The sequence below is a fragment of the Equus caballus genome, chromosome 15, assembly GCF_041296265.1.
Source record: "Equus caballus isolate H_3958 breed thoroughbred chromosome 15, TB-T2T, whole genome shotgun sequence".
Lineage (NCBI taxonomy): Eukaryota > Metazoa > Chordata > Mammalia > Perissodactyla > Equidae > Equus > Equus caballus.
This window is the reverse complement of record NC_091698.1, coordinates 80,688,568-80,760,656: the sequence shown is the minus strand read 5'-3', so window position 1 is coordinate 80,760,656 and position 72,089 is coordinate 80,688,568. Positions and strand designations below refer to the sequence as shown.

Genomic DNA, 72,089 nt, shown 5'->3' with positions numbered 1-72,089 from the left:
GGTTTTGTTGTTGTTGTTTTAGATATTTTTTAGATTCCACATATAAGTGAGATCATACAGTATTTGTCTTTTTCTGTCTGACTTATTGCACTTGGCATAATGCCTTCAAGTTCCATCTATGCTGTCGCAAATGGTAGGATTTCCTTATTTTTATGGGTGAATAATATTCCATTGTGTATATATACATACCACAACTGCTTTATCTATGCATCCATCAGTGAACACTTAGGCTGTTTCCATGTCTTGCCTATTGTAGACAACGCTGTGGTTAACGTGGGGGTGCTTATACCTTTTTGAATTGGTGGGGTTTTTTCCTTTGGATATAGTCTCAGAAGTAGAATTGCTGGATCATATGGTAGTTCTATTTTTAATTTTTCGAGGACACTCCAACCTGTTTTCGATAGTAGCTGTGCAATCCCACCAACAGTGCACAAGAGATTCCTTTCCTCTACATGCGTTCTAGCATTTGTTATCACTGGTCTTTTGATGATGGCCATTCTAACAGGCATAAGGTGATATCTCATTGCGGTTTTAATTTGCATTTCTCTGATGGCTAGTGATGCTAGGCATCTTTTCATGCACCTGCTGCCCTTTTGTATATTTTCTTTGGAGAAATATCTATTTGGGTCCTTTGGTCACTTTTTATTGGGTTGTTATTTTGCTATTGAGTTGTAAGAGTTCTTTATATGCCTTGGATATTAACCCCTTATCAGATATATGGTTTGCAAATACTTTTTCACATTCCTTAGGTTGTCTTTTCACTTTGTTGCTGGTTTCTTTTGCTGTGCAGAAGCGTTATAGTTTGATGTAGTCCCATTTCTATATTTTTTATATTATTTAGTTGCTTGTGCTTTAGGTGTCATATCCAAAATATCATTACTAAGACCCATGTCAAGGAGCTTTGTTCCTATGTTTTCTTCTAGGAGTTTCATGGTTCCAGATTTTGAATCTTTAATACATTTCAAGTTAATTTCCATGAGTGGTGTAAGATAGGGGTCCAATTTCATTCTTCTACATGTGAATATCCAATTTTCCCAGCACCATTTCTTGAAGAGACTGTCTTTTCTTCATTGAGTGTTCTTGGCTCCCTTGTCAAATATCAGTTGACTGCATATACTTGGGTTTATCTCTATGCTCTCAATTCTGTTCCACTTGTCTTTGCTTTTATGCCAGTACCATACTGTTTTGATGACTATAGTTTTATGATATAGCTTGAAATCAGGAAATGTGATACTTCCTGCTTTGTTCTTCTTTCTCAGGATTTCTTTGGCTACTCGTGGCCTTTTGTGGTTCCTCATTTAAATTTTAGGAGTGTTTTTTCTACTTCTGTAAAAAATGCCATTGGAATCTTGATAACAATTGCATTGAAACTACAGATGTTTGGGGCAGTATTGATATTTTAACAACATTAATTCTTCCAATCCATGAACATGGGATACCTTTCCATTTATTTGCTGCTTCTTTGATTTCTTTCGTCAATGTCTTGTAGTTTTCAGCAGAGAGATCTTTCACTTCCCTGGTTAAATTTACCCCTAAATATTTTATTGGCTTTGATGCTATTGTAAATAGATATTGTAAATATCTTCGTTTCATTTGCAGAAATTTTGTTGTTAGTATATAGAAGCACTACTGATTTTTGTATGTTAATTTTGTATCCTGAAACTTCACTGAATTCATTGATTAGATCTAACAGCTTTTTGGTTGAGTCTTTAGGATTTTCTGTATATAAAATCATGTCATCTGATGGGCCGGCCCTGTAGCGCAGCAGTTAAGTTTACACATTCCACTTCGGCGGCCTGGGGTTTGCTGGTTTGGATCCTGGGTGCGGACATGGCACCGCTTGGCAAGCCATGCTGTGGTAGGCATCCTACATGCGAAGTGGAGGAAGATGGGCACAGATGTTAGCTCAGGGCCAGTCTTCCTCAGCAAAAAGAGGAGGATTGGCAGGAGTTAGCTCAGGGCTAATCTTCCTCAAAAAATAAATCATGTCATCTGCAAATAGAGACAGTTTTATGTCTTCCTTTCCAATTCTGATACCTTTTATTTCTCTTTCGTGTATGATTGCTCTATGTACATGTCTTCTTGAGCAGATGTGTGAGTTTCTCTAGACCAGCACACTGTTCAATAGAAATATAATACAAGCCACATACGTAATTTAAAATTTTCTAGTACCATATTAAAAAATGAAAAGAAATAGGTAAAAATTTATAATATTATATTTTATTTAACCCAACATATCTGAAATGTTACCATTCCAATAAGTAATCAATACAACTTATAAATCAGATATTGTACACTTTTTTTCTTGTACTAAGTCTTTTAAATCTGATGTTTATTTTACACTTACATCACATCTCATTTTTTCAAGTGCTCAAATAGTTAAGTGTAACTAGAGGTTGCTGTAACAGAGTGCAGCTGTAGGCTGCATACCCACAGTAGAATTAATGAATTGTATTGTAAGCAAAGTGACTTTACCAAGTATTGCAAAATTGTTCCTTAAGGTGATTGTCCCAGTTTCACCCCAATAGGAGTGTATGAAAGTTTCCATTTATCTACATCCTTGCCAACAATTCAATATTGTAAGATATTTTAATTTTTGGAAATTTTGGGGGTGTGAAATATCTCATTTTTGTTTTATTTTTCCCTGATTAGTAGTAAGGTTGAGCCTCTCATCATATGTCAATTGTCCATTCAGGTTTCTCCTTTCATGAATTGCCTATTCAAGTTCTTTGCTATCTGAAGATTATTGTTTTGTAGAAGTTTTGTATATATTCTTGATTACTGTTCCTGATTGCATATGTTTATTGCAAATTTGTTCTTTCAGTCTATGGCTTATCTTTTCACCTTCTCTATGGTATCTTTTTTCTACAGAAGCTTTTTTTTTTAAAGTTAAGATAGTGTTATCAATTGTTTACTTTCTTGTGCTTTTCTCTTTTGGTGATTTTTTTAGAGAAATACTTTCCTATCTCAAAGTCATAAATATATTCTTCCATAGTTTCTTCTAAAAATTACCTTTCACACATTTATACCTTTAATCTATCTGTAATTTGTTTTTTTGTCTGAAGTGAGTTAGGAAGCTAATTTTTTTCCCAAATAGACATTTAGTCAATTGTCCCAAAATAGTATTTTTTTTTTTATAAAGTCCAGTTTACCAATTTTTTCTTTTATGGTTTGGGCTTTTTTTTTTTTTTTAAGATTTTATTTTTAGCTTTTTCTCCCCAAAGCCCCCCAGTACATAGTTGTATATTCTTCGTTGTGGGTCCTTCTACTTGTGGCATGTGGGACACTGCCTCAGCATGGCTTGATGAGCAGTGCCACGTCCGCGCCCAGGATTCGAACCAACGAAACACTGGACCGCCTGCAGCAGAGCGCGTGAACTTAACCACTCGGCCACGGGGCCAGCCCCCCAAAACAGTATTTTAAAGAACGCATCATCATCATTATCATCATTATCATGAATTTGTTATTTGTTTCTGGTCTACATTCTATTCTAGTAGCCTAATTTTTTTCTCCTCAAGCCAATAGCATGCTTGCCTTAATATCTGTACCTTCAAAATAAGTTTTATTTCTGCCTAGGAAAGACTCCTAAACTTGTTCATCTTCAAGGTTGTCTTTGCTCATATTAGCCTCTTTATGTTTGTTTCCTAGGAATTTTAGAATCATCTTGTATAGCTCCACAAAACACACTGTTAGGATTTTTATCAGAAGTGCACTGAAGTTATGAAGTGATATGTGGACACTCGACATATTTGTCCTTTTTAGTCTTCTCATCTAGGAAAACAGTATATCTCTTCATTTATTCAAGTATAGCTTGGCCTTAAATATGTTTTGTAATGTTCTCTATAAAGGGCTTATACATCTTTCATTGTTAATGAGATTTATCCCTAAATACCTTTTAGGTTTTGTTGCTACTTTGAATGGCATATTTTTCTATTACATATTGAGTATTGCTAGTAAAAGGAGACTACTAATTATTTTATGTACATCTTTCAACCAACAAACTTGCTTAATTCTCTTTTTGTTTCTACTCATTTGCTTTTAAACGCTTTTGAATTTTCTGTGTAAATAATGATAATATATCTGTAAATAAGATGGTTTTGTATTTCCATTTCAATTCCTATAACTTAGATTTTTTTATCTTATTTTATTGACTGTGACCTCTAATACTATACGGAAATGTAAAGGTAAACACACTGTTATTATTCCTGAGTTTTAGCTATTAAGTATGACGCTTGCTGTAGTATTTGAAGGACATTATTTGTCAAGTTGAGAGAATTATTCCTTTTCATATTTATTGATATATAACTTTTTGTTATTATATGTTATATTGATTTTTATACTTGTAATTATGTCTCTCATTCTCATTTTAATAAGCATAGGCCTTTTTTCCCCATGACCTGTCTTGCTTAAGTTTGTTTAGTTTTTTTCTTCAAAGAACTGATTTTTAGTATGCTGAGCCTGTCTAAATTTCCTTTGTTTTCATAATTTTTTACTTTCTGTCTTTATTATTTCCTTGCTTCTGTGTCCACACAAGGACTTATATACAAATATTAATAGCAGCCTTATTTGTAGCAGCCAAAATCTGGAAATAATCCAAATTTCCATTAACCAGTGAATGAGTAACAATATCCACATATCATGGTATGTTCATTCCATGAAATACGACTCAGTGGAAAAAAAAAAAAAACTGTTAGTATACACAGCAGCATGGCTATAACTCAAAAACATCATGTTGAGTGAAAAAAGAGTACTTTATGGCTCTATTCGTATAAAATTTTCAGAATAATAATCAATAGTGAGAAAAACAGTGGTTGTCTGACTTTGAGATGAGGGTGGCATTATTATTGACAAGAGTGATGGAAATATACCATACACCATGCTGTATATACTATATCTGGGTTGTGATGGTAGTTACATAAATTTTTAAAACTCAGCAAACTGTACACTTAAAAATGGGTATATTTTGCTGAGTGCAAATTATACCCTCATAAGTTTTTTTTAAAAAAAATACTGTGAGATATCACTTCTAACCCACTGGAATGGTTAATATTAAAAAGACTGACAATACAAGTGTTGTGAGGATGTGGAGCAATTAGAACTCTCACACACTGTTGTGAGTGTAAAATGGTACATTCACGTTGGAAAACTCTTTGGCAGTTTATAACAAAGATAAACATACACCTACTTTATTACCTAAACGTTCTATTTCCATGTATATTCCTAAGAGAAATGCTAACATATGTCCACAAAAAGTCTTTTACAGAAATGTCTATAGCAGTCTGAAGGTGAGTGGTCAGCCAGATCAACAAATATTTGAGAAAAAAACTGCAAAAATCAGTACAGAGTTTCTGCCTGGAGTTTGTCCTCTGCGTAGCTCCCTGGAGAGCCTGTGGTATCCATAGTGACTAACCTTGGGGGATCCTGGGAGCCAGCAAAAGCTCAGCTCAGTTGAACAAACAGCTGACATGGGAATTGATGCTCATTCCCCAGACTCATGTTCATTTTTATAGCAATACAGGCACCATGAGGACAAAAACAGCATGACAAGCATCTGACAGCTGTCCTACCTTCTTCCCCAAGTGCTGGTTTTCTCTTGCCCATCCCAGGAGACATCAGCCTAATCAGCCTCCTGCCCATTCAAAAGGCCCTAAACTGAATCTTCTGAAGAGGATCAACTGGCAAACCAGCATTAGACTATTCGCCTTTCATTCCGGGCTGCAGCAGGGTGAGGCACTCATTAATAAAGTGGAGACAGTCAAACTTAAGCATCCTTTAATAAAGTGGATGCATCAAAGGAAAGACTTGGAGAATCTATTAGCTGTCCCATTGCTTATGATTTTCTTTGCACAAGAAATGATCTCTGTTTCTGGTATTGAAGACCAACTTAATAGCAAGAAGTCTGAGAGGGATTATGCTGGATTTCCCTTTGTTAGATCCCTTGGTTCCAGACCCCTTTGCTTTCCATCTAAACTTCAGATGTTTGTTTGCTGAAGGAGAAAGCTTTCAGTAAGCCATGAAGAGCCCTTAAACATACATTGCCTCCTGGTGGCAACATTCTAAGCAGATGAGGCAGGCAAGTTACTTGGTAAAGAGATAAGCTTGAGAGGCAGGAGGCCAGACATCGATTCAGGTTCTCAGTGAAGGAGGAGATGAAACAACTGATAGCTTATAGAATAGAGACAACATGTTGAGAGAACACACACCACCCTACCCACTACTCCATCAGGCATATCCTTGGTTAGATACCCACATTTCCAGGAAAGAGAAGTTCTGCAGTTTACACCTGTGGGAGGCAGACTGGAACCCCATCTACCATAGGCATTAGATCTACACATGGTGACCTGAGGAGTGTTTGCAGGAAAGTGTTCATAAATTTGCACCTTCTTGAAGGGAACTCTCTCAACGGTGTGCCTTATGTTGGCACCTAGAATTTAAAATTGAGTTGTTGATAAGTATAGGTTTAGCCTAAAGCCAACTGAACTTGAGATTATGGATCTTCACAGATTTGCAAGTAAGAAAAAGAGAATAGTAAAAAGTGAAGGGAATAAGAGGGAGTTGAGGGAATTCTGGAGGGACCTATGAAATCAACAGCAGCTACTGAGCCCTGTGGCCTTAACACAATGCTTTGTGCTAAAAGGATACAGAAGTGTGAGACGTGGGCCCAGACCTCAGAGGAGACAAGATATGCACCCATAACATGATCAAGAAATGTCCTGGGCAGCACATAATTCAGGACCAAGTTGTGTGGGACCACTGGGAAATGCATGAACAACAAATCATCAAAAGGAGTGAGTCTGTGGCCTTTCTCCAGGGGTCAGGGAATTCCTCAGGGGCCCTTGTAGGAAGGGAGTGAGACCTGAGCAGGATCCTGAAGAATTTGGATCAGCTGAGGAGAATAAATGGAGAGGGGGAGACATTCCTGGTTTGAGTGGAAGAGGAACAAACGCTTGGAGCAGAGATTGAGTGCAGCATTTTCATGGGACAAGAAGGAAGTAGAGAAAGAGTAGAGATGGAGTTCATAACCAAGCCAGAGAGGTCTTGCAAGTTGATGAGTTGTTTGATTTCATGTTTTAGGAAATCCAAAGCTTTATTAGGAAGTCTATCAATTCGACTGTTGTCACTGACACTGGCACTCCAGGACTAGAGGGAGGCAAGTGAGGCTAAAGAGGCACTTGCCTCCAGTGCAAAATTTAAGGGGGCACCTGTCTATTTACTCAAGAGAAATGAAGCTTATGTTCACACAAAAGTTGTACACAAATGTTTATAGAAGCTCTATTTATAATTCTCAAAAACTAGAAACAGCCCAATATCCAACAACATGTGAAAAGGCAAATAAAATGTGATATACTCTGGCAAATTTAATGCAATATTACTTGGCAATAATAGGGAGAGGACTACTGATACACAAAATCACCCAGATGGCTCTCAGGACTGTTATGATGAGTGAAGGAATCTATATACAAGAGAGTGCATACTGTATGATTCCACTCACGCAAAATGCAAACTAACCAGCAGTGAAGAAAAGCAAATCAGTGGTTGCTGTGACCAGGGGTGGAGGGAAAAATGGACAGCAAAGAGGCCCAAGGAATCTTTTGAGGATGAGGAAATATTCAGCATCATGATTGGAGTGGTAGTTTCACAAGTGTATATAACTATCAAACTCATGAAATGGATGCAGTTTATTGTAAATAAATTATTTCTTATCAAATTATGAAGGAAAAGACATCTCTAATATCATTTTACTTTATGTTATTTCTCCTAAAAATGAATGAAACAAAAAAATTTGCATAATAAAGTGATTTTCATAATCAAGTCACTAATATATCATCTTTCTAGACTATCTTCTCATCTCTCACAGTTTTTCCATCTTTTTTCCTTCACCAGTTCCCTTGAAAGAAAGTAGTATAAGCGTTTTGGAGCACTAGCCCCACTTCTGCAGACAGAGTTTCTGTAGCTATTGCTCAGAATTTGGAACTCCAGGAGACACAGTTTACCCTTAAATTGAGCTAAACTTCTTGAATCCTGCATTTTCCCATTCACTTATATCCAGGCTTAGTCTCAGAGTTCAGTGCAACTGGATTATTGACGCCTCGGGGGATCCTAGGTAGGGCTGATTCCCATAAACCACCTGAAACTATAGGCCAGTATGGCCCAGGAGAATTTGTCAACCAGGGATTTTGTCTTCAATGCCTGGCACTTAGAGTCACAAACTGACAAGGAGGCTTAGAGAACACTGACTGGTCCAAACCCTGGCTTCCATTCAACCTGACCTTCCCCAACAAGTCAACTTCCAGTTTCTTCTTGAACTTCCCAATGATGGAGAACTCACAACCAGGTTCACTGTCATCCTTATGGTTGATCAAACCTCTCTCCCCTGGAGTTTACTCCTTTCTGGCCTCTCTCCTTAGTCCATGGGGTGCCCAGAGTTCTCATCCCAACCCCCAATTGCCCATAGCCCCTTCTACACATCTAGGCAGTCCCCACCAGAAGGCACTCCAAGCACTCATCAGTTCTCCCCTCCTCAGGCACCTCCTCTGCTTCCATTTCTTTGCCCTGCTATCTGCCCTGTGACAAGCGGGTCAACCACACAATCTAATCCCTACTAAGAGATATTTAATTGTCATTTCAAAGCACTTAGTGCTTTAACTCAACTAAAAGCAGGTAGATATCTAGGAGTAGAATTGCTGGGTTGTATTGTCATCCTATATTTAACATTTTCAGGAAGTGCCAAATTGTTTCCCAAAGATGCTCCATTTTATATTCCCACCAGCAATGTATGAGGGTTCTGATTTCTTCACATCCTCATAAACCCTTGTTATTGTCTGTCTTTTTGTTTATAGTCATTCTGATGGGTGTGGAGTGGTACCTCACTATGGTTTTGATTTGTATTTTCCCTAATGATTAAGGATGTTGAGTATCTTCTTAGGTCCTTATTGGACATTTGTATATCTTCTTTGAAAAAATGTCTATTCAAATTCTCTGTCCATTTTTAATTGGGTTGTTTGTCTTTTTATTATTGAGTTGTAAGAGTTCTTTATATTTTTGGGTTGTAAGTCCCTTATCAGATATATGATTGGCAAATATTTTCTCCCAGTCAGTGGGATGCCATTTTACTTTCTTGGTGGTGTCTTCTGAAGTACAAAAGTTTTAAATTTTGAAAAAGTCCAACTTACCAATCTTCTCTTTTATTGCTCGTGCTTTTGGTGTCATATCTAAGAAATCATTGCCTAACCCAACATCACAAAGATTTGGTCTTATGTTTGCTTCTACAAGTTTTATAGTTTAAGCTCTTACATTTAGCTTTATGATTCACTTTGAGTTAATTTTTGTTTGTTGTGTCAGATAGGGATTCAAATCCGTTTTCCTGCATGTGGATATCCAGTTGTCTCAATAAAGATTTGCCTAATGAGTGAAAAGTTTCATATGACTTGTCTTCAGAGATCACCAGGTTTTTAGGTTTTTCCTACAATTCCTATGGACTAAAGGAAAAGAATGAATCTATTAAACTTGTACAGGACAGAGCAAATTTGCTTTTACTCACCGTATTTCTAAGGCTTTTAGAAAGGAAAAGAGAGAGTGCACTAGAACTGTTGACAAAGTGTGATGGCATTTCAGCCGCATTAGGCTCTGCTAATAATTATGCCAGTAGCCGACTAGGGAACAGGAAGGGTTAGAGTATTCCTATCCCCTGTAAATTTGGGGAGAGGAACACCTCATTTTGGGGGGAGAGTAAACTTCAGCCGAATTGAGAAGACCAATACGGATTCAACAGAGGCCCCAGAGTCCAAATGACTACTCTATAGAAGACTACAGGGCTTGTTGTCATCACTTAAATTTTTCTGTCCCAAATTTTCAACTGCAGACGGTGCCCAACTTACAAGGATTTGACCTACAATTTTCGACTATTCAATGGTGCCAAACTGATGCACATTCAACAGAAACCCTACTTTGAAATTTGATCTTTTCCTGGTCTAGTGATATGCGAAACGATACTGTCTCATGATGCTGGACAAGGTCAAAGAGCTTAAACTCCTAGCCAGCCACCAATCATGAGGTGATACACTTATAGCCATTCTGTACCCACACAGCCGTTGTTACTCACTTTCAGTACAGTACTCAATAAATTACATGAGATATTCAACACTTTGTTATAAAATAGACTTTGTGTTAGATGATTTTGCCCAATTGTAAGCTAATGTAAGTGTTCTGACGATGTTTAAGCTAGGCTAGGCTAAGCCATGATGTTCAGTAGGTTAGATGTATTAAATGCATTTTAAACTTAGGATATTTTCAACTTAAGATGAGTTTATCAGGATGTAACCCCAATGAACTCAAGGAAGATCTGTAAATATATTGAGAGTTTTGCTCATCTTTAAAATTCATCTCTAGTTTCATAACGGACAGAGCGAGGACCCAGTTTATGTGACTGCCTCTGTGGACCCTTTACAGACTCCTCCAAATGCCTGTGCCCTGAGAAGGCTGGCTACCCTGGCTTTCTCAAATCCTCAGCTCTCGCTTATCAGCTCAGAGAAACCATCAGCCTCTTTGGGTGAGCCTTCCCTGTGCTGCGCTTGGAAACTTTCTCTAGTCAATTAGCTGAGGAAGTCATGGGCTCACCTTGGTCATTTTCCTTTCCTCAGGAACCACTGTCATGCACTGTCTATTGTCCAACATCTCGACATTGTTTCATATGTTTTTCTGGTATTTTAGTTGTAAATGCAGTCCTTATTACTACGTTATGACCAGTACTGGACGTCCTATGTGACAAATTTTGATATGTCATGTTTTTAATTTTTATTTGATTCAAAATATTTTCTCATTTATCTTGTGATTTCTTCTTTGACACATAGGTTATTTGAAAATGTATGGATAAGGGGCACAGAGAGGAGTGCTGAAATCTGATGACAATTATGGACTTGTCTATTTCTCCTTTCAGTTACATAAGTTTTTGCCTTATATATGTTTATATCTCCTGCTTCACTTGCTGCTCTAAAGTTTATGCAATATACATCTGTAACTTACTATCTAATTTTAAATTTATATCTCTCTATATAGTAAGAATCTTACGTTAATGAATTAATTAATAAAATTAATTAACATGCTAAGGAATGAATTAACAAAATTTAATTGATCTTATGATATTTGCTTTCTAGTCAATGCTGAAAAAAATGCATTCCTATAAAGAAGGATCCTTGTTTTGGGGGCCTCTGCGGTACAGGAAAACAAATCCCATGAAAAGGGATGACCCTGATGTTGGCTCATTCCTCTGGATGCTCTCATCTCCCCATGGGCATCACAGAACTTGGATGCTGCCACATGCTTCTCGGAACAATTCCTCCACCTCTTTCTCACAAGTGTCACTGCTGCACAGGCTTAAAACCATGTTTATGAGGTGAGTGGATACAAATAGAATTAAATTATTTATTGTGAGGCACAGCCATATGGCTTGTGTTTAAAGAAACTCAGCTTCTTGCCTTTTGAAAAGGGAGCTCTAAGAAGAGCTTATTCTCTTCTCTCAGAGGGACTTCCCTCCCCAGGAGGATAAGGAAAGGATGAAGGCTCTGCAACGTGGACACACGGAAAAGGGAAGCCCACTCTGTCAGGAAGAGGTCCTTTGCCTCACGTCAGTGCCAGCTCTACCCCATGCCACCCCTGTTCCTCCCACATAATTCCTTACTTTTCTCCACTTTCCTTCTCTGTTCTTCTCCTCTTCCCAGCCAGCCTGCCATGTGGGAGAGGATATTGGATATCCTTCACCAAGACTCTGACTACACAGAGCAAAGCCAAACCCTGAGCCCAAAAACGTTAGGACAAAAGAAACTAACACAGTTTAATACATAATTTAACCTTCTCCAACAATGTATTTCATTCATCCAAATCCCAAGCTGTGGTTGGTGGGAAGAAATGAGGCACAATACAAATAACATAGAATCTTTTAAGATCGCAGCTCAGTGGACTTATAGAGAAAATGAGCAAATGTCTTATCTAGAAATGAAATCCACTCAATGGCTATTGAATCCTCCAAGTACCCACATTACCATCTGGCACCATGCCTCTTTCTTTTTTCATGGGATAATGGAGATGCCATAAAACAATCAGCAGCCTCCTCTAGAAGGTTTTGCTTTACATTTATTGTTACCCTGCTTATTTGCCATGCCTGGACCTCAGCCCACAACCTATTAGAGAATCAGAAGCCCAGGCAAGAAAGAAAATGACTCTTGATGAGTTCTTTCCTTCACGTGCCAAGAGCTTTCGCAATTGCTTCTTGGTGAGATTGCCATGAGGTTACCACAAACAGTCAAGGCAGCTATTGCAAAACTACAGGGTGGTAAAATCATAGGTTTATTTATTCATTCCTGAAAGTGTTTGAACCACCTAAATCAGTATTTAATTGCAAACTTCTTGTTACGGGTCTTTTCTCATTCAGGATGCAGCAGAGCCAGCATTGCTCCTTGTGACGGTAAGTGTTCGGGATAAGGGGAATTTGTGACTTGAAACCTTTTCCATACTGAACACAATGTCATCTCTGCCACACCGAGTTCTCTACCACTCCTTCATTTTATCAAATAGGCCCATGATAAGGGCATCAGCCTGATTCTCCCCACAGAGCGATGGAAACAGATTCCACGCAGCAGGCATGATAATCGGTGGCCATCTGAATTGTGGCTCAGCGCTTAAACTCTGGCTATTTTTCTCCTACATGAGTTTTTCAAAGATCTAAATGGCAGCCCCTAAAGGGTAAGAATCATGACCAATTCAACAGTATCTTCCTACTCCTTACTGTTTTTCATATTATAAACACTCAATAAATGATTGTTGAGTGAATGAGTGTGTTCAGGCCTTAGATTCACACTCATCTGTGTAGGCTCAGCTGGATCTGTCTTATAAAAGCCTGTTGTGCCTTAGAAAGAAAAAAGACTAAAGAACAAGATAAGGTGGCTGCTCTGACCAGCCATGTGACCTTGGGAGGCATTTTAACACTGTGGGTCTCAGTGTCTCCATCTGTAATATGAAGGAGTGGGACTAGCTGATGTCTTAGATGTGCTTCGGCTTTTAAATTCAGAAAACAAAACACTACAACATCTTCCAGAAGATCAGGGGGAAGACATTCCCTCTGTAAAAGTTTCAGCAAGAGCAAGAGTATCTCGTTAGCTAAGCCACTGTCACATTTTAGCCCCAAATCTAAAAAACCACTCCAAGGAGACCTGAATTAATCTTTTTTTTTTTTTTTTTTTTTTTGCATTCTAGGTTTAGGGGAAAAGGGAAATATGTATAGGGATGAGCAGGCCTTCAGACCTTTGTTCTATTCAATCTGCATACACATTCTAACCCTACACAGAGAAAACAGATTGAAAACAACGGCCCCAGAGCACTGAGAATAACTCAGCTATCAAGGGAAGATTTGAGATTACACAAACTTTATTCTACACTATATTTAAATTAAGAATCATGTCAACTTGAAATGACAACAGAGTTTTTTTAATTTCCAAATATGTAAGTCACCTTATTAAATCAGAGTTGGCCGAAGTAAAAGTCTAGAGAGCACCCTCTAGTGGCAAAGAGTGCAATTGCTGAGTAGCAGTTTTGTCCTGAAATTGCACAAACTGGGCAAATGATAGCTGCCATTTATTGAGCACTTATTCCATTTCAAGGACTGGCCCAGATGTTTTATATGGTAATAAGATAAATGATTTCATAAGATCAATTTTCAATGCCATAGAACTGGAAGCCTTTTATTTCACAGAGCCCAGGCTATACCTTAAGATTTATTTCACTGCGTTTCCATGCTGTCTTCCTGGACCCTGGGGTGGCGTCCAGCCTCAGCACATTCTCCTGCACCTTTATGGCACCTGCCTGGAGTTCTGAGCTGTGGTGGAGATGCTCTATAAGTCATATTTCTCTTTTATTTTCAGCTCAGAGCCCCTCATTTCAAGTTGGCAAAATGAAGACAGAAGAGAAAAAAGTAAGCAACACTGAAAAGAAACAGGAAAAAAGGGGGAAAGATACAGCCCAACACCTTATAACAATTTTCATGAGTCCAAGGATCTTTTAATTCAAACAAAATTACTTAATATCCATGATTCTAGACGCATTTAATAAACAGCAAAATACTTATTTATATGATTACAAGTTGCCTTCGTCAGTGATCTACATCCTCCTCAGATCTTTCGAGTGTCCTATGTGTCTTATGTAGTGAATTTCTGTACTGAGCATCTCATCTGAGGAAACTGGTGCCCATTTCTCAAAAGGGCTTGCCAAGTATTACCAACATTTGCCACAAACCGAGGCCTGAGGAGACGAATATTTTCGAACATTCTGATCACGAGTGTTCTGCCCCTTCCTTAGAGAGCTCGACGTCCCAGCACCCACGCCAGGGTGAGCCCTCCACAGAGGCTGCAGACTAATGCATCATAGCTGACCAGACCCATTCTTATAGCAGGCTCCATGGGCCCAGATCTTCGAACTTTCTAAAGGACACTGGAATGTAGAAACCTCCTAATTTTTAAATTTTGGAAACTTTGAATGTAAAAAAAGAAGATCAAGCTATGTGTAAACACTGTCCGAGCCAGAGGTGTCCCTCCAGTCGCAGGTTTCTGCCTGTGCCCTTGGGAACTTTGAAGACTGAGGTTCCAGTCACCCTGGGAGATGCCTTCCTGACCAGATCCTGAGGACCGTGATGAAGACATCCAGAAGAAAAGAGCTGCTGGGTGCTTCTGATGTGCTCCACTGTCACCGTCAGTGATGCCTCATTAAGGCAAGAAGCACATGCTCTTACTCACTAGTCCCCCTTACTTGATACTCTCTCGTTATTTGGATATTTCCACCAGTTTCCAAGAATATACAAGTTTGCAGTGTCTGTTGTAAATCACTTATTTGCTCTCTCTGTAGCCATTCAGAGTCATGCCTTTTTCTTTGTGGTCGTTCAAACTCTTAAAAGTTACAAGTTCAGCAGCTTGATGGTTTTCAACAGTATTGTGAGAGCTGTTCTTTTTTCACTTAGTTTCTTTAAAAGATGAATGGAATGAGGGCTTTCCGAGATTTGGGGTAGTCCTCAAACATCTTGATGTAGAACCTAAAAGACAAGAAAAGAATAGATATCACCAAGCAGTGGTCAACAGTTGACATTCGCTGTATCTGAAATCCCTGTTACAAATCAACCTGCAGTTCTCCAGGGCCTGACTCTTCCAGATGGCCATCTGTCCATCTTCTGTCCCTCCTGCATTCTATCTCTTATCAATGTTGAAGCTTCTTGTGTTGAGAAATAAAATGGTAAATTTTATGTAATGTATGCTTTACCATAATAAAAAAAAAATAAGATATGCAGAAAGAAGTACTCAACGGATTCTGTTGAGAAATTCAGTGAACCAGAGACCCCAAAGACCATGGGCAGGGTTAACCTGAGAAAACTGGCAATGTTCCCAGGAAAATATCCCCATGAGCCTGGGAATGCCAAGAAAACTTCACCTTGTATTAGGGGTTGAACTGTGTCCTCCCAAAATAGATGCTGAAGTCATAACCCCTAGTACCTGAGAATGCGACCTTACTTTGGAAACAGGGTCATTGTAGATGTAATTTACTAAGGTAAGAGGCACACAGATGAGACCATGTGAAGACAGAGGCAGAGATGGAGTGATGCAGCTACAAGCCATGGACACCAAGGATTGCCAGCCACCACCAGAAGCTCAGAGGAGGAAAGGAAGGCGTCTTCCCCGGAGCCTTGAGAGAGCACGGCCCTGCCCACAGCTTGGTTTCAGACTCCTGCCCCAGAACTGTAAGGGGGTAAATTTGTGTTGTTTAAGCCACTCAGCTTGTGGTCATCTGTTTCAGCAGCTCTGGAAGACTAATACATCTTGGGAAAAGGCTTTCTCCTTAAGTGACCAGGCTGTCCTCTTAACTCGTTGAAGCTGGTAGCTCTCCAGTTATAATCAAGATGACACACTCTGTTAAAGCACCTTAATTTGAACTGGGGACAAATAGTAATAACATATTACAAGAGGTGGCTGGTGATTTCTGTGCTGTGATTTGAGGGGTCTGGTCAGCTGCCTCCCACAAGGCCCAGGTAGCCCTAGAGAAAGACGCCCTCAGGCCCTCCCTCTGGAGCAGCCTGACATAATAGGATAGGGCCTCAGTTTGGATTTTGTTGTTGCTCCAGCTGGAACCCTCTGGTGGAACTGCTGTCCCTCCACTGACCAAGCCCAGTTGAGTCCTCCCTTCTCAGGGTCCCTCCAACTGCTGTCTGATGCCCTTTCCTCCCCCACACCCTCTCTGCCTCTGGTGGGCAGCAGACCCTGCCTGACGTGGGGAGAACTGTTATACTGACTCTCTAACAGGCTGGGGACCCTCTGCTGCCCTTTGCCACCAAGTCCAGGAGGTAGCAGGAATAGCTCATGAGGAGAGCTGCTGCTTCATTCATTTCTGACAGGTCTCTGTGTAAACTCCACTCTGAGGAGAAGAACCCATGCTTAGTTTAACCTTCAAAATTATGAAATTAATCATTAGCTGGACTACAATCCCTATGCAGGAGCTTACAACACTCCTTTCAGTCCTAGTTCCAAGTCCGTTACCCCTTGGGATAGTCTCTCTCTCTCTCTGTCTCCAGTAATCACTGGCTTTCTCTTTCCTCCACAAAAGGCATTTTATAGAAAAGATCTGAAATTCACATCTAAAGCCTGATAAAAATTAGTATGTTACCATTTTTCTTCCAGTGAGACTTTTAGTTAGCTCTTCTGTACCCCATCCCAGGTGGGGGTGTTGGGAGAGAGGTGAGAGTTAGGAAAACTTCAGAGGAAAGGTCCTAAACCCCTGCATTTCCTGGCATTCCCCAGGTGGTGGGACAGTATTGAACTGGCACCACACAAGTAATTGCTCACCCTACCTTCCCAGGAGGCTAGCAATGACCTGGCTATGATTTATGGAAGGTGGGGATATGGGAAGGAGGGGGTACCAAAATAAGCCCTGGTATTACACAGATCTTGGAAAAATAATCCTGGACTTGCCAGGGCTCTGTGACTACCTGAACTGTTAGCACCAAGTTTAGAATTAAAAATAACAGCCACACCAGGCATGGGGCTAGTGCTTTTCCCCAGTGGTTCTCTATCCTGGCTGTACCTCAGAATTATCTGTGAACCTTTAGAAAGTGGTGTCCATGGAACACACTTTAAGAAATGTGGCATAAGTAACTTGAAGCATGGAAATGGAAGTCACTTCTTGTACCTCTTGACTCTTATGTATAGCCCACTGCCAACCAGAAGCCATTGCCAGGTGAGCCTGCTAGGAGGGCACAGAGGCTGGGTCAACTAACTCATGTGCACCAAGGCACTTCTCGCTGGGAAGCCTTCTTCAGCAAGGTGGCATGGTGCCTTCCCAAGTCACCTCGGGTGCCTATGTCTACACAGCTTTATTTTTGTTTATAGAAAAACATTGTTACTGCTACTGTCATCCAGCTAAATTCCAACTTCGGTGAAAGCCCAAGAAGTCAGAACTTACCAGTCCAGATTATTGTAACCTTACCTTATAACAATAAATGTCTTAGGTTTCTACATCTGACCCAGTGCACTAAAAGCCTTTTTAGAGAAGAAAGCTACGTGCATGCTGCCACTTTGACAAGTTTACCTATGGTGGTGAAAAGCTCGCAGCCCAAGGAAACAAAGAGAGAAAAATGCAAATGCAAGTGCTGGGAGGGACCAAGAGGCCAGTGCATAGCCGCTCCATTCAATGATTTCACCAAGGAAATTGGCTCCCGAAACATAGGTGAACAAGCCACCTGCGTGCAGAAGAATCGACAAGTCAATCAACGAACTGGATCATCGTGACATTAAAACCCCTCTGCTTTATTCCAAAATACATAAAGACAGATAGAACAAAGGTTGGGCTGGAGACTCCCTTCACAGCCATTGAAGTCTGGTGGAATATTCTTGGGTAGGAAATAAAACAAAGCAACAGCAGCCTGTTGCCCTCAGAACATCCTGGAAGCCTGAGGAGCGGCCCCAACTGCTTGATGGGCCCCATCCAGATCTCTACCCACTGCTCTACCCACTGAACCACTGGCTCTGGACAGGACAAGGATGAGATGCAGGAGGCCTGGTTTTTGCTTTGTTCTAGTAACGTTTCCAGGCCACCTCTAACCTGCCCACTCCTTGCCTGGACACCCACATGGCCAGTCAGCATCTTTCATGTTCACAGTCACACCAAGTGAAACAGCACACTACGTGAAAGTGATCAACCTGAACTGACGGGAGAAGTAACGAACTCTCTTTCAGCATTTGCCCTCCCGCCTCTGCAAGGCAGTGGGGTCTGTTCACGTTTATAGCAGGGAGTGGGAGCTGCAAGCCTTTGCCCTCCTGGAGGTCTGCTTCTACTGAGTTTCTAGACAACCATGTGTTTCTGGCTGGCTTCTACGAATTTTAAAGATTTACTTTTATATCCAACCAAGTATTTCTGACCTCAAAAGTATGTCTAGAAATCAGCACATTTCTAATGAGAGCAAATATATCTACATTCACACTTTCTGCCCCACACTAAACTGGGAAAGTTTCACTGAAAGCAAATATTTTCTTTTCATAATTATGTAAAGAATATTTTGTTTTTATAGTCTCTAAGAGCTTTTCTTAGAAAAGCAGTCTTTCAAGAGCTTTCTCTGTTTTTCTTTATTTGTCTAGTTACTGAGTAAAGATTTAAAAAATCAGAATCCTTTAAACTGATCTTTCTTAAAGATAACTTCACATCAGCAGTTCCCAATCTGTGATTCCCCAGACCCCAGGAGGAACCGCCGACCTACTGTAAAGGGTCTATAAATTGTCTACGAGTAAAGCAAGTGGTATATCTCAACATATAGTGTTATTTTTGTTTGAAGTAGATACTGTTAGAATGTTAGCAACATTTAAATCCATTTAAACATGTTACTGAATTCATAGTAGCTTTGTCATTATTTCCTTAATCAGTGGATATTAACCTGCATTAACACCATGTTGTAATTCAGGAAATTTTTTTAATGTAAATAAAATGTATTTACATCGAAAAGGGTAGAAGCCATTGACCTACACAAATACCCAGCCAAAAATATTGAAGGGTTACTTGGACTGGCTCACTCCCACTGCTTATATTTGTCAACTTCACACCCTGGTTCCTTAGGAATGGTTAGGGTTTCAAATATTCTGTGTCTTTAACTCTGAAAATGCACTTGTATTATAAGACCTCCCATCTTAATTTTTGATTAGGTAAATATGGTTCTCCAACCCTTTATGAATGTATAACTGGCAGTAAATACACAAGTACTACCCATGGCTACTCACTAGATCAGCCTAGATCAGTGGGAGGGTACAAATTGTTGTCCACGCATGATTCAGCTTTATTTGCTAACCTAGGAAGGATTGACACTCTGTGTATACATGATGGTTAATTTTTTGTGTCAACTTGACTGGGCCATGGGGTACCTAGATATTTGGTTAAACATTATTTCTGGTGTGTCCGCGATGGTGTTTCTAGATGAGATAAACATGTGAATTAATAGACTGAGCAAAGAAGATTGCTGTCCCCAACATGTGTGGGCCTTGTCCAATCCACTGAAGGCCTGAATAGAACCAAAATATGGAGCAAGGGAGAATTCACTCTCTCTGCCTGATTGTCTTCAAGCTGGGACCTCAGTCTTCTCCTGTACTCAGACTGGAACTTACATCATCTGCTCTCTTGGGTCTCCAACTTTCGGATGGCAGATCATGGGACTTCTCAGCTTCCATAATCATGTGATCCAATTCCTTATATTAAATCTCTTTATGTATTTATGTCTTTATCTATAACATCTATATCCATATCCCATTGGTTTCTCTGGAGAACCTTAATACAGCACATGATAATCTTATTTACTGCAACTAGGTGGCAGCCTATTTCCACCCTTCCCTAAGCCTCACATTTCCCCCACCTTCAGGGTATTGTGATCTTGCACCTTCCTGAGGGCTCTTGGACCTCTCTTGGACTTCCAGGTGCAGATCAGAAATGCAAATGTGTTGTGGGGTAGGATGGGATGTGGAGGAGAAGTCAGGGGCAAATCGGGATATGTTGTGTCATTTGTGACCTCACTGTCCCCTCTCCATTTGTTACTCATAGCACAATCCATGGGGCAGGCTCCCAAGGAAGAGAGAGAATCTAGAGGGTAGGGAGATATTACCTTGTGGAATTTTATAGATGATTTCTCCAGGCTTCCTGAGCTGCCGCAATATATAGTCACTATGAATGTTGATTCCCATTCCCAAGAGAAATAAGAAGACACCTTGGGAAAGAAGAGAGAGAGAAGAAGTTAAAGAGGTATCCTGATTTTGGTGTTTTTCTCATAAGCTAAGCTTTTTTCTAACAATGAAGAAAAGGGCATTTAATTTTAATTCTAAGATTAGTACTAAGATATGGGGAAAAAAGTGGGGGGCAATTAGCCATGGTCCCAAATTTTGGTAGAAGGGCCATGCTGTTTCAAAGACCAAAAGACTGAAATTGCATAGTGTCATGTGATGCAGGAAGGTGACAGAGGAGAGAAAGGGAGGCAACACCGTTGTCCAGCACTTAAATAAAAAAATAAGCAAATAAACAAATAAATGAATGAGTAAATAGCAAGCTTTGGGCTCATTCACAAAATAATCAAACTGTGGTTGGCAAACTCAACATCTAATTCCAAGACCTTCTCTTTTGCCATCCCATGCTATAGAGGCTGGAAGACTGGAAAGTGGTCATGTGACCTACTTCTGCGAAGAGGATGTAAAGGGAAGTCTTCTAGGGGCTTCCTTGGAAATCTTTTGTTTTTCTGATAAAAGGGTAGATGGCACTAGTGTCTCTACTGCCTCCCTCCTCCTTCATTGCCAGGCATGATGCCTTGAGCTGTAGCACTGTCTTCCAATCATGAAGTGACTATCATGAGGACCAGAAAGATGAGCAGAAAGATGGAAAGTTCCTGGGATCTTAATGACATCAGTAAGCAACTAAAAGAATGCAGAAGCCACCTATCTTTGAAATATAAATTCTTAATTATTTAAGCCTCTATGAGTTGGTTTTTTGTGACTTGTTGCTGAGAACATTCTTGATTAATACACCCATTCTCATGAAAGTAATGTGAGCTACATTGGAGAGCTTGGCACCAGCAAACTGGTTTCCACCACTGCCCATTCACACACACACTCTCCTTCCCCATCCACTGGTACACAAAGGGCTCTGGTCTGAGGTGAGGGGAGCCAGGATCAGGGATGCTAGGTCTTACATCCCAATGGGCATCATTACAGCCCAGAAACACTCACTATTCTACATAGGTGCCCAATCTCACCTCTCAAAGAAGTGTATTTGTGCTGAGCAAATACATGAGGCAAAAAGCAAGAACAGTTGAACTAAAAACTTTCAGATCTACTCTCACCTCATAAGTTGTGATATGAAACAATGATTTTTGATCTTGTCAAAAGATCATTGGCCTGGAAGAAAGGGAAACTGAGGAGGGACACCAATGGTGGTGGTCAGGGGTAGAGAGAGGGAGGGGGGATAGCATGCACAGCAGTGGACAAAGCAGGAACCTTGGATAAGATGTCTGTGTGTCCTTGGACAAGTCACTTAACCTCTCTCAGCCTCAGTTTTCTCATCTGTAAAATGTAGATTCTAACAGTACCTATCTCACAAGGAAGGTATGAGACTCAGTCATGTGTTCATTCATTCATTCATTTATTCAACTAACATATATTGAGGGCTTACCATATACTAAACACTGTCCTAAACACCAGGGATACAGTAGTGAGAAAAACAGTCAAGATGTCTGTTCTCACGAAGCTTACATTTTAGTGGAGGAACACAGGATTGAATTAAAATAATTTAATATTACTGCAGAGCAGAAAATCAAAGTAGGATAACGAGATACAAGTGAATTGGGGTGGGGAGGAGGTGTTTCTAGTTTAGATGAGGTGGATAGCGAACGCTTTTCTGAAGACTGGGCATTTGTCCTGTGATTTGAACAAAGAGAATGCAAAGGTCTGATGGAGAGCAACCTAGTAGAGGAACCGACAGGTGCAAAGGCCCTGAGGCTAGAACAGGTCTAGTGTGTCTGAGAAACAGAAGGAAGGCTGGGGCAGTTGAAGCTTTAAGATAGAATGGAAAGTGAGGACAGACAGGTAGAATAAGCGAAAAATCACATCAAGCATCATAGGCCTTGATGAGGTGTTTGGAGTTTTAAGCGTAAAGGAAGCCATTGGCAGGTGTTAAGCAGGGGAGAAATAAGATCTGATCTCCGGTTTTTTATAATGACAAAAGAAGTATATACATTATGTGGAAGATTAAACAATTAGCAAAAATAAGAAAACAAAGACACTTTATTCCTACCACCTAGAAATTACCACCAATAAACACCTTAGTGCATATCCTCCCAGATTTTCATCTTATGTAATATCTAGACCATATTCCAATTTCCTCAGATGTCCCCAAAACCCCTCTTATAGCTGGTTTATGAGAACTAAGGTCAATATAGGAGCACACCTGGCCTCAGGTCATTCTATCCCTTTAGGATCTTTTAATCTAGCCCAGACCCCTGCCTTTTTGTTTGTTTGTTTTTCAGGACATTGACTTCTTGGGAAGACCAGATAGTTGTTCCTCAGAACGCCCCTCCTTGGGAATTTTGGCTTACTTGCTCATGGTGGCATTTTACTTATTTCTCCATTCTCTGTGTTTCCTATAAACTGGCATAAATCAGTTTCCTGTGTGGTTACGTTACCAGTTTAACAAACAGTTAGGTACATTCATTTATTTGTTCTCAATTTTAGGGACTTTTTCCATTTAGATCGTTTTTTAACTAAGTTTTGAAGTTTCATGATTCAAAGGAGAGAATTACATTAAAATAAAGCTCTGTCCATCATCCCATTCTCTTTACCCCTAACCCTACAGGTAACCTGTAAGTCTCACACCATCCTTGTAAGATTTCCTTTTCCAATTTTACACACACATTTTCCTTTTATCCCATAAAAAGTAGCATACTATCTACACTGTTTACGCTTAATTTATTTTTATTTAAGCACATGTTCTGGAGATGTCTCCATAAGAGCACACAAAGATCTTCCTTGTTTTTATTTTATTATGTTTGTTTGTTTTTATGGCTCCAGAATACTCCATTGTGTGCATGCATCAGCATTCATACAGCTAATCCTCTGGTCGTTTGTGTTTTCAAATGTTCCCTCTGACTGAGTGTGGAGAAGGGGCTAGTGTGCCAGCCTGGTGGAGGAGCGGTTAAGTTCCCAAGCTCCATTTCAGCAGCCAAGGCTTCACCGGTGCCGATTCCAGGCGTAGACCTGCTTATCAAGCCATGCTGTGGCAGGCATCCCACATATAAAATAGAGGAAGATGGGCACAGGTGTTAGCTCAGGTCCAATCTTCCTCAGCAAAAAGAGGAGGATTGGCAGCAGATGTTAGGTCAGGGTTAATCTTCCTCAAAAAAAAAAAAAAAGAAGATGAAGAAGAAGAGGCTAGTGACAGCCAGGACCAGAGGGAGGAAGTCTAGTTTGAAGGTCACTGTGGCAGTTTGGGCAAGAAGTCGTCATGGTACAGACTAGGATGAAGTTAGTGCTGTTAGGGAGAAGTGAGCCCAACTGGCAGCTGTTTTGGAGCTAGAGGCTGCAGTACTAAGCTGATGGAGAGAATGTGATCTGTGATGTAAAGAGAGGAATTAAGGATAATCCCTAGATTTTTTGTTTGAGCCAAGTTTTCAATTGCATGCCATTCTGAGCGGCATGATGAAATCTCATGCCATCCCACTCCATCCCGCCCGGGATGTGAATCACCCCTTTGTCCAGCATATCTATACTATGTAAGTTTTCAGATCAACCATCGTGGTATCACAGTGCTTGTGTTCAAGTAACCCTTAGTTTACTTAATAATGGCCCCAAAGCACATGAACAGTAATGCTGGCAATTCAGATATGCCAAAGAGAAGCAATAAAGTGCTTCCTTTAAGTCAAAAGGTCAAAGTTCTCGACTTAATAAGGAAAGAAAAGACTCATAGGACGAGGTGGCTAAGATCTACAGTAACCTTTATTACAGTATATTGCAATAATTGTTCTACTTTATTATTATTTTTTGTTTTTAATCTCTTAGTGTGCCTAACTTATAAACTAAACTTTATTATAGGTATGTGTGTATAAGAAAAAACATAATATATATAGACTTCAGTAATATCCAAGACTCCAGGCACCCACTGGAGGTCTTGGAATGTAACCCCCAAGGATGAGGGGGCACTACTGTATAGAGAAAAGACCAGGGGGGAAGGGTGAGAGAAGGGGAGAATGGAATCTTTGGGAGGTTATTGCAATAGGGTGAAAAGAGGTGATGATGATTTAGACTGTGGGAAGGGGTGCTACCTGGGATGTGGGTGAGAAGTGGTCAGGTTTACTTACCCACGCTAAACCGTAGGTCTGTGTACCACTCAGCAGGATATTCAGCACAGTAAACCAGGTAGTAGCCTTGGAGGAGTCCATTTCCCACGCAGAAGACAAAGCCTCTGAAAAGGAATGCAACTGGAAAAGGCCTCCCTCTAGTGAGAAATGAGTAAACAAATGTCCTGGGATATATGGAGAAGAAAGGTCAGGATCCATTAAAAAAATCAAACAATGAGATTAAATAGACAATCGCATTAAACCCATTTTTAAAAACCATTTTCCCTAAAATTTGTGCAATAAAAGAATATTATTATCTGGTTCTAGAGCAATCATTTATACTATTATTTTCCTTGTTTCATTAAAATCCATAGTAGCCACCATTTATTACCTTATTTTATTCTCACAACAGCCTTGAAAGGTAAATTTCATCTCCATCCCAGTACTTAATAAATACAAACCTATGAGCTCAGGATTGGAAATCAGCTTTATTTAAATCTAGATGTGAAATACAGTTTATTCTGGAAGAAATGTAGAGCCTGGCTTACCCCATGAAGCAGTGGAATGGCATTTTGGTAGCAGTCACTCAATCATATGGCTTTCCATAATGTTTCTCTAATATGATTTAATTACTGATATTGTAGCATTCCCTAGAAAGTGGACAGCAGAATCCCTTAAGAGAGATTCCTTTAAATGTTAGAAACTATGAATCTAGAAGAATCTAGGAAGACAGGCTTAAAAAATATAAATAGCCTCAAAATAAAAATTTGCCCAACGGGTAGGCCTGGTTGCATAGTGGTTATGTTCACATGCTCCACTTCAGCAGCCCAGGGTTCATAGGTTGGGATCCCAGCCGAGGACCTACATGCTGCTCATCAAGCCAGTCTGCGGTGGCATCCCACATACAAAATAGAGGAAGATTGGGAGAGATGTTAGCTCAGGGTCAATATTCCTCACACACACACACAAAAGTTTTGCCCAAGATATAAAGCTAAATACTAAACATCAAATTATGTCATCTTTATAATTTTTCTTCTGTTGTGGTGCAATATAACTGTCATACAGGAAAGTTCATGAGCCTATGTGAATAGTTTAATGAATGACTACCAAATAAACACTCATATAGTCACTAGCCAAGTCAAGAAATAGAACATTGTCATCATCCCGGAAGCTTCCCATTGGTCCCTCCCTCTTCAAAGTACCACCATCACCCCAGAGATAACCATTATCACCCCAGAGGTAATCACCATCTTAATTTTTTTAATAATCATTTCCTTTTGCTTTTTTACAATTTTACCACATTTGAATGCATACCTAAAAATATAGTTTATTTTGCCCATTTTTAACTCCATATGAATGGAACCATAATCTATGATTTCTAGAATATTCTTTAGTGTCTTGTTTCTCTCACTTATCATTTTGTTTCTGAGACGGAAGCATGTTGCAATGCACAGCTATGGTTCATTTATTTTCACTGTTGTATATTATTATGTATGAATATACCACATGTATTTATCTATTTTACTTTGATGGGTATTTGGGTTGCTTCCAGAGTGTTCTACTCACTCACGGATTACTGTCCCATTATTTTGGTGATTTTCCATTTTATGTTTAAATCTTTGATACATCTGGGACTTATTTTGTTGTAAGAAGTTACATAAGAATCCAACTTAATTTTTTTCCTAATGTTAGTAAGTTTTAAATATCTCTTTCTCCCTAATATGCATTGTCATTGGTATTATATATTAAATTATCATATATATATCAAATTATCATATATATAGTCTTCTGCACTCTTGATTCTGTTCCATTGGTCTATTAATTGCCAGTACTACACTGTTTTAATAACTGTACTTTTAAAATATGTCTTAATACTGGGTAGTACTAATGTCTTAACACTTATATCATTCCACTTTTTGAGGACTTTCAAATTACTTTTGATTGTGTATTTGTCCATGTCAACTCTAAAACCAACTTGTAGGACATCCCCATCCAAATTTTAGAAATATTCTTAAACTTAAAAATTATTTAAGAGAGTGAAATGGCAGAAGGAGGACCTCCAAGAGTTCTCCCCTTCATGAAAGCAAAGAAAAAGCTGGCTGGCAAAAAAAAATTTCAGAAGCAACTTTTTCAGAACTCTGGATATTAACCAAAGACTTGCAGCAATGTGGGGAACATTTAGGCAAGAAAATGGCTGAATCTCAGTAAGGGCTACAAGCTTACTTTACTGGCTTTAACTTACCCTAGTCCCTTCTGCCACTTTCCAGTGCTGCATGGCCTTGAAAAGTTACAGCCCACATTCAGGACTGGAGGGAGCAAAACAGAGCTTGAGCTTTTTAAAAGCCTCATTCTCAAAGAGAAGTCATTATTTTACCTGTTTGGTTGTTCCCTGGAAGACTCCACTCATAAGGTTTGTCTTTATTCCACTTCACTCAAACTTACCCAGTGCTAAAAGTTTCTGGGGAGGGGAGATGATTTTTACTCTTTTAAAAGCACAGTGGCCTGAGGCAATGGATTACAGGTGGGGCAAACAATAGACTAACCAAAAAGCTGAAAAGGGAAGATGAGGAATGAGAATGCCCATAAGGGCTTCAAAAATCTCAGATATATTTCTGGAAATATAGACAGCCATGCATATGCACAAGGCTATAAAGATGGTCAAAAAAAGACCTGAAAATGTCCTAAGCTCTCACCTCTGATTGACCTTGAGGTATGCACGAGTAGCAAGTGAAGCTAAAGCAGAGTTGTAAACTATGTGAGTGGCTTCTGAAAGAGTTCCCTAATATGCACATAGAAGCCCTTGGCAAAGACCAGGAGACATGCTGATTCCAGGTGTTTAAGGAAATCTCTGTTCAATCATTAATCGATCATCAAGATAACCAAGCAGTATCTTCAGTGACCACAACAACAAAAATAAAGGCTTCATAGAATGGGTTCCAAAAAGTCACTAAGTAAACAAACAACTACTACAACCAACAAACTGCAACCAACCACTACAACCAACAAACACTGGGAGGCAGAAAGAATCTGATTTCCAGAGTTGCCACATAGCATTATTTGAAATGTTTTTAGTTTTCAACAATAAACTATGGGACATGCAAAGAAATAATAAAGTATGATTCATACATAGCAAAAAAAAACGACCAGTAGACACTGTCCCTGAGAAGCCCAGACACTGGACTTGTGAGACAAAAACTTTATTTTAAATATATTCAAAGAGCTAAAGGAAACCATGTCTAAATAACTAAAGGGAAGTATAAGAATGATGTCTCATCAAGTAGAGAATATCAATAAAGAGACAGAAGCTGTAAAAAGGAACCAAATAGAAATCTGGAGTTGCAAAGTGCAACTGAAATGAAAAATTCACTAGAGTGATTCAGCAGTGGACTTCAGCAGGCAAAAGAATGAATTAACAAAATTGAAGATAGGTTGATTAAGATGATCCAGGCTGAGGAACAGAGAAAAAGAAGAATGAAGAAAAATGAACAGAGTTTCAGAGGTCTGTGGGACACAGAAGGAGAAGAGAAAGAGAAAGGGGCAGAAAGAATATTTGAAGAAATAATGTCCAAAAAATTCCAAAATTTGATTAAAAACCTTAATCTACACATCCAAGAAGCTCAATGAACTCCACATAGGCTAGACTTATAGAGATCCACACCTAGATAAATCATGATCAAACTGATGAAAGCCAAAAACAAAGAGAGGATCTTAAAAACAGCAAGAGAGAAGTGACTCATCACATACAAGCTATCCTCAGTAGATTAACAGCTGATCTCTCATCAGAAACCATGGAGGCAAGAAGGCAGTGGAATAATATATTCAGTGTGATAACAGAAAAAGAAATTGTCAAACAATTTTTTTATCTGCAAAACTATCCTTCAAAAGTTAAGGGAAGAAAAAAACAAATATATTGACCTTTATCAAAATTAAGAACTTTTGTGCAACAAAGAACATTATCAAGATAGTGAACAGACAATCTACAGAATGGGAAAAAATATTCGTAAATCCTATCTGATGATGATTTAATATACAGAACACATAAAGAACTCCCACAACTCAACAACAAAAATACAAACAACCCAATTAAAAGGGCAACAAATTTGAACGGACACTACTCCAAAAAAGATAAATGAATATCCAATAAGCACGTGAGAAGATGCATTAGAGATTAGGGAAATGTCAACTAAAACCACAATGATATACCACTTCAAACCAACTAGGAGAGCGATAATAAAAATAACAAGTGTAAAATGGTGTGGCCACTTTGAAAAATAGTCTGGCAGTTCCTCAGAAAGTTAAACATAAAGTAGTCATATGACCCAGCAAATCCACTCATGGGTATCTATTCAAGAGAAATGTAAATGCATGTTCATACTAAAACTTGTACACAAATGTTCATCGCAGCATTATTCATCGTAGCCAAAAAATTTAAATAATCCAATGTCTATCAACTGAAGAACAGATAAATAAAATGTTGTATATCTATACAATGGCATATTATTAAACCATAAAAAAGAATGAGGTAGTGATATATGCTACAACATGAATGAACCTTACAAACAATATCCTACGTGAAAGAAGCCAGTCACAAAAGGCCACATATATCATTCCATTTATATGAAATGTCCAGAACAGACAAATCCTTAGAGACAGAGAGTAGATGATGGTTGCCAGAGAATGAGGGATGGAGGAATGGGGAATGACTGTTACCAGGTACAGGATTTATTTTGGCGGTGATGAAAATATTCAGAAATTAAATAGTCGTGGTGGTTGCACAAGTTTTTGAATATACTAAAAACTATTAAACTGTACACTTTAATATGGTGAATTTTATGGTATATGAATTACATCTCAATTTTTTCAAGTTAATTAAGAGAAATTTCAGACAATGTTGCACAGAGGTTAAATGTAAATTTAAGAGGTTAAATGGTAAATCCCACTTACTAGCTGTGTAACTGCCACTTAACTTCACTGTGCCTGTTTCTTCCTCTGCCTATCTCACAGGGTTCTGTGAGGATTAAGGGAGTCAGTGGAGGTAAAGTGCTTAGAATAGGATAAATAATAAGAGTTCAGTAGATGTGTTGTTTTTGTTGACATTATCTTTATTAGCTTGTTGTTAACATTACCTTTCTATTCAGGTACAGGTGGTTCCTTTCCGCTCATTCATGTATTTTGTGTCCCTCAGTAGGTTTTTAAGTTTCTTCATATAGATTTTGCTCATTTTTTGTTACATTTAATTCCAAGTTCCTTATCTTTTCTAATGCTGTTATGAGATTTTCCATTTACATCTTTTAACTGGTTATTTTACATATAAAAGAAGGCCTTTGATTTTTTTTAATATTAATTTTGTTTCCAGTCGCTTCCTGAATTCCCATATTACATATAACAGGGGTTTTTTTTCCCAATGTATTTTCTAGGATTTCTCAAGTATACCAGCACCTGCAAATAATGTTACACTTGTCTTTTTGAAGAATCTGGAAGCCTTCATTCTTTGACCACGCTCTGGAATGACATATACAGCACTAGAATTAGCCAGTCTTTAAATATTTGGTAGAAGACCTTTGTGAAATCAATCCAAGAAAGTATTATTGGGAGGAGGGGTTGTTAATATTATTGGCAATATCTCTATCTCTTTCATGGTAATTAGTTTATTTAGATTATCTATGCCTTCTGGAGCATCTCAACAAATTCTGGAAATTTTATATTTTCATAGAAAATCACACATCATTCAAGTTTTTAAATATATTTGTATCAGGCTGAGAAGATAATATTTTTATGATAACTTTTAAACTCTCAATATATTTTCCTATTACTCCATCACCACAAGAATCTCTTATGCTGTCCTTTCATAGCTATAGCCACGTGCCTACCCTCTCCCAACTCCTGGTAACCACTGATCTGTTCTCCCTTTTCAGAGTTTCGTCATTTCAAGAACATTATGTAAATGGAATCATACATATGTTACCTTTCAAGAGTGGCTTTTTTCATTGAATAATTCCCTCAAGATTCATCCAAGTTCCAGGATATATTTGCAAGTGAAAAAGGAAAGTTGCAAAATAGTACCTATAGTATGCCATCTTTTTGTAATCAAGAAAGGGAAATGAGACAATATGTATAGATATACAGATATATATAGATATATGTATATATGTATATGTTTCAAACTGAAACATGAACCCATTTGTATGTAAAATTGGTAACTCAACTACATATACAAAAGGAATCATTTCAAGTGATTTTTCAGCACAGTACTCTGTCTGTATATCCTTAGTAGGATATATTCTAAGGATAGAAAGAATAGCATAGAAATAATAAACTTTAATTTATTTTATTTTTATCAACAATACTGGTACTGTAACTTATAAATTATCTTATGTATATTGTCAGATAGAGCAAGAAAGTAAATATGCTACTGTGATTGAGAACTAGGATTTTCAGTGTAAAAGAAAAAGATAACAAATATAAAATCAAACGTAAAGTTGTAACGTTAAATTTGAATTGGAAATTTCAAGATGGATACATGACTTTTAAAACTGGCCCACTCAAACACCCAGGACTAATGACACACCAGCAGCAACAAGCCCACTAAGCAACCATGTCTTCATGCTAAATATCATTCCCTGAAGGAAGCGAGGCACCATGGAAAAATATCATGATCATTGCACATCAGAGGCAGGAACAGTTCAAGGTGAATCAGAGATGTTTTGTTGTGTTGGAAAGTAAGGAGACAATTGAAGATTAAAGGAGAGACAAGGGTTGTCAAAATTACATAGATGCCAACTGGAAAGGCGACTGGCTAAATTTGTGATAAATTGGATATCAAAAGGAATAATGACTGTAGTTGATCATAAACATCTGTAAACTGAGGTTAATCATTACTATCTCATTGGATTCTTGCAAAAATTAAATAAGATGATGCAAGAAAAAGTGCCTGACACAGGATAATTGCTGAATAATTTGTTTCTCCTCCTATTAATTCCCTGTGAGGAATTTGAGGGCCTGAAAGTAGCTTAAGTTTTTAGAGGAAAAGCGTCCTGAAAGTCTACAGAAAGGCCTTAAAAAACAGTTGTTTGCCTCCCAATGTGGCCTGCCAGTGCCAACAATACCTCTAAAACAGATCCAAAATACAAAGTCTTTGCCTTCCAAAAACCCAGGGCATAGTGCACACAGACATGCTTCCAAATTTAAACTAGGCATGCTCCCCACAACTACTCTCTGGCCTTTGTAAGTCTGAATGCAAAGTCAATACTCATCGCATCTCATCCAAAGGAGTATGTCTGAGGTAGGACAGGCTCACTACTATAACAAACAATCTAAATTATCAGAGATTCCACATACTAAAAGCTCATTTCTTGCTCCTGCCACAGTGCAATGCAATTCAGGGTGATGCTCTGCTCCACCATCATTCAGGACCCAGGCTCTTTCAGGGACCTTCCTCCTCTATCAGGCAGACAAAGGAAGAGAGAGCATGGAGGACTGCATAGAAGGGTTTATTAAGGGCCAGGCTGCAGGCTAGAAATGCCATGTATGACTCGCACCCTCATTCCTTTGGCCTCCCTCAATTACAGGGGAGACTGGGAAATGTAGCCTAGCTGGATTTCCCAGAAGGAAAAGGAAAAGAGGTTAGGTGAGCACATAGCACAGGCAAAAGGCTCTGGAAAGCCAGGAGTCCTGGAGAACAAGTGAAATTCTTCTGATCAGACTGACTTTGCTGTTGGAAAGCTGGAAGCAGTTCAAAATAAACGTTTCTATGTAGAAAGTGATAAAAACAATGAAGAGAAAGAGAAAGAGAGTCAAATAGCCCAAGAGGCTCACAGTGAGTGCTGTGGAGGTTTGCAGATGAGTTTCAACCTCAGATCCCATGCCCAACATAATAGCTGGAGACTCAGTTTCCCTGATTTGGGACCACTTTGCCTTAATTTCCTCCTATATTTCTAATATAAATTTTCATTCTTTTATGTTTGTTCTGATATGGAGATTGATAAGTACTCTGTAAATATAAGGTTTTCTATCACTGCTAAGTAAATATTCATTTAGGGGAATTCTTATTGGAAAGGGTTAACTGAAATTGCAAATCAAAATTAAATCAAAGAAAAAACCTTTAAAATTACACATCTTGCATACACTAACTCATATTTAACTAAGTCTTCTTCAAATATAAATGCTATTGCTAAGATTATCAAGCCTATTGAAGACTTTTTACTATATGAAATTTTAGACCTCATTGTCAATCAAAATAAATCCAAATTCTATATACAAATAGAAGGCTTCAATAAATATATATTTACTTATTATGTATAGTAATAATTCCTTCTTCAATTCCATCCCCCATTCATCCACCACCCCATTTTTCCGATTTTTTCTTTTTACGGCAAAACTCCTCCAAAGAGATGTCTACATTTGCCCTCTCTGTCTTCTCCTCTTCTTTCCACTGCCTCATGGAAACTGATCTTGGTGAGACCGTCAGAGACCTCCACATTTCCAAATCCAAGAGCCAATGTGAGCTCTCTTCTTACTTGGCAAGTTAATCATCCCGTCCTTCTGGAAACTCTTTGCTCAGCTTCCAGCACACCACTTTCTCTTCATTCTTCTACTTCTCTGATTTCTCATTATTTTCCTTTGCTGGTTTCTCTTCATTCCTTTGACCTCTAAATATTGGAGTGCCCAAGGGCTCAGGACTCTTTTCTTCTTTATTTACTGTGTATGTGATCTTTGTCTAGTCTCATATCTTTAAATATCACCTATAGAATGACAACTCCCAAATTTACGTCTCCAGACAGGATGTCTGCAGTCCTTGAACTCACACTCATATAGCCAACTTCCTACTAGACATCTAGTTTGAAGAATATCTCAAACTTAATACATCCAAACCGAAACTCCTGATTCCCCACCCTTCCCAAAACCTGCACCTCCAGGAGTCTACCCCATCTCTGTAACCAGCAAGTTCATTCTTCCAATTGCTCAGCCTGAGGACCTTGAACCATTGCTGATTTCTCTCTCCCTGTTATTCTCTCTCTCTCACTCTCATACCCCACATGAAATCTATTAGCAAATCCTGTCAGGTCTACCTTTAAAATATTTCAAGAATCTGGCCACATCTCACCAACTCTGAGTTCAAGCCATCATTAAACCCTCCTGGATATTTACAAAAGCCCCCCCACTTGACCTGTACCTCCTCCACTGTAGTATCCTCCATAGAGCAGACAGAGTAAAGCTGTAAGCAGGATTATATTATGTTCCTCTGCGAGAACCCCTCACAGCAAAGGAAAAGCCCAAATCCTTTTGATTGCCTTCAAGTCTCTACAAAGTCTGGTTCCCCAACTACAATCCTGACTTCATCTACCACTTTTCCCCCTGCCCACCTCACTCTAGCCACTCCAGCCTCCCTGCCGTTACCTGAACAGGCCCAGAATGTGCCACCTCAGCTCTTTGTCACTTTCCTGAAGAGCTCTTCCCCCAATTTCCATAGGGCTCACTTTTATTCATGTCTCTGCTCAAATGTTATGTTTGCTGACCACCCTATATAAAATACCAAACCTCCAACGCCTCCAGCACTCATTGTCCTCCTAAACCTGCTTTCCTTTTTCCGGTAGCACCTTTCACTATGTAATATACTATATTTTGTTTGTTAATTGTCTGTCTCTTGTCACAAGAATGTCTTTTGTCCTCTGTAGGGAGAAGAATATTATCTACTATGTTCACCACTGTATCTGCAGTGCCTTGAACAATGCCTGGCACACAGTATGCCTAGAATGAATGGTGAATGAATAAAAGAGTCTATCATATGCTTTAAACAGTATATATCATATGCATACAAATCTTCAAATTATATCCCATGCATATCAAATATGCATCATAACTTCCACTTTCAGGAAGGTGAAGTAGATGTACTTTTCCCTATTCCTCCTGCTAAATAAACTAAGTCCCCATACATTATATATAAAACAAACAGAAGAAGACTCTAAAAGGGGAGAAAATAAGTCACATAGGCTAGAGGCCTTGGGATTTGAAGAACAACATGGAAGTCTGTTCGCTGGGTTTTCTTTTTCCCTCATATATCCTAGAGTTGGCGCTGAAGAAGCTGGTGCCTAGTAAGTGCCAATGGGCACAGACAAAAGAGCCCCAGTAAAAATTTACTCTCTCTAGGCAAGTGAACCAGGAAAAGGAGAAACGTAGTGAGACAAAAACTTTTAGAAAATAGCTGCTCTACTACAGCCAAACATCACAGAAAAACTGTGGCCCCACCCTTACCCCACCAGCGAAATTTGATAGGGAACCTAATAAAGGAGAACTATAAATGAATTCAGTAATGTTGCAAGATAGAAAATCAACATACAAAAGTCAGTGGTGTTTCTACACACTAACAATAAACTAAAAATGAACCTCTGAAAAAGAAATAAAGAAAATTGCATTACAATAGCATCAAAAACAACAAAATATCTAGGGATAAATTTAATCAAGGAAGTGAAAGATCTATATGCTGAAAATTATAAGCCATCGGTAAAAGAAATTGAAGACGACACAAACAAATGGAAAGATATCCCATGTTCGTGAAGCAGAAGAATTAATACTATTAAAATGTCCATACTATCCAAAGCCATCTATAAATTCAATGCAATCCCTATCAAAATTCCAATAACGTTTTTTCATAGAAATAGAAACAAACAACACTATACTTTTATGGAACCACCATAGATGCTGAAGAGCCAAGGAAAACCTGAAAAAGAAGAACAAAGTTGGAGGTATCATACTTCCTGATTTCAAACTATATTACAAAGCTATTAATAAAAACAATGTGGTACTGCCATAAAAATAGACACATAGACAAATGGGACAGAATCAAGAACCCAGAAATAAACCCATGCATATACAGTTAACTAATATTGGACAAGGGATCCAAGAATACTCAAGGGGGAAAAGATAGTCTTTTTAATAAACAGTTTGGGAAAACTGGATAGCCACACCCAAAAGAATGAAACTGGACCCCTATCTTACACCACTCACAAAAATTAATTCAAAATGGATTAAGGCTTTAAACATAAGAGTTGAAAGCTTAAAAGTCCTAGAAGAAAACATAGGGATAAATCTTGACATTGGTCTTGGCGATGATTTCCTGGATATGATACCAAAGCTCAAGCAACAAAAGCAAAAATCAACAAGTGGGATTACATCAAACTAAAAATCATCTTTACAGCAAAAGAAACAATCAACAAAATGAAAAGACAACCTGAAAAATGGTAAAAAAAAAAAAAAAAAAAATTTGCAAATCATATATCTGATAAAGTGTTAATATCTAAAATATATAAGGAACTCATATGACTCAATAGGATAAAACAAATAATCAAATTAAAAAATGGACACAGGAACTGAATAGACATTTTTCCAAAGAAGACATTGAAATGGCCAACAGGTACATGAAAAAGTGCTCAACATCACAGATCTTCAGGGAAATGCAAATCAAAACCACAATGAAATTTCACCTCCTACCTGTCAGAATGGCTACTGTCAAAAAGACAAATTATAACAAGTCCTAGCAAGGATGTGGAGCAAAAGGAACCCTTATGCACTGTTGGTGGAAATGTAAACTGATGTAGCCACTATGGAAAACACTATGGAACTTCTTCAAAAAATTAAAAATAGAACTACCATATGACCCAGCATTCCCACCTTTAGGTATATCTTCAAAGAAAATGAAAATAAGATATCGAAAAGATATCCACACTCCCCTGTTCATTAGAGCATTATTCACAATAGCCAAGACATGGAGACGACCTATGTGGTATATACATAAAATGGAATATTATTCAGCCATGAGAAAGAAGGAAATTCTGCCATTTGCAACAACATGGATGAAACTTGTGGGCATTATGTTAAGTGAAATAAGTCAAGAAGTGACATCAACATCATGGCAGAGTGAGTTGTTCCCTTTGTCTCTCACCTCTAAGTTACAATCAACCGGACATCCATTCACCAACAGAGGAATAAGTCCAACAGAGAAAGACAAATATTGCATGATCTTACTTATATGTGGACTCATAAAAAAGCTGAACCCATAGGGGCTGGCCCCGTGGCCGAGTGGTTAAGTTCGCTCGCTCCACTGCAGGCGGCCCAGTGTTTCGTTCGCTCGAATCCTGGGTGCGGACATGGCAGTGCTCGTCAGACCACGCTGAGGCAGCGTCCCACATACCACAACCAGAAGGACCCACAATGAAGAATAGACAACTATGTACTGGGGGGCTTTGGGGAGAAAAAGTAAAAAATAAAATCTTAAAAAAAAAAAAAAGCTGAACCCATAGAAACAGAGAGTAGACAGGTGCTTGCTGGGGCAGGTGTAGGGGTGGGAAAATAGGTGAGGGTGGTCAAAGTTCATAAACTTCCAATCATAAGATGAATAAGTTCTGGGAATCCAATGTACAGTATGGTGACTATAGTTAAAAATTCTGCATTGTATACTTGAAAGTTGCTAAGAGAGTTGATCTTAAATGTTCTTGGGAGTGATGTCAGCAAAATGGCGGAATGAGCTGTTCCCTTCGTCTCTTCCCCTTTGAACTACAACTAAATGGACATGCGTTGACCAATGGAGGAAGCCCACACAGCACAACAGGATGCCTGAGAGACAGACACAGCCACACATCTGAGGGTGGATTGACTGGCCCTCCATGAATTGGTGGAAATAGCTGAGCACTCCCTGCCCTCCCCCAGCCACAGGCATGAATGCTTTCCAGCCTGGCATGAGCATCCCTTAAGAGGTAACACACCCTGGGGTGACTGTAGGAAGAGGTGGCAGCATCCCTTAGCACACACATGATCACTTTCCCAACAGTGGGGGACTCCACTGTGCCCCTGAGGCCCCAAGGAGTGGCCCTAGCTCAATTCCCATGAGGAAGTCCTGCCTACCAAGCACAGCAGCCTGTGGGACTGAAAGCACTGTCAGCGGCAGATCTACATAACAGGGTAAGCACACTCCCGGCCTGCACGAGAGCCCATAGTACCACTGAGCCCCAAAAGTATGAATGTGCCCCAGGATGACTGTAGGAAGAGGCAGTGGCAGCCCTTAGCCCATTCACTCATGATCACTTTCCCTGTGGTGGGGGAGCCCACAATGACCCTCTGGCCCCAAGGGGCGGCCCTGGATCAGTCCCCACAAGGAAGTCCCCCCCACCAAGCACAGTCTACACCAGCACCTGAATGCTCTCCAAGCTGGCACAAGTACCCATAGTACCCCCACAACTTCCAGCAGACAGGGTGGAACCAGAAACTCTGCTCCTGCTTCCCTCTAGGAGTAGCAGGTGGAATTGGTGACTTAATACTACCACAAATGCCCCGACAGATTAGTTCACCAAACACCATGAGAAACCATAGCAACAATTCAAACCCGAAGGCAAATGACAGCTCACCAGAAACCAACCCAGAAGACATAGAAATTTACAATCTAAATGACAGAGAATTCAAAATAGCTGTCATAAAGAAACACAATGATTTACAAGGGAACACAGACAGTTGAATGAGCTTAGAAAGAAAATTAATGAGACGAAGGAATATTTCACCAAAGAGATTGAAATTATTTTAAAAATCAAGCAGAAATTCTGGATATGAAAAACACAATTGATGAAAAAATCTAGAATCCTTATGAAACAGAGCTGATGTTGTGGAGGAAAGAATTAGTGATTTAGACGATAAAAATATAGACCTGCTACAGGTGGAGGAGGAGACAGAACTAAGATTTTTTTTAAATGAAGGAATTCTTTGAGAAATGTATGAGTCAATTAGGAAAAATAACTTAAGGATTATAGGTGTTCCAGAGGAAGAAAGGAGCAGAGAGCTTGTTCAAATAAATAATAGCTGAGAACTTCCCAAAACTGGAAAGGGAACTGGATTTACAAATACATAAAGTAAATAGAAGGCCTAATCAATGCTAATCAATGCATCAGTGCTAAAAGACCTTCTTCAAGGCATGTAATAGTAAAACTGGCAAAAGTCAATGACAAAGAAAAAATATTAAGGGCAGCAAGGCAGAAGAAAATAAGCTATAAAAGAACCCCCATCAATCTGTCAGTGGATTTCTCAGAGGAAACTCTACAGGCTAGGAGAGAATGGAATGATATATTCAAAATACTGAAAGACAAAACCTTCTTTCATCCAAGAATACTCTACCCAGTGAAACTGTCCTTCAGATATTATGGAGAATTAAAATCTTTCCCAGATAAACAAAAGCTGAGAGAGTTCATTGCCACTAGACCTCCCCTACAACAAAAGATTAAAGATGCCCTCACACTGGAAACAAAGAGGCAATGGTCTACAAAGCTTTGAGCAAGGAGATAAATAGACAAAATCAGAAAACTGTAGCTCTCTATCAGAACAGGGAAGCAAACACTCAATTATAACTTAAAAGATAAAAGGGAAGGAAAGCATCAAAAGTAACTACAAACACTTCAACTCAGTCACAAACTCACAACATTAAAAACAGAATAATTTTTAACAACAATAACTCAGAAGGGAAGAGGAAAAGGATGGAACCTGTTTAGGTTAATGGAGATAAGAAGCTATGAGAAAAGTGACTATTTTATCCATGAGATATTTTATGCAACCCTCATGGTAACCACTAAAGAAAAAATCAGAGCAGAGCCACAATTCACAAAAAGAGAGAAAACCTCATCAGAAAACCACCAAAATGAAATGGCAGTCAGAAATACAAAGGAAGAGAAATGATGGAAACATAAAACAATCAGAAAACAAGAGACAAATGGCAATATTAAGCCCTCATATATCAATAATTACTCTAAATGTAAATGGATTGAATTCTCCAATCAAAAGACACAGAGTAGCTGGATAGATTTAAAAAAAAAAGCAAGATCCTACAATATGCTGCCTCCAGGAAACACATCTCAGCTCGAAAGACAAACACAGGATCAGGGTAAACAGATGGAATATGATACTACAAGCTAATGGCAAACAAAAAGACAGGAGGTGTTGCCATACTTATATCAGACAAAGCAGACTTTAAGTTAAAAAAGACAATGAGAGACAAATAGGGGCAGTATATAATGATAAAAGGAACATTCCACCAAAAGGACATAACACATTAATAAAAATGCACCTAACACAGGGGCACCAAAGTACAGAAAGCAACTATTAACCAACATAAAGGGAGAAATTAACAGCAACACAATAATTGTAGGGGACTTCAACACTCCACTTACATCAACAGACAGATCATCCAGACAAAAAGTCAACGAGGAAATAGGAGATTTAAATTAAATACTTGATCAGATGGATGTAATAGATATATAAAGAGAGCATTCGATCAAAAACAGCAGAATACACATTCTTCTCAAGTGCATACAGCTCATTCTCAAAGATAGACCATGTGTTGAGAAACAAGGCAAGCCTCAATAAATTTAACAAGATTGAAATCATCTCCAGCATCTTTTCCAATTACAAAACTAGAAACCAACTACAAGAAAAAAACTGGGAAGGTACAAAATATGTGGAGACTAAACAACATGCTACTGAACAAACATTGGATCAATGAAGAAATTAAAGGAGAACTTAAAAATACCTAGACACAAACAAAAATTAGAATACAACATACCAACTTTTATGGGATGCAGCAATAGTAATAAGAGAGAAATTCATAGCAATACAGGCCCACCTCAATAAACAAAAATCTCAAGTAAGTAACCCTAAACTGCAACTAACAGAACTAGAAAAAGAAGAATAAACAAAGCCCAAAGTCAGCAGAAGGAGGGAAAAAATAAAAAACAGAGCAGAAATAAATGAAATAGAGACTTAAAAAATAATAGAAAGGATTAATGAAACTAAGAGCTGATTCTTTGAGAAGACTGACAAAATTGACAAACCGTTAGCCAGACTCACCAAGAAAAAAAAGAGAGACGCCTCAAATAAATAATTTTGGAAATTAAAGAGGAGAAATCACAAAAGATACTGCAGAAATATTAAAGGTCTATAAGAGAACACCATGAAAAACTATATGCAAACAAATTGTATAACCTAGAGGAAATGGATACATTCTTAAAATCACAAAACCTCCCAAAACTGAATTAAGAAGAAATAGAGAATCTGAATAGACCAATCACAAGTAAAGAGATAGAAACAGCCCAAAAAACAAAACTTCCCAAAAAAATCTCCCAAAAAACAAAAGTCCAGGACCAGATGGCTCTCTGGAGAATTCTACCAAACATTCAAAAAGACTTAATATCTATCCTTCGCAAACTATTACAAAAAATTGAAGAAGACAGAACACTTCCTAACTTATTCTATGAGGCCAAAATTACTCTGATACCAAAACCAGACAAGGACAATACAAAAAAAAAATTACAGGTCAATATTGCTGATAAACATAGGTATAAAAGTACTCAACAATATCAGCAAACCAAATACAGCAACATATTAAAAGGATCACACACCATGATCTAATGTGATCTATTCCAGGGACACAGGGATGGTTCAACATCCACAAATCAATCAATGTGATACACCACATTAACAAAATGAGGAAATAAAAATCACCTGATCATCTCAATGAGACAGAGAAAGCATTTGACAGAATCCAACATCCATTTCTGACAATAACTGTCAATAAAATGGGTATAGAAGGTAAGTGCCTCAACATAATAAAGGCCATATATGACAAGCCCACAGCCAACATCATACTTAATGGTGAAAAACTGAAAGCCATCCCTCTGAGAGCAGGAACAAAACAAGGGTGCCCACTCTCACCTCTCCTATTTGACATAGTACTGGTTGTTTTAGCCAGAGAAATTAAGCCAGAAAAAGAAATAAAACAAATCCAAATTGGAAAGGAAGAAGTGAGACTCCGCTGTTTGCAGATGACATGATTCTATATACAGAAAATCCTAAGAATCTATCAGAAAACTATCAGAAATAATCAACAACTACAGCAAAGTTGCAGCGTACAAAATCAACTTACAAAAATCAGTTGCATTTCTATACACTAACAACAAACTAGAAGAAAGAAAAATCAAGAATACAATCCCATTTACAATCACAACAAAAAGAATAAATATCTAGGAATAAACTTAACCAAAGAGGTGAAAGACCTATACACTGAAAACTTAAGGCATTATTGAGAGAAATTGAAGAAGACATAAAGAAATGGAAAAATATTCCATGTTCATGGGTTGGAAGAAACAACATAGTCAAAATGTCCATACTACCTAAAGCAATCTACAGATTCAATGCAATCTCAATTAGCATCCCAATGACACTCTTCATGGAAATAGAACAAAGAATTCTAAGATTTATATTGAACAACAAAAGACCCCGAATAGCCAAAGTAATCCTGAGAAAAAAGAACAAAGTTGGAGGCATCACAATCCCTGACTTCAAAATATATTACAAAGCTATAGTAATCAAAACAGCATGGGACTGGCAAAAAAAAAAATAGACACACAGATCAATGTAACATAATTGAAAGCCCAGAAATAAACCCACACATCTATGGACAGTTAATCTTTGAAAAGGAGTCAAGAACATACAATGAAGAAAGGAAAGTCTCTTCAATAAATGGTGCTAGGAAAACTGGACAGCCACATGCAAAAGAATGAAAGTGGCCCATTATCTTTCTCCATACACAAAAATTAACTCAAAATAGATTAAAGACATGAATGTAAGACCCAAAACCATAGACCTCCTAGAAGAAAATATAGGCAGTACGCTATTTGACATTGGTCTTGGCAGCATCTTTTCAAATAATATGTCTACTTGGGCAAGGGAAACAAAAGAAAAAGTCAACAAATGGGACTACATCAGACTAAAAAGCTTCTGCAAAGCAAAGGAAACCATCAACAAAACGAAAAGACAACCCATCAACAGGGAGAAAATATTTGCTAATCATTTATCTGACAAGGGGTTGATCTCCAAAATATATAAAGAACTCACACAACTCAACAACAACAACAAAAACAATCAAAAATGCTCAGAGAGTATGAACAGACATTTTTCCAAAGATATACAGATGGCCAACAGACACATGAAATGATGTTCAACATCACTTCCTATTAGGAAAATGCAAATCAAAACTACAATGAGATATTACCTTACACCAGTCAGAATGGCTATTATTACTGAAACAGAAAACAACAAGTGATGGGGAGGATGTGGAGAAAAGGGAAATGCACTGCTGGTGGGAATGCAAACTGGTGCAGCCACTAGGAAAAACAGTATGGAGATTTCTCAAAATATTAAAAATAGAAATACCATAGGAGCCAACTAACCCACTACCAGCTATTTATCTAAAGAACTTGAAATCAATTATACAAAGAGATTTATGCACCCCTATGTTCACTGTAGCATTATTCACAATAGCCAAGATGTGGAAGCAACCCAAGTGCCCTTCTATGGATGAATATAGATAAAGAAGAAGTGATATATACAATGGAATACTACTCATCCATTAAAAATGACAAAATCATCACATTTGCAATAACATGGATGGACCTTGAGTGTATGATGTTAAGCAAAATAAGCCTGACAGAGAAAGACAGATATTTCATGATTTCATTCACATGTGGACTATAACAAATACATGGATAAAGAGAATGATTAGTGGTTACCAGAGGGAAGGGAGCTGGGGCATGGGCCAAAGGGGTAAAGGGGCATATATGTATGATGATGGACAAAAATTAGACTACTGGTGGCGAGCATGATGAATTCTATTCAGAAATTGATAAATATCATACATCCAAAATTACACAATGTTATAAACCATTATTATCTCAACAAAGTTACTGGGAAAAAAATTTAAAAAAAATAAAACAGAAAAAAATGTTCTCACCACACACACAAAAACATGGCAACTATGTGAGGTGATGGATGTGTTAAACAACCTTATTGTTGTCAACATTTCACAATATATACATATATTAAATAATCACACTGTACATCTTAAAATTACACAATGTTATATGTTAATTATCTCTCAAACTGGAAAAGTGTTTTTTAATAAAAATAGAACAATAAATGGAATAGATAAGTCAAATTGGAATTTTTTTAAACGTTCAAGTAATCCACAGGAAGCAGAGGAAAGAAATTAGATATGAAAAACAGATAGAACAAACAAAAAACAAAAAATAAAATGTCACACGAGCTTTAACATATTGATTATTACTTAAATTTAAATGGTCTAAATACACCTATTAAAAGACTGAGTTGATCGAAATATGACTAAACTATATGCTGTCTACAAAAACTCACTCCAAAAAGCATATAGATAGGTTGGATGTAAAATGATGCAAAAAGATATATCATGGAAATATTAACCAAAAGAAAATAGGAACAGCTATACAAATTTAAGATACAGTAGACTTCAGAGCAAAGAAATTACCAGAAGCTGAAAGAGACATTACATAATGATAAAAGCATTAACCCACCAAGAAGACATAGCAATTCTAAATGTGTATGTGCCAAACAACACAGCTGTTTTGTGAAGCAAAACTGATAGAACTGAAAGGAAAAAGTAGACAAATCCACAAGTATAGTTGAAGACTTCAATACTCTTCTCTCAACAATAGGTGGAAAAACTTTCTAGCTATGAAATCAGGAAAAATATAGAGGAACTAAATAACATCATCAGACAACAGAGTATAATCAACATTTATATTACACTCTACCCAACAACAGCAGAATACACATTCTTTTCAAGTGCCCACAGGACACATATCTAGACAGACCACATCCTGTGTCATAAGACAAACCTCAATAAGTTGAAAAGAAATAAAATCTTATAGAATATATTATTTGACCACAATAGAATCAAACTAGAAGTCAAACAGAAAGATAACAAGAAAATCACCAAAACTTGGAAATTAACATCACTCTTCCAAATAATTTATGGTTCAAAGAGGAAGACTCAAGAGAAATCAAAAATGACATTGAACTCTATGAAAATGAAAAATACAATATATCAAAATTTGTGGGACACAGCTAAGTCAGTGCTGAGAGGTAAATTTGCAGCACTAACTACACATAATAAAAAATAGGAAAGGTCTCAAGGCCTCCACCTTAAGAACCTAGGAAAAAAAGAGCTTAATAAATCCAAAGAAGGCAGAAGGAAGGCCATAATAAAGAGTAGAAATCAATGAAATTCAAAACATTAAAACAATAAATAAAATGAAGAGCTATTCTTTGAAAAGATCAAAAAAAATTTACACACCTCTCATAAGAACAACAAAGAAAAAGAAAGAAGATACAATCAGGGATGAAACAGAGAATATCATTACAGAACCTGCAGACATCAAAAGGATAATAAAGAAATCTGCAAACAACTCTACATACATAAATTTGACAATTTAGGTTAAATGGACCAAATCCTTGAAAAACACAAGCTATCACCACTCACCCTAACGAAACAGACCATTTGAATAGTCTTATAACTATTAAGGAAATTGAATTCATAATTTTAAAACTCCCCCCCAAAAAAAATCTCCAGGACCAGATAGTTTCATTGAAGAATTCTACCAAACATCTAAAGAATTAACAGCAATTCTACACAATCTCTTGATTTTATAAAGCCAGTATTACCCTGATACAAAAACCGACAAAGACAGTACAAAGAAGAAAAACTACAGGTCACAAATCCCCATGAGTATAGACACAAAAATATTTAACAAACTGTTAACGAACAGGCCTCAGCAATATATAAAAATAACTATACAGCATGACCAAGTGGGTTTATTCCAAGGATGCAAGACTGGTTCAATATTCAAAAATCAATCAATGCGATCCACCATATTAACAGAATTAAAAATGAGAAATATTATGATCATATAAATAATTGTAAAAAAAAAAAGAACCCATCTGATTGAAATTCAACACCTATTAATAACAAAAACTCTGAGAAAATAGGAATAGAGGAAAACTTCCTGAACTTGATAAAGCATATACACAGCTAACATTACCCTTAATGGTCAATGACTGAATGTTTTCCCTCTGAGATCATAAGCAAGACAAAGATGTTTAGTCTCACTACTCTTATTTAACAAAGTGCTGGAAATTCTAGTCAGTGCAATAAGGCAAGAAAACAATAAAAAGCATGTAGATCAGAAAGGAAGAAATAAAACCCTCCCTGTTTGCAGATGACATAATTGTCTCTATAGAAAATCCTAAAGAATATACAAGAAATAAAACCTCCTAATAAGTGAATTCAGCAAGTTTTCAGTATACACTAAGTATAATTACATTTTTATATGCTATTAATGAACATATGGACACTGAAATTAAAAATGCAAAGTAATATTTATGATAGATAAAAAAACTTAGGTGTAAAACTAACCAAATATGTACAGAACTTGTATGGTGAAAACTACAAAGCATTAATGAGAGAAATAAAAGAAGATCTAAATAAATGGAGGCATACTATGTTCATGGATTGAAAGATTCAACATAGTAAAGACGTCAGTTCTCCCCCAAATTGCTAATGAAATTCCTACTAAATTCTAGCAAGGTTTCATTTATAGACAACACAATTCAAAAATTTATATGGAAAGGCAAAGGAATTTGAACAGCTAAAACAATTACAATAAAGAACAAAGTGGGAGGAATTAGTCTACAGATTTCAAGACATTGTATAGCTATAGTGATCCAGTCTGAGTGATACTGGTGGCAGGATAAACACATAGATCAATGAAACAGACAAAAGATGTTGATGCACATGAAAAGATGTTCAACATCATTAGCCTTTGGGAAATGCAAATTAAAACCATAATGAGACATTATTGCCAACCTATCAGAATGGCTAAAATAAAAACTGACTATACCAAATACTGGCAAGGATATGAAGAAACTGGATCACTCTTACATTGCTGACAGGAATGTACAGCCACTCTGGAAAAAAGTTGGCCAGTTTCCTCAAAACCAAAACATGAAACTACCTCATTACCCAGCAATTGCATTACAGGGCATTTATCCCAGAGACTGAAAACTTATGTTTTCAAAAACCTGTATACCAATGTTTATAGCAACTTTATTCATAATAGTCAAAGACTGTAAACAATTCATATGTCCTTCAATTGGTGGATGATTAAACAAACTGAAGGACATCCATACCAAGGAATACTATTCAACAATAAAGAAGAATGAACTAGCAATACATACAGCAACCTGGATGAATTTCCAGATAATTATGATGAGTGAAAAAAGCCAATTCCAAAAGGTTACATGCTGTATGCTGCCATTTATATAACACTGTTGGAATCACAAAAGCATAGAAATGAAGAACAGATTAATGGTTTCCGGGAATTTAAGTGGGATGCTACAGGAGGAAAGTGAGTGTGGCAACATTAGGGATCCTCCTGGTGATGGAAATGTTTGGTCTCTTGACTGTACCAAAGTCTCAATATTCTGGTTGTGATATTGTAGAACAGTATTGCAAGATGTCAACTTTGGAGGCAACTGGGTAAAAGTTAGACAGGACCTCTATTTATTATTTCTAACAATTACATGTGAATCTATAATTACCTCAAAATAAAAAGTTTAATTACCAATATGCACTGTCCAAATGTATATATGTCATGGCCAATGGTGAGTGACTAGGAGAATCAGTTTTTAGCTGTACCAGCTGTGTCTGGGGACATCTGTAGAGAGATCCTCTCTGTCTGGCTTACGAGACAGTCCCTAAATTCTCTAGGTCAGTGGTAGATGTGGCTGAGTATCAAAATTATCATGCACAGTAAATTAAACTCTCTTGGGGATTTATGAAAGCTCTCCAGATGATTTTGATGCCATAGCTTGGCACTCATCCACAGGTGAGTTCTAAGAGCTAGGCCCCAGAAAGCTCAGTTGTATGAAAACTAATCCAGAGCCTGGTACATTTCTTGATGAAAAAAGTACTCAATAAATAAATACTGAAGATAAGTACTCAATAAATAAGTAATGGATTACTCTAAGTTTAATTCACTATATTCTATTTGGTAGTTTCTATTTAGGTAACAGTTTAGGCAAAGTGAAAGTGGTAGAAGTGCCACTTCCTAAATATGTGACTATTTCAGTTATTTACTGCTGCATAATAAATCACCCCAAAACCTAGTGGTTAAAAATACCAACACACATGTATTTCATTCAGAGTTCCTATATGTTAGGAATCCAAGAGTAGCTTTGCTGGGCAGATCTGGTTAAGGGTCCCTGATGAGACTGCAGTTGAGGTGTTGACCAGGCCTGCAATTATCTCAAGGCTTGGCTGGAGCTAAAGGATCTGCTTCAAAGATGCCTCACTCACGTGGCTGAAGAGTTGGTGTTGGCTGTGGGCAGGAAGCCTCATCTTCTCCTCACATGGACCTTCTCCACATTGACTTCAGCCAAGGGCAGATTAAGCATCCTCATGACATGGTGGCAGACTTCCCCCAGAACAAGCAACCCAAGAAAGAACGCCAACAGAAGCTATCTTTTTTATGACCTAGTATCGAAAGTCACACACTATCACTTCACCACACTGTAATTGTTAGAAGCTAGCCACAAATTCTGGTCTCCAACCAAGGAGAAGGGAATTGGGTATGATCTTTTCAAGGAAGTCATATGAAAAAAAATTGTGAACATGTTTTTTAACTACCACAATGACCTTGGCAACTTAACTCCTCTAAACTTCAGTTTCCCATTGATAAAAGGATAATAATGGTACCAACTTCAGAAGAGTGTTGAAAGAATTAAATTGTATAATTGAATGTAACTGGCACATATTCTAACCTAATGACTGTGTTTTTCTCTCCCCATTAAGGAAATCTATCATTAGAGTTTCTCTGTATAAAACCTAGGGCCAGCCTAAGACCAATGGTGAAGCTGGTCTTTGTGCCCTAGTCTTTGTGTCTGCTCATATCATCTCCCCTGTGGGGCCCTCTCCTCCTGCTTCTCTCTTTCTCCTAGGTTCTCCAGATCCCAGACAAGCATGACAGACATGCATGGTCATACCCCAAAAAGATCATTGTTCCTGGAAATTTCCCAGTCTTCAAATATTTCCAATTATCTTATTGAATCTACCATTCCTTTGTCCCAGTCCCTCAGGATGTTCTACTTCCTATTATCTTCTAAGTGATAGTTAAAACCTCCAGCCAACAATCTTTCAGAAGTGGAGTTAGCACCTGTTGTTGAGTACATTTGCAACTGATCTTAGAACACTAAGAAAGAGACCCAAGTATCCTTCTCAAAAAACCTCTTACACCAAAAGAGAATATTGAAGATAAAAACTATCCTCTGAAAGAATTTTGAGCCTGTCATTCATGCTTCACATGAATAGTTTAATCAAATAGTAATCAGATGGCACTCACCCTCCCTAACATCAGCTCCACTGTGAAAATGAGAATTGTGATTATGGAGGAGAGAGGTCATTTTACAATAGATGACACTTAGAGAAACGAAAACTCTAGACAAAGTTTTTCAATGTGAAAATTCCCTATGGCATTGAGTATCTCCAGGGACTATGAAGGTCCTACCTGAGTGACAGGAGAAGTAGTAAGAGAAGAACTCTAAATAGATGTGGAAGGAGAGGGAGATCATTTTTATCTAGTTCTTGTGGTTGCATTGCATGTGGCAACAAAAATCATCTCACAAGGTGACTTTGTCTGGCTTATCCCCTCCAAGACGGAAGATGAGGGGTAGTCAGTGGTAGAGGATTTCACACTGTTTCTCCTTGGGATCTGTTTGAATTTGCTACCTGGCTTTGCTTTAAACCAAAGAAAACGGGTCGGCCCCATGGCCGAGTGGTTAGGTTCGTGCTCCACTGGGGCGGCCCAGGGTTTCGCGGGTTCGGACCCTAGGCGCAGACATGGCACCGCTCGTCAGGCCCCGTTGAGGCAGCGTTCCACATGCCACAACTAGAGGACCTGCAACTAAGATATACAACTATGTACCGGGGGGATTTGGGGAGATAAAGCAGAAAAAAAAAAAGAGAGAGATTGGCAACAGTTGTTAGCTCAGATGCCAATCTTAAAAAAAAAGAAAGAAAACACTTGAATGATAGGAATTTCAGACATGTTTCAGGGCCACAGAAAAGAGTTGGAGGGGCAAGATGGTTCTTTGGTACCAAATCAGACTGTCTTCAGATAGAACTATTCTGTTTATGCACCCTGATGGTAGATGGTCCTGATAAGAAGGCATCTATCCTGAGTGTGTGTGTGTGTGTGTGTGTGTGTGTATGTATATCTTTGTGTCTATTTGTTTGTGTATGTATGTGTGTTACTGCTGGGCCAGTGAAGAACATGAGGTTCAGAGAGGTGTGGTAATTTTCCTAAGGCCACACAGCTACAAAGCAGCAGCAGAGATGGGATTTAAATGAAGGTTCTCTGCTTCAAAACAACTTACTCACTTTCAATTGGAAAGGAAAATTGAGATCAAAGTATACAATTGGAAAAAAAATCCCATATGCCCTTCAAAAGGTTTTCAGTCATTTTAGCCCAAGGATCTTGTTGCACCTATAGCAGTCATTTGTTATTTTTGCCATCCAACATTCATTCTTCACTCTGATGTAACTACCCTGCTTCTCTACCAAGGACTCAGTGCCTTCCCCAGTCTTAGCCCATGAGAGGGTTCATCCTCTCCAGCGTCCTCAGCCAATCATAACAGGGATAGCCCTATCACACTGGTTGTTTCAGGGATGTGTATGTGACCGAACAAATCTCAATAAGGTTTTGTTTACATTTTTTCTAGAACTGTTCTTTTCTTCATCTTCTTCTTGGATCTGAGAGGATATAAGCTCTTAGATGCTACAGCTGTCTTGCCACCACCAAAGGACAGCCTTTCTGAGAACAGAGCCAGTAAAGAAGTAGCCAAGAGCTGGAGAGAGAAACCAGGCCCTGATGGTATCTTTGGAACCACTGCATCAATCAGACCTGAGGTTGGAATTTTCCAGTTATGAGAGTTAATAAATTCAGGTCTTACTTAAGCCTACTTGAATTGATTTTTCTGTCACTTGGAACTGAAAGAGTCATGATTAATGCACCATTCTCTTTTGAAGTAAGTATCAAGATTTTCCAAGTTTAAAGCCAGAATTGGTGAGGTTTGGGGGTTGCATTTAGTCATAAAATAGAGTTTTCCCAAAATTATTCTCTTTGAAGCAGAACCCACCAAGAGGTCTTCCCTTGTTGGAGTCTCTCTGTATGCCAAAAGGCATTAGACCAACCAGTCATCTGAGCCTTGGCCCACTTCCCCAAGTTCTTCCTAAGAAATAAACACTGACAATGAACAGTCACTTGTCGGTATACTCTGATGGTACCTGTCATTGTAAATAATGGTTTGGGACATATTAAAGAGTGGGATGTGCTGGCCAAACACAAAGGCGACTAAACACAGAATGAGTCAGTTGGGCAACCCATCCAAGCTTACATTTTACTGTGGACCTTGTGTAGTGGGTTTAATGGTGGCCCCCAAAAAGATATGTCCACACCCTAATCCTCAGATCTTATATGGCAAAAGATGTTGTTAAATTAAGGATCTTAAAAAGGGGAGCATATCCTGGACAATCTGGGTGGACTCTAACTGAAATCACATGCTTCCTTATACGAGAAAGGGGCAGAAGGAGAGAAGAAAGACACACAGAGAAAAAAGTGATGTGAAGACAGAGCACAGAGATGCGACCACAAGCCAAGGAATGCCGACAGCCACCAGAAGCTGAAAGAGGCAAGGAACAGATTTTCCTTTAGAGCTTCTGAAGAGAGCACAGCCCTGCCAACACCTAGAGTTCAGACTTATGGGCTCTAGAAGGGGGAGAGAAAGATTTCTGTTGTTGTAAGCCACCCAGTTTGTATTACAGCAGCTAACAAACTAATACAACTTGTTAGACCAATATTAGGCCTTTGAAATTAATTTAAGTTCAGACATGCAGTAAAGGAAATACCAGCAAAAGACCACAGACAACTAATATTCATACAGCGCACACCATGTTCCAAATAATGTTCTAAGTACTTTGCACATAATAAGTCATTTAATCTTTATAATAACCCTAAGAGATAGGTATTATTATAATTGTCTCCATTTTACAAATAAGGAAATTGAGGCACAGTGAGATTAAGTTAGCACAAGGTCACAAGCTGTGAAATATCAGAGCTGGGATTCAAGTCCAGGTGGAGCTAGTTCCAGAGTTCACGTTCTTGAGCATTTTGCTCTTCTACAGTCACTGTGTGAAAAAAATGAGTCAGTTGCATAGACATTTGTCTACACCAGAGGTTCTCACCGCTGGGCGCATATTCAAATTACCTAAGAGGTTTTAGGAATGCTAAAGGGGACGAGGCACTGAAGACAAGTTAATCAGAATCTCGGGTGTAGGACATTGAGCATTAGTAGCATTTAAACATTTCCCTAGATGATTCTAATGTGCACCGTGGGTTAAAAACCACTGACATAAAAGCTCCAGTGGCATATTTAACCAATTCTTTCAAATTAGCATTGACCCGATGTTTTGGCTTCTCCAAAGGCTATGTTCACACAGAGAAATTAGATTTCCAAATCTAGTAAAAGAAAGGCTCAATTCAATAAAACCACATTTTTCCCTTGCAGTGGAGTGATTGACCATTTTCTATCGAGGGCTGTATCATGGGAAAAATTCGATGTGAAGTTTCCCTCAAGGCTCCTGGGACTTCTTCCCATCTTGCTCTGATGCCCTGGAAGCGAGGACAGCCAGGTCCCATTGTCAACCCCCTGCAGATGTCATCTGATTTGAATTATCTAGCGGTCATGATCCAGCAGATCTATTTAAATTATGAAAAACATTGAGATGCTTAGCTCACGAAGACCTAAAATATGATACATCATTTTTAAGTTTTCTGCTTATATGTTTTTAAATGTTCATATGTGTGTCCCGGTGGTATTGGAAGACCCTGGAACAGCTCACTTGCTCATTTTACCTCTTTATTCCTGCATCTATGTCAAAACAGAAGTTGAGTCTGAACATCTAATGAATTACCAAGATTTTAAGAAACTTTGAGGATTCCTCTGAGAGATAGAAAGGTAATCATCATGGAGATACAACATCCTATAAGAGACGGGCTACTGACTGCTGACTCTATTTATTTATTTATATTTCAGTACCCAAGAAGATCAAAATATGAGTATACAAAAAAATCAGATCAACCTCTTGGCCTGAGTAACTAATCATTTCATTTGAATAACTAGCTTATCTTTTTTTTACGTTGATCAGTCTGGGGTGGGTTTTGGCGTTGTGTAGGCACACCTCCTCAACCCTCATGCTAACTGGTCATGAACAAATTAATAAATTATAAATGGTGACATAGGTGGTTTTCAGCTTGAAGTACAGCTTGAAGTTCAGCATGCCTGTTATGGTAGGCTCAGGACAAGGCACGTTCACTGTTGGACACAAATATATCATTTCTCTAAGCCATAATTTTGTCTCCTTTATTTCTCATTGTTTGCAAAAAGAAAGTCATGGTTTTCTAATTCCAGCTTTTTGGCTTCATACGGAAGCCCAGGTTTATAGGGCTTCTGATGTATTTTGGAAGCAAAAAGCTCTGTACTGCCATGCAGCAATGAGGCCTAGATGTTGCCATCATTCTGAGAACTTTTAAGGAATTTCCACTTCACTTTCATTTAAATATTTTCCTGGGACTCAGTAGTCCTGATCAAAGGACACAACATTCAAAGATGGATCGGCCTCAGCACATCTCCTTCCTATATCTACACTCCATTATTCACTTTGACGAAAAAAGAAAAAGCATTTTCTGAAGCTTATGTGGCAGAATTTACTATATGAAAGTTTTAGGCCTGTCATTCATAAGTATCTGCTGCTATCTCCCATACTCTATCCCCTGCCCTATAGCCTTAGGACCACCTGGCCAGCCACAGCTACATGGAGCCATAGGATTCGAGTAAAGGAAGCCACCTCCTATCATGCTTAGCTCTCCACAAGTTTAGAAATTTGTAACACAGGGCCCAAGGTCATTGCGTATTAAGCCTGAGAATGGAAAAAGCGATAGGGTTACAACAAAACAAAAAAGACTATTATGGACTGAACATTTGTGTCACCCCAAAATTCATATGTTGAAATCTAATCCCCAAAGTGATGGTATTTGGACATGGAGCACTTTGGAGGTAATTAGGTCATGAGGGTGGAGCCTTCATGAATGGAATTAGTGCCCTTATAAGAAGAGGCCAGAGAGCTAAAACAGAGATTGTCAGAGCTGAGCAAAAAGCAAGACTCAACGATAAGCTGCCTTCAAGAAACACGCATTAAATTTAAAGACAGAAACATATTAAAAGTAAAATGTTGAAAATGTGTAAACCATGTTAACCTTAGTAAAATAGAGCTATAGTGACTAAATTAGAATCAGACAAAAGTAGACTTCAGAGCAGAGAATATTACCAGGGATAAAGAGGATTAATCCAGAGAGCTAACTTACTCTCTTTCCACTACGTGAGGATAAACAAGACATCAGTCATCTGTTACCTAGAAGAAGTACCTCACCAGAACAGAACCAGACCTTGCTGGCACCACAATCTCAGACTTCTAGCCTCAAGAACTGTGAGAAACAAATTTTGTTGTTGATAAGCCACCTAGTTTATGATATTTTGTTATAGCAGCCTTAGCTGACTAAGACAGAAACACTCTGGACAAATTGGTGGGAAAATAAGAACTTTGATTCATATTTCTAACTCCATATGAAAATTAACTCGACATGGATCACAGACCTAACATAAAACCTAAAACTTTAAGTATTCTATAAGTAAACATAAGAGAAAACTCTTGTGACCCTAGATCAGGCAAAGATTCCTTAGATATGACACCAAAAGAACAAAAACAAATAGAGAAGTTGAAGTTCATCAAAATTAAAAACTTCAACTTTTCAAAAGATACTGTTAGGAGAATGAAAAAGACAAGCCACATAGACTTTGAGAAAATATTTGCAAAGCATGTATCTGGTAAAGGAATTGTATCCAGAATATATAAAGAACTTTCAAAGCTCAATAATAAGAAAACAAAGGACTTAATACTCTAGTATTTAGATTTGCTTATCAGATATTTAACTTTGGGCAAGTAAAGAACATTCACTGAAAGACTAAAGTGAGACCATGCACTGTTGTTAAAAGAGGGCAGATAGAGGCAGGAGAGAGAAAGAGTCTGTACACAGAAAAGGATCTTGAGATGTTTCATGGTCAGATAGGAAAAATGTCCAAAGCAAATTGGCATATTTATCTTCACAGTAACTTCTAGGATCAGTCTTGACAACATGGAGCAAGTATAATGGAAGAATTTTGAAAATGGCCCAGAGCCTGATTTAAGACTTGGATAGTAAGATTGGATATTATGGCATAGATGCAAAAGGTTTTTGGAATTAAAAAGAGGAGAGGTATTCCAAGACAGAGTATATAGAGCACAGGGCAATTTTAAGTCATAGGTCACCAAACAGGTCCCTTTTTCCTGACTGAAATCACATTCCCACCCACAAACCTTGGGAGAGACCACCACATGAGGACCAGCTCAAGGGCTTGCCCATTACTCCCACCCACTGCCACCAACCACTGCGATCAGCAAGAGTGAGGTCACTTGTGAAATAGCATTAATAATAGCGGTTGTCTCAAAGACAAAATGAGATAACCAATGTAAAACACATAATATGATTCCTGGAACACCCAGAGCTCAATAAATATCGGCTATGCCTTCCCTTATCCCCGCTCCATAACTAAACAAAAGGCAAATTGCACTGTTGGCCCCAATTCAAAGCGTTTTAAAATTTAGAGCTCCTATTCTGAGCTGAGTCTCATTAAAGGCTCCTGGGTTGAGCACAGCAACTTCTTAAACAACTTGAGTCCAGATTTTGATGTTCCCATTGCCATACGTGGCAGGGAGTCAAAAAGCAGAATGGGAAGTGCCCCAGGTTCAAGAATCAAGTTGCCAGGCTCTGGAAAATATCAATAGGTAGACAGCTTTTATATTCTATCTAGTAACAGAAAACATTTATGCTCCCCCTCCTGCTTGCTGGGGGTCCTTCATTGGAGTATCCTTCTAGACCTTTCTTCTGTCCCCACCCATTCCTCCCCAGGGAAAGAAAAGTGAATTACCTGAGTGGTAAATTTGAAAGCAGGGCCTCTCAAGGCACGTGTACAGTTCAGCTGTTCTCTCATTCTGCTGTTTTTCAGAATGTCCACCACTGGGAAAGGCCTGTGGTGTTCAGTCACGGTTGTTGCTGAGTATTTTTAAGGTAAAGTATTAGGAAGCCCACATGATTCAAAATGTAAGCCACATTCCCCCAAACCAGCTTTACCACTAATAAGGGTGGTAATTTGTCTCTAGCTGCCTAATTCCAAGGTCTATCTCTCAGTTGGTTCTGGACTTCAGTGGGGAAGAAGAGTACCATTTATTAGGGTCCCTCAAAACCACCCACCCATCAACCCTCTCAGATTCATGCACACTCAAACACAGACAGATGCCAGAGACCTCATATGTTCAGTGGCATGAAGGTGGTCCCTCAACTTGCATTTTCCTACTTGTTCTGGGCCTCTCACACTGACACTGCCGCCATCCAACTTTCACACCATAATGAGTGCTAGGCACACAATGATGCTCTTTTTTGCCTTTCTCCTGGAGGGCAAGCACCACATATTATATTTCTTTTGTGTCTCCCATAGGATCTAGCACAGTTCTGAACATGCAGAACTCTGACAAAGAATCAGGAGGGGCTGGCCTACGGCTGAGTGGTTAAAGTTCCACATGCTGTGCTTCGGAGGCCCAGGTTCACGGTTAGGATCCCAAGTGCAGACCTACTCCACTCATCAGCCATGCTGTGGAGGCATCCCACATACAAAACAGAGGAATATTGGAATGGATTTTAGCTCAGGGCAAATCTTCCTCACTTAAAAAAAAAAAAAGAAGAAAATCAGGAGACCTGGGTTCAAGCCCCACTCTGCCCTTTCCTCGTCATGCAACTTCGTACGTGTCACTTCACCGGTTTTGATCACTATTTTCTTATCCTGTTTGTTCTTTGTAAGCGACATTAAGTTAGATGTAAAATGAGCAAGATGGTCCTTTCTTCAATGTGGTAAAAGTGAAACAACCAAGATCTCTAAACTTGTTTACATTTTTGGCGAACATAGCTCTACATTTTTCAGATGTACTTATGATGTCATCCCATTTAGAATGTAAATGGCAAGACTCCTACTATTTTCCCAAGAGGGCTCAAATAAAAGACTTGGAACCCAGGAATTCTCAGAAAATGATGCTTACTACCAAATTCCTACTACTAATTAATTGTGGTAGAAATTTTCTAGAATACGCCCACTGCTTTGCTATAGGATTTAACAAAATTTTATTATAGAATTACCAGGGCATTAAATGTAAAGCTATGCCATTCGTAGTTTTCTTAAGAAGGGGCTGGCAAAATATAGCCCACAGGCCAAATACAGCCCACTGCCTGTTTTGTAAATAAAGTTTTATTGGAACACAACCACTCTCATTTGTTTACATATTGCCTGTGGTTGCTTTTACGCTACAACAGCAGAGCTGAGTAGTTATGACAGAGACTATATGGTTGCAAAGCTTAAAATAGTTACTATCTGGCTTTTTACAGAAAAGGTTGCTGATTCCCATTCTAAAGAATCCTTCAGTTAATCAATCCAACAATGCCTCATGAATGTCCTTAACACATGATTAAGTGACCACAAGAATGTGGCTTATCCTGCCTGGTCTTTCTTCTCAATCTGTAAGAGGAGAGATTTGTGTAGATAGTTTCCATTGTGGCCATTAATCATTCTGGTTCTCAGTCAATGAGTGATTTCCTTTTGAGGTTTGATTACTTCTGAATATTTGAGACATCTGTACCTCCTATGAGATTGGAGAAACATTGGCAGGGCACACCAGGAGGCTCAAGTTCCAGTCCCCTCTTTGCCCCTAATTGGCTAAACCTCTTGGTGCTTTGCTTCTGTAAAATGAGAAGGCTGCACAGACAGGATGAAATTTCCTTAGGTCGGATAATTATGCTCCAGTGTGTGAAGTGGCTCGTGGAAGGCCACACTGGCTGCTATGAAAGCCCAAGGAATGGACTCATAGAGAAGGGACTCAGAGAAGGCTTCTGGGAGGAAGTGATGCCTAACCTGAGTCTTGAAAGATGGGAAGGAAGTCATGCTGCTGGAGAATGAACTGACCAATAAAGCAAAAAGGTATCTTATTGAAGCCATCATTTTATTTGGCTGTTTAGGAAATATCATCTGTTTCAGCATCTACCCTAGGAAAGCTCTCTCAAAATTCAAACAGACTCTAATATGTGCCTTATACTCTGCTTCTGGAGGCACATCATGGAAGGTCACCCATGCCAGTAACTTTTCACAATATAGTCACCTTTTTTTTGAGAAGAGATTTCTTTTTCTTTTTCATCCAAATACCAAGTTCCCATCCAAGGCTTGAAAAAGACATCAGCTGCCACTGGCATAGGTCATGTGATGACTATTGCACAGAACACCAAGGCTTCTTGGGAAAATGAAGATTAATGAGAGAGTATGGGCAAAGGATCCTTCCAGGGCTGTAGTCAAGGTCAAGGAGAAGTGAGATAACTCTAACTTCAAACAACTTTGGCAGTGGGATTAGGCAACATGCTTATGCAGCAGTCATTTTCACAGGGCTAAACCATCCAAACATCCACAACAATAGATTCTGAAGGGAGGAGAATTATCTGAGTTGACTAGCCGTGCAATCTCAATAATTTCTAAGCAGTCACTAGCACTCCCACAATTCTAACTGCCTGTACTAATGTCAGAAGTAGAGTTCATTCATGCATTCAACAAATTTTAGTGAGTACCAACACTTTTCTGTATACTGTATACAACCATGGACAAATGAGACAAAAATCCTCGCCCTGTGAAACTTACATTCCAGTATGTCACCCTTGTATGGAGAAAAGTGCAGAGAGTTTTAACTTCTAACTAACGGGACATACGGCTATTCTGAACAGTCCCCAAGGGACATTGTGCAAAAGAGTCTAAGCCACCCCTGAGCCAGCCTTCTCCTGAGCCCTTGTCCCTCGATCTTACTCTCTGTGTCACAGCTATGCACTAGAGGGTGTAAAGCAAGACAGCCTGATGCTTTTCCCTTAATGTGCCCTCATTATCAAGCCAAATGACTCCTAAAGCCTCAGTGCAAAAATGCTCACAGCTTTTGAACCACTTCTGGGAATCTCGACTAAGAATACAGTCCTGACTTCTGAAAAGCATACAGGTGCAAAATTTCACATCACAGCCTCATTTAACCTAGCCCAAAATAAACAAATAGATAAGAAAGAAACAAGGGCAAATTAAATGTCCAACTATAATTAACAGATAGGTAAATTATTGTTTTTATGAGAGATGAAATAACAAGCAGCCATTAAGATGATTTTTATAAAGATTCTATGATAATGTGGGAAAATACTTATTATAAAATGTTAAGTAATCAAGTAAAACAAAAACCTATATATATATATTCAACATAATGAGCACGTGTAAAAATCTACTATGAAAAATAAAAGTATGATGGGAATGTTCTAAAACATTAACCATTTAATATACTTAGGCATTGAAATTGTGAGCATTTTTATCCTTTTTGTATTTGCCTTTTTTCTTTAATGAACATTTATTATTTTTATAATTAAGAAATAATCATTTTAAGCCTAAATATAGTTTTTAAAAGGCAAGGATGAGGCAGTAAGAACAAGTATAAAACAGTTGATCCTGGTAGCAGAGTCTGCGATCTGGGTTCAAACTCCCTGGGTCTGAACCCTGGCTCCCCAGGCTACTGTGTGACCTTGAGCAAATCATTTAACCCTCTTCTTGCTCCAGTTTCCCACCCACAAAATGAGGGTGATAACAGTGCCCACCTAATGGCTCAGTATGAGAATGAGTAGATAATCCATCAACAGTGGTTAGCACAGAGCACTCACAATGATAACAGATCCAATACTCCAGTGGCCTCAACAAAAGAGTTCACACAAAGGGAAAGGCGGGCACACATCACATCTTCATGCCTCAGCGACAACTCACTCAGAGTTGTGTTTTCAGTGGGCAATTTCCCCTCAGGCAGAATCAATCTCCAAATCCTTTACTCCTATTTTCCATTTTCCCCAGGAGAAGATGGACAGTGTGTTGATACTCATTTTTATGGGCAATTACTTTGGCTTTCTTAATGTACTGATCATGATTTATTGTGCAAAGTACCTTTCGATTTTAAAAACAAGTCTAAAAATTATGTTAATAGGACTATCAGAAAACACTACTCATTATGTTAAAAGGAAATGACCTCGTGAAAATACTGTTTATGGTGCTGACAGTAGTTAACTCGAAGATAAAAGTAATTGTCTGACAGAATCATATTTTTTCGTGTAATGTCTGTTCCAAAAACATTGAAGTCAAAACCTATCTCCTGAACCCAACATCCTTCTTTCTGTTCAAAATTAAACCATCAAAATCTGAATAAAATAAAGTGGTTGTTAACTAGGCCTGCACCTTGTCCACAAAAGGCTTTTAGAAAATATTTGTGGAAAGGACATCCATTTCTGAAATTTTAGTTCTTATTGCTTGCCAATACTTATCTTTTCAAAAGACTGAGAGTTCAGTTAAGATTGCATAAATATTAAATCTTAACCAATAAAAAAGATCCAGAGTCTAAGAAGGGATTACAAGGAAAGACAGGTTACAATTCGTCCTTTACACCCCCTTCCTCTGCAATGGGCTCCTTTTCTCCTTTGAGAGAGACATTATGCCTTTCAGCTTCCAGAGGCATTCTTCACCCCAATTTCTAATCCAGATTTTCTTGATCTTTTGACCCTACAAATGCTCTACTCAAAATAAGGCTGTGATTCTGTTACATTCTTGATTTGGTTTGGCAGCCTTTCTCTATCCATAGACTCTGTTTTCTCCTTGCATGGAGCATCTGCCTGCTTAACGTGTCAAAAGGTCTTGAGCTGTGGAGTTTCACGGGCTTAGATTTGAATCTGGCTGGGCACCAGCTGTATCATCTCCATTCAGCCATTTAACCTTACTCAGCCTCAGGTTCTGTCTATAAAGGGGGCATGATAACTACATATCTCACAAGGTTACAATGGGGCTGGATGAGACGACAGATGCTAAATGACTGGGCGTGGTAGGCAACTCAATCATGTGTTCTTCCTTTCCCCTGTGAGACTGTTTTGGGGTTCGGCTGTCGTTCTAATCCTTAAGGCCCTTTTTTTTCCTGTCTTTCCTTCTCAGACCAGAAGGCAAGGTTCTTCTAAACTTGGGATTTTTAATTTAGAAGAACATTTGAACTCTAAATTAACTTCGACATTTATGTCCCAGTGGAACTGGAAAGGTAGACGAGTTGGTGGTGGTCCCCTTGGGTGGGACCTGAGAAGAGGGGCTTTCACTCAGGCCGCTGGGTTCCCAGCACCTTCTCTTTCCCACCATCGAAGTCTGGGTCTGGCTCTGCCCACCGCCCTCAGACCCGAAAAGATTAAGTTGATCAGTCCTCCTGAGCGAGGTTTCCTTCTGAAGGTGCCAACACAGACTCTCTCAAGATCCCAGAACCAGCCCGCCCCCACCTAACAAAGGAAAAGTGAAGGAAGAACTAGAAGGGCTGGGAGTGAGACGCCACAGGTGACGCTGGATCGAGCGGAGTTGGAGAGGGAACCGTCCGTCCAATAGCTCCACCCAACCTGACCAGTCCGGCTCGCTTCCTGCCCTGCTTGACCTCCTTTCCCGGAGCAGCCGGCGGATTTGGAGCTGGGAGAAGCGCGCGCGGCCGGGGGGAGTGAAGTCCGCGTCTGCCCCGCGACCGCTTCTCCACTCCCCTGCGTCCCGCCCGCAGTCCCGGCCCCGCCAGGCGCTCCCCGCGAGCTCTGCCGCGCGCTCCGGGCAGCCGCCCGCGCCCCCTCTGCGCTCCTCGGGGCGCGCGGCGCGCTGCGCTCTTGGACGCCGGGAGCCCGGCAGGGCGCTGCTCTCCGCGCCCGGGGGAGGGAAACGCTACCTGTGAAAGTAATGTGCGCAGAAGAGGCCCAGAAGCACAGTCGCAGGCTGGCCGAAGATAGAGCGAGGCTGCCGGGCGAGGATCCCCGCGGGCACCGCGAAGGAGGGCAGCTCCTGCAGGAACCAGGCGGCACGGGCGGGCAGGCGGATAGCCGCGGGCATCACGCTCTCCGAGTACTTCCCGTAGCCGGAGGGCTTCGCGAGGTACAGGACCAGCGCCCCCAGGGCGGCCAAAGTGGCGCTGCCTGCCAGCACCGGGCTCTGCTGGCAGTGAACGGGCATCGCGACGTGTTTCCCGCCGGTGGCCACCGCCTGCGCAGAGAAGAGGCGGCCCCCACGGTCCCTTTATGGAGCGCTAGACGCCACCCCGTGTCCGCCCCTTCGGCCTTGGCTCCCTCCCCTCTATCCTGCCTCCCACCTGGCGCAGTCAGCCCTGGCTTGCCTCAGCAGCGATGCCCCTTTCGCGGGGCTGGGGCTTCAGGGGCCTGCCAGAGTGGAGGGGTGGACGAAGGCTTTGGTGGGGCCAAAAAACGTTTCCCGGGGCCCCCAGGCCTTCGACTAGCCCATATTCGCGCCTCACCAGCGCGCCCGCCCTCTCCACCGCCTGCCGCAGGTCTCCCTTTTAGAATGCTCTTCGATGACTTGTTCCTCACCCGTCAACCTTTGATACTCCAACTGCTGGAACTAGACAATCAGGAGAGAAAACCAGAGGGACAATTTAGCCGGGGTCGTTCTCCCGCCCCAACACACTTTCTCTGTGGCATTGTGAGCAGCCCCCACACTCAGACCACCCCAGCCCAGGATTTGCCCAACCCCTCTGGTTCCCTACACTCCTTCACTCCCCGCCCGCTTCCAGTCAATGCTGCAGCCTTCCTTCGACCCTGGACCGGACATCCAGGCGCTTCTCGCGTCCTCCAGCCCCTTTGCATTGGGGCACCACGCTCCTTCGCCGCTTTCATCATCAGTGCCTCCTCTGCACCACTCTCTCCCAGGCAGGTACCAGCCTCTCCCGGGCTCTAATTACTCCACGGTTTCTCTCTGCATCCCTGGGTGCTCTCCTGGGCCGCCCGCCTCTGTTAAAGAGGCGCGTCCGCTGAGCGCGGGAGCGAAAGCACGGATTGCGGCCAGGAGTAGTGATCCTGTTGGTACCTCCTTGCTCTTCTCCTCCCAAGGACCCCAGGAGCTGGCCAGACTCAGGCTAAGGTCTAGGACTTCTGCCACGGGATGACCTCTCCTAGCTCCTAGAACGGGTAAATAGGGTTCAATATGGTGGTGCCATTGGAGATGCCAACTGCACTCTGAAAACCAGATGTGGTTCTTTCTGTCTTCCTTCTATTTGCCATCCTTCTCTCCTCCTTCACCCCCTCGTTCATTACCTATTTCCTCTTCCCTTCTAGCATTCAGTATCCAGACTTCCCCGGCTGCCCTTCTTCTATTTTGTGCCCCTTTTTCTCTCTACCTTCTTTCCTTGATCCGGCTTCCTCCTTCCATGTCAGCCTCCTCTTCCCACCTGCTGTTGACTTCACTCATCCATCTTCTTGTCCCACCTTCCTTGATAACTTTATCCCTATTAATTTTCTCCTCTGGTCACAACGTCAAGCTGCATCTCAGTCTTTCCCCTTCTCCCTCTCCCCTTTCTTGGGCGCTTTCTTCATCCCTCTTTCTTAGATCCAACTCATGGCCTCTCAAGAGCCCCACTCGGTATTTCCCCATCCACTCCTGCCCTGTCCTACTGGCTGTTCCAATGAAAGGCACTGTCCCAACTGCCCAGTTTAGGGGTGTTTCCAGATACCTGGGACACGTGGTATAAGGTGATGCTTTAGTCCTATGGGGCACCCTCTGCTTACTGACCAAGAGTTATTGATCATCTCTCTGGTGGGTTAAAAATGAAGTAGTAATCATGTGCCAGTTTTCAATTGATCACCACTAGGAACCACCCATACTGGTTAAAGTACTTCCCATGGAGTAATCAGTTGTTGGCTCTCATGGCTCCCTGGAGCTGTTTTTGCGCTGGCTTTGTATTGCACATCTCGTCCCAGCTTTCTCAGTTACTACCTGCTAGTTGAGGACACCCAAATCTCGATCTCCAGCAAAGATCTGAGCTTCTGATCTGCATTTCCTCCCTGCTGGACAACTCCACTTGGATGTTCTTCAGAGACCTCAAATTCAACCCCACCCAAAATGAACCAATTTATCTTCCCCTTCACACTCCATCCACACTCGAATGCTCTCTGTGTCTTCCTGGTTGTTACCTCTTCTCTGTCCGCAATAGCCATAGCCTTCCTGGGAGGCTGGCTTGTAGACTCAGGAAATTATACCCTTCTGGATGCCATACAGTATCACGATAAGAAGCAGTATGACGTTTTAAACCCAACTCAATGGAATAACTTTTCTTTTAACGAAATTTCTCCCTCCTTTCTCCTAACTTTGCGCAACTTTGGTCCTCATTATCCTTTTCTGCTACTGTATTAGTTAGCTTTTGCTGCATTACAAACTGCCCTAAAAGTCAATTATCTTCAGTTTATGCATCTCTGAGCTAGCTGGGTATCAGCTGACCAAGGCTGGATTTGGCTGATCTTGACTGTGCTCACTCATTCATCTCTGGAGCAACTGAGAGCCCTGCTCCAGGCTGGATTTGGATAGAAATCCTTAGCTGAGGCAGCTCTATCCCACACGGCTCTTATCCTAAGATGAGTGAACTAGCCCAAGCATGTCTATATATAGTCTCAATAACAGAAACACAAATTTTAGTACAAGAAATATACCAGACCTCTTGAGGCTCAGGCCAAGAACTAGTACACTCTTACTTCCTATTCATTCTGTTGGCCAAATAAAGTCACATGGTGTATTCCAGCATCAGAGTGGGAGGGTATTGCAAAGTTACATGGCAAAGGACAGGGATACAGGGAGAGGTAGAGAATTGGAACCAATAATGTAACTGTTCTGTATTATATACATAAAGAAAGTGCCCAAATTGTAAATATACCACTTGATTGATTTGCACAAACTGAACACATTCTTGTAACAAGCACCTAGGTCAAGAAACAGATTATTCGCATACCAGAAGTTCCCTCATGCCTCCTTACTTCCTCTCCCAGAATAACCACTACTCTGACTTCTAATGCCATAATTAGTTATGTTTGCTTTTGAACTTTATATAAATATAATCATACAGTATTTACTCTGTGTGTGTTTTAATAGTGTTTTACCTGAGATTTGTTTTAATCAGGTATGCTGAGCCACACAGACATGGAAATGACTGTCATGAAGAAAGTTTATACTCACAGATCCCTAGAAATAGGAGGCACAGGATGCCACACAAGACCACACGCAGAAGAATCATGATGTCAGGAGACAGAGGGAGTGAGAGGAAAACGTAGACAAGAGCTTTTATTGTGGCTCCCACAGGGAGGAATAGATGAGGCAGTGTGAGCATGATTGGTTAGTTTGAATAATTGCAGTGAGCTCTTGGTTCTAGGGGCTATCTCCAGTTGTCTGGTACCTGGCTTTGTGGTGATTAGGGCAGAGGAATAGTGGTCCAGAGTATAAGAGTTTGATGTAAGAGAAGGTTGGGATCTGATTGGAGTGTGTGTTGGGGGGGAGGGGGGGAGAGAGAGAGAGAGAGAAATCACCTGTGAAATTCAGTAGCAATCCCAGGGTATGCTTAGGTGGTATAATAATCTATTTTTTGAGTGAAGGCTATCTGTCTAATGAAATGTTAAATCAATCCCCTATATGTATCAAGATGATTCATAAGTAATTTAACAAAGCTCAACCCTTTTTAAAGGAAGACAAATTCGGACAAGTAACAATGTACCTTCACAATGTCCAACGTCCCCAAAATTATTAGACATGTTGCATTGACTTCTGATATCAACTACTAGAGTTGAGCCAAACTTCACAGGTTTAGGACACAACCTGCACAAGACTGGCCTCACTTCCTACACTATCAAATTCAGGGGTCTCCAGACCACATACACTTCTGAGAAGCTGACTAAAATTTGGGGGTCCCCACTAACCCTTAGTGTTCAATAATTCACTAGAACAACTCATAGAGCTCAGGAAAGCACTATACTTATGATTGCAGTTTATTACAGCAAAAAAAAGATACAAATCAGACCCAACCAAAAGAAGAGATGAATAAGATAAGGTCTGGGAGTAGGGGTCCCAAACATTAAGTTTGCTTGTCTTTTCCCCATGGAGTCAGGATCCACTACCTTCTCAGCACATCAGTGTGTGACCATATGCAGTGCACTGACCACCAAGAAAGCTCACCCAAGCTTCAGTGTCCAGAGCTTTTATTAAGGTTTCATTATGTAAGCATGATTGACTCAATCATTGGCCATGTGATTGAACTCTTTCTCCAGCCCCCGTCTGCTCCCCAGAGGTCAGGATGCTATCATGTGGCTTAAAGCCCCACCCTCTAATTACATAGCTGGTATTTCTGGCATAGCCAGCCCCCATTCTGAGTCATCTAGTTGGTATAAACTATCAGGGCCTCCTTGAACAGCAAAGATACTTCTTTCACTCAGGAAATTCCAAGAATTTAAAGGCTACTTCTGAGGAACTGGGGACAATACCAGGCAAATTCTTTATCCCAAGTGTTTAGAGACTATCCCCCAAGGACCCAGGACAAAGAGCAGACCTATCTTTGGGTAAAGTTAATTATTCCCTACACACTTGTCAAGAAGCCAAAAAATGTGACACATAATCAAGAGGAAAATCAATCAACATAAACAGACATAGAAATGACAGAAATGATGGGTTAACAGGCAAATACTATAGAATATCTATTTTAAGCATACTCAACATGTTTAAGGATTTTTTTAATGAACATAATGAGATAAACGGAAGATATAAGAATGGAACTTCTAACCGTGAAAAAAGCTTGAAATGAAAAATTTGCTGGATATGATTAACAATAGATTAGACACTTCACAGAAAATATTGGTAAATTTGAAGACATAGTAACAAAAAATATCTAAGAGAAAGCATGCAGAGAAAAAAGAAACTGAGAGGTAGAGAGGAGGAGGGGAAAGAATGACAACTCAATGACCTGTGTGACAATATCAAAAAGTCTAAGATATATGTAATAGAATCCCAGAAAAAGAAGGAAGGAGGACAGAAAACAAAATTGAAGAAATAATGTTTGGAAACTTTCCAAATTTGATGAGAACGCCACCTTACAGATCCAGGAAACTGGATAAACCCCAAGCAAGATGAACACATACACACAAATCACAGAAAAGTATATCATAATCAAATTGCTGAGAACCAGTAATAAATGGGAAAAATCTTAAAAGCAAACAGAAAAAAAAAGACACAGAGGAACAAAGGTAATAAGTACAACAGATTTCACAGAAACTATGCAAGCCAGAAGACAATAGAACAAAATATTTTAAATGCTGGAAGAAAAAGTTTTTCAGCCAAGAATTACATATCCAATAAAAATACCCTTCAAAAATGAAGGTGAAGGTATTATCTTCCAGACATGATGGACTAAGATTCTGCCAAACACAAACACAAACACACACACACACACACACACACACACACTGCAGAGTGCAATGATAAACCCTGGGAGGAAAAAACCTACCTGAAGTTACTGGAGAATGAAAAGCAGCAGATAGATATTGATAAGGAGTTCATGTTCACATGGAGGTGGGACATGGACAGCTATAGGCATAAGTTCCTTTTTCTGAGATTTTTAGCCTTGGCTAAGTGCAGTCTGAATAGTTCTCACAACAGCAGCAGAGACACATGTGAAAAAAAACCCTACCATATTCCTGAAAAGGAAAGAGCCAGAGAGAAGAATCCTCAAGTTCTGTCTACCAACATCTCTGACTCCTGAACAGCACACATGCAGAACAGACTCAAGGCAGCTTATCTCAAGACAAAAGCTCTGAAGAGAAATACAAGAAAAAAAGTTTGAAGTTCAACCCCAGCCAAGGAAATTACCAGCTAAAACAAAGGAAACAATAATCATGAGAGAAAAATAATACAACCCATAATCTCTACAACTTAATATTCATAAGGTCCAGGAGACAATCCAAAATTACCTAACATAGGAAGGATAAATGAAATGAAATACATTCTCAAGAGAAACAAAAATCAATCAAGTCCAATATTAATATGAACCAAACTTTAGAATTATCAGACAAGAATTTTAAATTGGCTATTAAAATTGTATTAGTTTTCTAGGGCTGCTATGACAAAATGTCACAAACTGGATGGCTTAAACAATAGAAATTTATTGTCTCTCAGTTCTAGAGGCTAGAAGTCCAAGAACAAGTTGTCAGCAGGGTTAGTTCCTCTGAGGGCCGTGAGGGATAACTTGTCCCATGCCTATCCTCTAGCTTCTGGTGGTTTGCAGGCAATCTTTGGCATTCTGTGGCATATAGAAGCATCATTCCAACCTCTGACTTCATCTTTGCAAGGCCTTCATCCTGTGTGTGTCTCTATCTGTGTCCAAATTTCTCCTTTTTATAAGGACACCAGTCATATTGGATTAAGGACCCACCCTACTCCAGGATAATCTCATCTTAACTAATTACATCTTCTATGATCCTATTTCCAAATAAGATGACATTCTTAGGTACTTGGGGTTAGGACTTCAACATGGGAATTTTGGGGGGAAACAGTTCAACCTACAACAATAATTAGCCTCAGTAAAGTATAAAACACAACATGCTTTCAATTCATGAAATCACAGCGTAGAAATTGGAAATATCAGCAGATATATAGAATTAATTTTTTAACAGATGGAAATTCTGGTACCAAAAAATACAATTTATAAAGTGAAAAACTAAGGGATAGACTTAACAACTGAATAAAGAAGACAGAAGAAAGAATAAGTGAACTTGAAGGTGGATTATTGGAAAAAAGATGGAAAATAAATAAACGTAGTGTTAATGACCCTATAAATGAAATCAAACAGTCAAATGTACATATAATTTTAAATATTAGAATAAGAGAGACATATTGGCATGTTAAAAGTATGCAAAGCAATAATGGAAGAAATATTCCCAACTTTGATAAAACACAGATTTACAGATTCAAGGTATGAGCAACTAGCATAAAAACACATCGAAGCCCATGTTGAAGTAAATCATATATAATTTATTGAAGGTCAAAGATAAAGAACAAATCTTGAACGCAGCAATAGAAAAACAACATATTACATACAGGAGAACAACAATCTAATTCACAGCTAACTTCTCATCAGAAAACATGCCAAACAGAAGAGTGGAACAACATCATTAAAATGCCAAAAGAAAAAATCTCTGCCCAGAATTCTACCTATACCAAGAAAAAATATTGATCAATTCTGAAGGAGAAATAAGGACATTTTCAGATAAACAAAAACTATAAGGATTCATAACTTCATTACAATAAATGATAAAGTTCTTCTGGATGAAGAGAAAACATGGATCTTCAAGAAAAAAAATAGAGAGTATCAGAAATGAACATCTGGATAAATGCGAAAGAAAAACCTATTTGTGCCTTTTTCCTCTTAATATTCTTTAATCTATATAACTGTTTAAAAGCTAAAATTGCAACATGTTTTATGAAGTGTATAAAGTATGTTGATGTATCATATATAACAATTATAACATAAATGATGGAGAGATATGAGTTTATAAGATTGCAAGATTTCTATTTTTTAAGTGAAGCAGTTCATTGCAACTATAACTACACTGTGAAAGTTGTCAATATATGTTGAAATCCATAGGACAACCCTAAAATAAATTTAACAAGAATAACTACTATATATGGGGAGGGATATTAACTAGACTTATTGTGGTGATCATTTCTTAATATATACAAATATCAAATCATTATATTGTACACCTGAAACTGTTATAATGTTACTTGCTGATTATACCTCAATAAAAAAAACAACAACTACAAATCCAACAGGAAAATTAAAGTAAAATCTAAAAAAAAATTCAAATAATCCAAAAGGAAAGGAATAACAAGAACAAAACACAGACAAGTTAAATGGTTGGGGCAGCTTGCAAAGGAAGAAGTGAAACTATCTCTATTAGCAAATGACATGATCTTGTATATAAAAAACACTAAGGAATCTACTAAAAAACTATTAGAAGAAATAAATGAGGTCAGCAAGGTTGCAAGATACAGGATCAACATACAAAAATCACTTATATTCCTATAAACTAGCAGTAAATATCCTAAATGAATTACAAAAACAATCCATTTACAATAGCACCACTAAGAACACAATACTTAGGAACAAACTTAACAAAAGGAGAACAAGACTTGTACTGAAAATTACAAGCCATTGTTGAAAGAAATAAAAGAACACTTAAATAAATGGAAAGTTATCCCATGTTCATGGATTGGAAGATTTAATATTGTTAAGATGTCATACTCCCTGCTATAGACTGAATTGTGTTCCCCCCAAAATTTGCATGTTGAAGCCCTAACCCCCAACATGACTGTATATGAAAATAGGGTCTTTAGGAGGTAATTAAGGTTAAATGAGCTCATAAGGATGGGGCTCTAATCAAATGTAGCACTGTGGCCTTATGAGAAGAGGGAGATCTCTCTCTCTCTCTCTCTCTCAGCAGTGTGAGGACACAGAGAAAAGGTGGTCATCTCCAACCCAAAAAGAGATCTCTTGCCGGGCCACCAACCCTGCTAGTACCTTGATCTTAGATTTCTAGTCTCTATAATTGTGAGTATAATTTCCTGTTGTTTAAGCCACCCAGTCAATGGTATTTTGTTATGGCAGCCTGAGCAGAATAAGGCACTTTCGAAACCTATCTACGTATTCAACTCAGTCTCTATCAAAATACTAACTGACTTTTCAGAAATGGAAAGGTTGAGCCTAAAATTCATATGGAAATGCAAGGTACCTAGAATAGACAAAACAATCTTTAAAAAGAAGAAGAAATTGAAAAACGTACTTCCGATTTCAAAACTTACAAGGAAACAGTAATCAAGATAGTACTAGCATAACAAGAGACATATAGATCAATGGAATTAAATTGAGAGTCCAGATATAAATTCATAGATCTATGGTCAACTCATTTTTAACAAGAATGCCAAGGACATTCAATGTGGAAAGAATAGCTTTTTCAACAAATGATTTTGGTACAAATAGATACCACATGCAAAAAAAAATGAAATTGGACCCCTACCTCATACCACATGCAAAAATTAACTCCAAATGGGTCAAACCCATAAATGTGAGAGTTAAAATTATAAAAGTCTTAGAAGAAAACAGAGGTGTAAATCTTCAGGACCTTAAATTAGGCAATGGTTTCTCAGATATGACACAAAGCACAAGTGATGAAAGAAAAAATAAATAAATTGGGCTTCATTAAGACTAAAAGCTTTTCTGCAAGTAACACCATCAAGAAAGTGAGTAGATAAGTCACTAAACTGTGCATTAGATCTCCAGAACTTATCTACTAGTTGCAACTTTGTATCCTTTAACATCATCTCCCCAATTCCCCCACCCACAAGCCCCTGGTAACCACCATTCTATTCTGTTTCTATGAATTCAACTTTCTTACATTTCACATATAAGTTATATCATCCAATATTTATCTTTGTCTGGCTTATCTCACTTACCATAATACCCTCAAGGTCCACCCATGTTGTTGCAAATGGCGAGATTTCTTCTTTCTCATGGCAGAATAATATTCCATTGTATATATACCACATCTTCTTTATCAATTCATCTGTTGATGAAAATCTACATTGTTTTCATGTCTTGGCTATTGTAAATAATGCTGCAATAAATATGAGAGTACAGATATCTTTTTGATATCCTGTTTCCATTTCTTTTGGATATATACAGAGAAGTGGGATTGCTGGATCATGTAGTAGTTATGTTTTTAATTTCTTGAGAAACCTCCATACTGCTTTCCACAGTGGCTGAACTAACTTACATTTCCACTAACGGAGCACAAGAATTCCCTTTTCTCAACATCCTCATCAACACTTGTTATCTCTTGTCTTTTTCATAATAGTCATTCTAACAGGGGTGAGGTGATATCTCATGGTTTTGATTTGCATTTCCCAGATGATTAGTGATGTGGAGCCTCTTTTCATGTCCCTATGAGCCATTTGTATGCTTTTTTGGGAAAAACGTCTCTTCAGTTCCTCTGCCCATTTTTTAATTGGGTTGTTTGTTTGTTTTGTCATTAATTTGTATGAGTTCTTTATATATTTTGGATATTAACCCCTTATCCGATATATGGTTTGCAAATATTTTCTCCCGTTCCATAGGTTGCCTTCATTTTGTTGATTGCTTCTTCTGCTGTGCAGAAGCCTTTTAGTTTGATGTAGTCCCACTTGTTTATTTTTGCTTTTATTCCTTGTGCTTTTGGTGTCATATGAAAAAAAACATTGCCAAGACTAACGTCAAGAAGCTTCTTCACTATGTTTTCTTCTAGGAGTTTTATGGTATTAGTCTTATGTTTAAATCTTTAATCCATTTTGAGTTAATTTTTGTGAGTGGTATAAGATAGGAGTCCAATTTCATTTTTCTGCATGTGGTTATCCAGGTTTCCCAGCACCATTTATTGAACAGGGATCCTTTCCCCATTGAGTCTTCTGCCTCTCATGTCAAATATTAGTTGGCCATATATACAGGCGTTTATTTCTGGGCTCTCTATTCTGTACCATTCGTCTATTTGTCTATTTTAATGCGAGTACCATATTGTTTTAATTACCATATATTTGTAGTATAGTTTTATTTTCAACAAAAGTTACCAAAGCTATCCAATAGAGAAAAAAATGA

General features: G+C 39.0%; 1 protein-coding gene across 3 annotated transcripts; it reads right to left on the bottom strand.

The window, feature by feature from the left end:
* Positions 1-13,401: 13,401 nt before the first annotated feature.
* Positions 13,402-61,630, bottom strand: SRD5A2 (steroid 5 alpha-reductase 2). 3 transcript variants are annotated; one of them, XM_001501522.4, is made up of 5 exons: positions 61,317-61,628; positions 24,398-24,561; positions 20,165-20,266; positions 17,614-17,764; positions 13,402-15,073 (listed from the first exon to the last, which is right to left on the bottom strand). In XM_001501522.4, exons 1-5 carry the CDS (start codon positions 61,595-61,597, stop codon positions 15,007-15,009), a joined length of 765 nt encoding a protein of 254 aa, XP_001501572.1. In that variant the 5' UTR covers positions 61,598-61,628; the 3' UTR covers positions 13,402-15,006. The 3 variants fall into 3 exon arrangements, with proteins under 3 accessions (XP_001501572.1, XP_070092631.1, XP_070092630.1); XM_070236529.1 differs by having other exon boundaries at positions 14,855-15,073; positions 24,398-24,534; positions 61,317-61,627; XM_070236530.1 differs by lacking the exon at positions 17,614-17,764 and having other exon boundaries at positions 61,317-61,630.
* Between the last annotated feature and the right edge of the window lie 10,459 nt (positions 61,631-72,089).

Excerpts from the sequence above, each read along its gene's own strand:
- SRD5A2 (XM_001501522.4), bottom strand. The coding sequence starts at position 61,597 with ATGCCCGTTCACTGCCAGCAGAGCCCGGTGCTGGCAGGCAGCGCCACT. Across the intron at positions 24,562-61,316 it reads TGCGCACATTACTTTCACAG|GACATTTGTTTACTCATTTC; the intron begins GTAGCGTTTCCC and ends CATATATCCCAG. Across the intron at positions 17,765-20,164 it reads CATCTATAAAATTCCACAAG|GTGGCTTGTTCACCTATGTT; the intron begins GTAATATCTCCC and ends TTCTGCACGCAG.